General features: G+C 36.4%; 2 protein-coding genes across 3 annotated transcripts; one reads left to right on the top strand and one right to left on the bottom strand.

The window, feature by feature from the left end:
• Window positions 1-27,657: 27,657 nt before the first annotated feature.
• LOC111889379 (uncharacterized) lies at window positions 27,658-29,954 on the top strand. 2 transcript variants are annotated; one of them, XM_023885521.3, is made up of 4 exons: window positions 27,658-28,178; window positions 28,700-29,258; window positions 29,344-29,641; window positions 29,733-29,954. In XM_023885521.3, exons 1-4 carry the CDS (start codon window positions 28,058-28,060, stop codon window positions 29,784-29,786), a joined length of 1,032 nt encoding a protein of 343 aa, XP_023741289.1. In that variant the 5' UTR covers window positions 27,658-28,057; the 3' UTR covers window positions 29,787-29,954. The 2 variants fall into 2 exon arrangements, with proteins under 2 accessions (XP_023741289.1, XP_023741288.1); XM_023885520.2 differs by having other exon boundaries at window positions 27,664-28,178; window positions 29,730-29,954.
• Window positions 29,955-67,680: 37,726 nt separating this feature from the next.
• Window positions 67,681-69,188, bottom strand: LOC111889421 (uncharacterized). The gene is made up of 3 exons (XM_052763840.1): window positions 69,066-69,188; window positions 68,616-68,713; window positions 67,681-68,557 (listed from the first exon to the last, which is right to left on the bottom strand). Exons 1-3 carry the CDS (start codon window positions 69,186-69,188, stop codon window positions 67,681-67,683), a joined length of 1,098 nt encoding a protein of 365 aa, XP_052619800.1.
• Window positions 69,189-72,089: the final 2,901 nt, after the last annotated feature.

The raw sequence follows: 72,089 nt of genomic DNA, 5'->3' as shown, positions 1-72,089 counted from the left end.
ATGTACATACATATTAATGGGCCCAACCCGCACATTGGGCCCAACCCATCATAACAAGACCAACCCCACATATCAACACAACATACTAATGGGCCTAGTCCAACGAGAATGTCAATAGGCCAAACCCAACACACAATGTAAGAATCACAAAGACAACTCGTATCCTACACAGTATAGTGAGAAGACTCACCTGACTCACAAAATCAACTAGACCACAACTCAAAGCCCCATAACAGATGCTACAATACTCCTATCAAAACATACAAGGTCTAACCTTAGTCTATACACTAAAACCAACCATCAAGACTAAAGTTAACCGAATATAAAGATCAACAGTCAAAGATAAAGTCAAAAATTGCCAATAGTGGCCTTCCTTGGCCATGTCGTGGGCAAAAAATGCCAAGACAATCGAAGAATTCCCAAGTCACCATGTCGTGGCAGCCTAAGGCCATGCCATGGGGACCGGTCTGAACAACTCAATTGAGCTTAATCCAATTTCTTTTGATTTTAAGAGCTCCAATGCTTAGATCTTGTCCTTTCCAAGGTCTTCATGGATACAATTTCCAACTTTATCCCTTAAGACACCCTTTTAAGTTTTGATCAAAATTCTAAAGTCCAAAAAGGAAACTTAAAGCATGGGACTAGGCCATTACGAACTTAATCTAAAAAATCTTTAACCCAAAACATCCATAAAAACTTTAGGAATCGTAATGAACCCTATAAATGTAAACTTTATGGACGTATGTACCCCATGCCTGTCCTTTCCCAAATCTAGTTCAAAAGATACAATAAGACTTAGATTTCATGAAAGGTTCCTAAATCACCACCACTTCCTAAATCTATGAGATATAATACTATTGGGACTTAGAGAATCCATAAAGTTGCAACCTTTATATCTTCCAGCCATACAAACCATATGAAGGGACCAAAATATGACAAACAACATAGATTTGGAGAGAAAAGCACCAAAAGATGGAAACTTGATCACTTACAACAATCCAAAGAATTCTTAAGAGGTCAATGATGATGTTTGTTGTTGAATCAACACACTAGACACATTCTGTAACAACGGAAATTTTTAAACATATTTTTTTTTCATTTCAAAAGAAAGTATTTTCATCCAAAACAAGGCATAAACATTCAACGTGTCATATCATAATACAAATCATATGAATCCCAAGATCATAAATCATCTATCAGTGTGTACAGATCACGCCGGCGCCTTCCCACAGTCCTCGTTAGTACCTGAAACACATACACAACAACTGTAAGCATAATCGCTTAGTGAGTTCCCCAAAATACAACTTACGCACATACGCCTTTCCAGGCCCTGACCTTCCGGTCCATGTGTCTCAGGGGACTTCCGTCCCTACTGGGTAAGCCTTCCGGTCCTACCCACGCCAACCCTTCGGTCCACACTACAATGCCTTCCGGCCCATAACATATTCGCCTTCCGGCCCATAACATAATGCCTTCCGGCCCACATTAAACATATCATATATAGCACATATAACAATTAACTTATCACATATAACACATATGTCTCATATCATATCCGACCTTCCAGTCACACAATCAAACCCTTCCGGGTACAGTATAGTGAGAAGACTCACCTCGTGAATATCGATAGCTAGCAAATCCCGAAATCACTTGTGCTCGATCCTCCGAGCTACAATCTCCCTATAACATCATACATCTCTTATTAACACTTTTTATCTCTAAGGTTGACTATCCCTAAGAAGTCAACACAGGTCAACTCTGGTCAACGGTCAACGGTCAACTTTGACCGGACTCGGCGAGTGCACAAGGGCAACTCGGCGAGTCTAGACGTTTTCACCAACTTTCTAGGATTCCCTTCTTACATGTCGAGTACTCCCCCTGACCCGACGAGTTCCACCTGGAAGAATCGTGGGGCCACCCCGACTCAACTCGCCGAGTCTCAAGAACAACTCGGCGAGTCCCAGCTCGACTCAGTCCACCTGTCAACCCTCTCTAACTCACCCTGACTCACTGAGTCAACCTATGACTCGACTGGACCACTCACTGGCCGATCCAAGGCAATCTTCAAGCTACTCGCCGAGTTTGCTCATCGGACTCGACGAGTCCATGCCATGCAATCACTCAAACTCACTTCTAAGGTCAGATCTGTTCCATCAATTCATAGATCTGGCCTTCCTAGACTGATTCACCACGTAAAGCCCCAAACTTGGTGTACATACAACCTCTATATGACCATATATGAAGGATTATCCACAAATATCACTACTCAAGGTCATAATCTCCATTGCTCTTCATAAAGCTTGATGAATGAGGCTCTCTGGACCTTTATGGATCCAGATCCAAAGCCTCATCACAATCAAGGGACTATTTGGCCATCAAATCAACCCAACAAAGGCCACAAGAAGCCCTAAATCCAAATATACTTCACAAAACAGAAGCTGAGCCGAAATCATACCTTTAGATCGAAGATCTAAGCTTCAAATCCACAGAATAGCAACCTCCTTTGCCTCCTCTTGGCTAGAACCTCCTTCTTCTTTGCTAAACAACACACAATGGTCAAGAATTGCTTCCTTTCTCTCTCAAATCGCTAAAGCACTCTAGGGTTTCACTCTATGGACTGTTGGGTACAAATGACGGCCATAAGGCCCCTTTAAATAGGTCCCAAACCCGAGAAATTAGGGTTTCATTAAACAGCGCGGACTCGCCGAGTCCATATCCTGGACTCGCCGAGTCCAGACGAATCCCGCGTCCAGAATCGCGACCCTACTCGGTGATTCTGAGCTCCAACTCGCCGAGTCCCCTCTCAAAACACCACTGGTCTCTCGGCATAATTCAGGCTCACATCCACCTGAATATCCTCTAATGGAACCATTGCCGACTCATCGGCTATACACTTCCTTAATTGCGACACATGAAAAGTGTCGTGGATCTGCCCCAACTCTGCTGGCATCTCCAAACGATAGGCTACCCGGCCTACCCTCGCAATCACACGAAATGGACCAATATACCGGGGCCCCAAGTTGCCCCTCTTCCTGAATCGAATCACTCCTTTCCAAGGAGAGATCTTCAGGAGAACGAAGTCGCCGACCTGAAACTCAAGCTCGGACCGGAGTCTGTCTGCATAACTCTTCTGTCGGCTCTGGGCGGTCAATAACCTCTGTCTGACCTGCTAAATCTACTCTGTCGTCTAAAGCACGATCTCTGTACTGCCCATCACTCTCTGCCCAACCTCTTCCCAACAAATGGGGGTCCGACACCTCCTACCATACAACAGCTCAATGGGTGGCATACCAATGCTCGAAGCATGTCCTCAAGCGTCTGAATCGTCCGCTCGCTCTGGTCGTCTGTCTGGGGATGATACGCGGTACTAAAATGCAATCTAGTACCCAACTCCTCATGAAATTTCTTCCAGAATCTGGAAGTGAAACGCACATCACGGTCCGAAACAATCGAGATCGGCACCCCATGCCGAGATACCACTTCCCTCACATATATCTCCGCCAACTTCTCCGCTGAAGAACTCTCACTGATGGCAAGGAAGTGAGCGCTCTTCATCAACCTATCCACAATCACCCAAATTGCATCAACTCCTCTGGCAGTCCTCGGCAATTTGGTGATGAAATCCATGGTGATCTGTTCCCACTTCCACTCGGGAACCTCCAATGGCTGCAACTTGCCATGCGGTCTCTGGTGCTCGGCCTTGACCCTACGGCAGGTCAAGCACCTCTCAACAAACCAGGCGACTTCCCTCTTCATACAGGGCCACCAATACTCTTTCCTCAAATCCAAATACATCTTCGTGGCCCCCGGATGGATCGAAAATTTCGACCGATGAGCCTCTTCCATCAAAGTAGTACGCGTACCGCCCACAAACGGTACCCAAATCCGACCCTGAAAAGTCATAAGCCCTCGACCATCCGTAACGAACTCTGAAACCAAACCAACGACCCGTTCCCTCTTCTGCATCTCCGGTTGCACAGCCTCGGCCTGTGCCCCACGAATGGAATCCAATACCGGAGCTATCACGGTCAACCTCAAACATACATCTCGCAGTGGTGTGCTCTCCGCCCTGCAGCTCAACGCATCGGCTACCACATTAGCCTTGCCTGGATGGTACAGGATCTCACAATCATAATCCTTGACCACATCCAACCACCTCCTCTGACGCATATTTAGGTTGGGCTGATCCATCAAGTACTTCAAACTCTTATGGTCTGTGTATATCGTACACCGAACCCCATACAAGTAGTGACGCCAAATCTTGAGGGCGAACACTACTGCCCCCAACTCTAGATCATGTGTGGGATATCTCGTCTCATGAGGCTTCAGCTGCCTCGATGCATATGCTATCACATGTCCCCTCTGCATCAACACCGCACCCAGCCCCAAAACCGATGCATCACAATATACTACAAAATCATCCATCCCTTCCGGGAGAGCTAATACCGGGGCTTCGCACAACCTTTGGCGAAGTGTCTCAAAGGAGGTCTGCTGCTCGGGACCCCATGAGAATGCAACACCCTTCCGGGTCAATCTGGTGAGCGGCACTGCGATCTTGGAGAAATCCTTGATAAATCTCCGATAATACCCTGCCAACCCAAGGAAGCTCCTGATCTCAGATGGTGACTTCGGCACCTCCCAACTCATCACTGCCTCAACCTTGGCCGGATCGACCAGAATCCCTTCCTGGTTAACGAGATGTTCTAGGAATTGAACCTCCCGCAACCAGAAATCACACTTGGAGAACTTTGCATAAAGCTTCTCTGATCTCAAAACCCCAAGGACCTCCCTCAAATGCTCCTCATGCTGCTCTCTAGATCTCGAATACACCAGAATATCATCGATAAATACAATCACCGACCGATCCAACATCGGCCTGCATACCCTATTCATGAGATCCATGAACACAGCCGGGGCATTGGTGAGCCCAAAAGGCATCACCACAAACTCATAGTGCCCATATCGCGTCCTGTACGCTGTCTTCTGGACGTCCTCATCCCGCACTCTCACCTGATGATATCCCGACCTCAAATCGATCTTGGAGAACCAAGATGCTCCCTGCAATTGATCGAATAAATCGTCGATCCTCGGTAACGGGTAACGGTTCTTGACCGTCAGCTTGTTCAACTCCCGGTAGTCAATGCACATCCGGTGTGAACCATCCTTCTTTTTGATGAACAGAATAGGTGCTCCCCACGGCGAGCTGCTCGGCCGAATGAATCCCTTCCCTAGTAACTCCTGAAGCTGCGAGGATAACTCTTGCATCTCTGGAGGTGCAAGACGATAAGGCACCTTAGCGATAGGCGCGGCCCCCGGAACCAAATCAATACCAAACTCCACTTGCCTCACAGGAGATACACCCGGCAACTCCTCGGGAAAAACATCTGGAAACTCATGCACCACCGGAACCTCCTCAACTGAACTCGGTCTCTCGGAAGCCACCCGCGTATCCATCACATACGCTACAAAACCCTTACAGCCCTGTTGTAGACACTACCTCGCCCTAGCGGCCGAACAAAAAGTTGATCCAGAACGTGTACCCTCGCCGTACACTGAAAGAACTCCCCCACTAGGGTCTCGTATGGTCACCAGCTGACGCTCACAGTCGATGACTGCACCAAATCGGCTCAACCAGTCCATGCCCACAATGACCCAAACATCACCCATCGCAATAGGAATCAGATCAATCGGAAACTCAACCCCGAAAATCTCTAACACACATCTCTGGAGAACCTTCGTGGCACAAATCACTCTCTCATCTGCTATATAAACTCTCAGAGGCCGACTCAACGGCTCACGACTAACACCGATCTGCTGACTAAAGGCCAAAGATACGAAAGACCGACTCGCACCCGAGTCAAATAACACTAAAGCAGGTACAGAGTTCACAAGGAAAGTACCTACGCATATCATAGCATAAGCATAATATCTCAGCATCAAAATAAATAAATGAAATAAAGTATACCTGCCACAACATCGGGCGCAACGCGGACCTCCTCCGCAGTCAGCTGAAAGGCTCTCCCACGAGCCCTCGGGGCCTCGGCCTTCACTGGTCGAGTCTCAGTAGCCCTGGCAGCAGGTGCAGATCCCTGAAGAAGCTGAGGGCACTCGGCCTTCCGATGGCTGGTCTGGTTGCAATGAAAGCAAACCATAAACGCCTTGGGGCAATCCCTAGCGATGTGCCCCTCCTTGCCACACTTGTAGCAAGCACCTGATCGACATGTCCCCTCGTGACCCTTGCCGCACTTTCCGCAAGCGCGGCCCTTCGGACCTCCCGTCCTCGAATCGGCGGACTTAGTCCGCTTGGCTGCCGGCTGAGACTGAGCCGGCCGCCGATCCACCTGTTGAGACTCGGCCTCCTCCCTGGCCTGGGTCTCCAACTCGATCTCACGCTTCCTGGCATTCGCCTGAAGCTCAGCAAAGGTATGATATGTGGAGTTCGACACGAACTCCCGGATATCCCTCCTCAACACACCCAAATACCGGCTCATCCGAGCCTGCTCTGTGGACACCTGCTCGGGGCAGAACATCGCCCTCTCATGAAACTTCCGCATGATCACCGTAACCGAATCAGTACCCTGCTTGAGGGTCAAGAACTCCTGAACCAACCGTTCCCTCTCCACCGGCGGAACGTACTCGTCTCTGAACATAGAGGTAAACCTCTCCCACGTCACAGCTGAAATCTCTGCCAAAGTGAAGTTCGTCGTCACGAACTTCCACAAATCCTTCGCTCCCAGACGGAGCTGGTTCAAGGCGAACCGTACCCTCAGATGCTTCGGACATGAACAAGTGTAGAAGCATCCCTCGATATCAGCAATCCACCTCATCGCAGTGATCGGATCCTGCGTCCCGTCAAACTCAGGTGGCTTCGTGTTCCTGAACTCCCGAAACAGCAACGAGTCACCTCCCTGTGGCCTGGCAGCGGCCACAGCTGCGGTAGCTGCAGCGGCTGCAGCCTTAGTCAACGCGGCGTACCGCTCATCAAAGGTCTCCATCAAAGTGGTCTTAATAGACCCAAACATCTCCGGAATCTCGGCCCGGATCGCCGCAGCCACCTCCTCATGAATCATCTGACGAATCTCCTCGTCACTCACACTGCTCGTACTCGGTTTGTGGCGTGGTCCAACCATGATGCCTCTGAAATACAACATAGAACTTATCAGAGACTCTATCGAGCATAATCGTACTCGATAACGCAAACCTACTCAGTCTCCGATACCTAGGGATTCTTACTTGGGTTGCCCACTGACCCGGTGCCTTCGGTAGTACGGGCCTAATACTACCAACCACACTGCATCATCATTCATCCCAAGTCCTCCTCCCCAAACCCCGGATCGTGAGTACTCTACTCTTGTTATGCACTAACTACCCGCTCGCTATCAAAGCATTTCATAGCAACAGACTTCCGTAGACTAAGGCATCACAAATTAGGCCACTCTAGTCCTATCATGAATACCTAGTCTTCTAGCATGCATAACAATTCATATCATATCATATCTCTTAACACAACATTGTAAGGGTATTTTGGGGATCTTTACCGTTCGGGCGCTGGCTGATCGTACACACTGCTTCATTCTTGTTTACCACAAATACTTTATAAAGATTTTATGCCTTTATTTTAAAAGTTTTCCTCAAGTCCTCGGTTTGAGTTCAGTTACGCCCGAAGGTGTACCTGAATCCCTCAAACCAAGGCTCTGATACCAATTTGTAACAACGGAAATTTTTAAACAATTTTTTTTTTTTCATTTCAAAAGAAAGTATTTTCATCCAAAACAAGGCATAAACATTCAACGTGTCATATCATAATACAAATCATATGAATCCCAAGATCATAAATCATCTATCAGTGTGTACAGATCACGCTGGCGCCTTCCCACGGTCCTCGCTAGTACCTGAAACACATACACAACAACTGTAAGCATAATCGCTTAGTGAGTTCCCCAAAATACAACTTACGCACATACGCCTTTCCAGGCCCTGACCTTCCGGTCCATGTGTCTCAGGGGACTTCCGTCCCTGCTGGGTAAACCTTCCGGTCCTACCCACGCCAACCCTTCGGTCCACACTACAATGCCTTCCAGCCCATAACATATTCGCCTTCCGGCCCATAACATAATGCCTTCCGGCCCACATTAAACATATCATACATAGCACATATAACAATTAACTTATCACATATAACACATATGTCTCATATCATATCCGACCTTCCGGTCACACAATCAAACCCTTCCGGGTACAGTATAGTGAGAAGACTCACCTCGTGAATATCGATAGCTAGCAAATCCCAAAATCACTCGTGCTCGATCCTCCGAGCTACAATCTCCCTATAACATCATACATCTCTTATTAACACTTTTTATCTCTAAGGTTGACTATCCCTAAGAAGTCAACACAGGTCAACTCTGGTCAACGGTCAACGGTCAACTTTGACCGGACTCGGCGAGTCTAGACGTTTTCACCAACTTTCTAGGATTCCCTTCTTACACGTCGAGTACTCCCCCTGACCCGACGAGTTCCACCTGGAAGAATCGCGGGGCCACCCCGACTCAACTCGCCGAGTCTCAAGAACAACTCGGCGAGTCCCAGCTCGACTCAGTCCACCTGTCAACCCTCTCTAACTCACCCTGACTCACTGAGTCAACCTATGACTCGACTGGACCACTCACTGGCCGATCCAAGGCAATCTTCAAGCTACTCGCCGAGTTTGCTCATCGGACTCGGCGAGTCCATGCCATGCAATCACTCAAACTCACTTCTAAGGTCAGATCTTTTCCATCAATTCATAGATCTGGCCTTCCTAGACTGATTCACCATGTAAAGCCCCAAACTTGGTGTACATACAACCTCTATATGACCATATATGAAGGATTATCCACAAATATCACTACTCAAGGTCATAATCTCCATTGCTCTTCATAAAGCTTGATGAATGAGGCTCTCTGGACCTCTATGGATCCAGATCCAAAGCCTCATCACAATCAAGGGACTATTTGGCCATCAAATCAACCCAACAAAGGCCACAAGAAGCCCTAAATCCAAATATACTTCACAAAACAGAAGGTGAGCCGAAATCATACCTTTAGATCGAAGATCTAAGCTTCAAATCCACAGAATAGCAACCTCCTTTGCCTCCTCTTGGCTAGAACCTCCTTCTTCTTTGCTAAACAACACACAATGGTCAAGAATTGCTTCCTTTCTCTCTCAAATCGCTAAAGCACTCTAGGGTTTCACTCTATGGACTGTTGGGTACAAATGACGGCCATAAGGCCCCTTTAAATAGGTCCCAAACCCGAGAAATTAGGGTTTCATTAAACAGCGCGGACTCGCCGAGTCCATATCCTGGACTCGCCGAGTCTAGACGAATCCCGCGTCCAGAATCGCGACCCTACTCGGCGAGTCTGAGCTCCAACACGCCGAGTACCCTCTCAAAACACCAAAATCAAAACAATAAAGATACCTGGAAATTCGGGCTGTTACACATTCTTCTTCTTCTTCAAATGGCAAAAGCACCAAAATGACCCAAGAATCACCAAGAGGGTTTTGGGTTAGGGTTTTTTGTGATTTGAGGGTGATGGAGGTTGATAAGGAACCCAATATTCAAGCTATTATGGTTTAAATATGAGAGAAACCATAAAAGATCATGGGCTTGGGCCAAAACAACTGCCACACCATTGCCAACCTACTTCCATGCTGTGGGACTCACTATAAACATGTGTTCCTTTTAATCATTGCCACATCGTGGGCATCCTTGCACCACGTCGTGGCACATAGTTTTATCCAAAACTCCATCTTTGGTCCTTGATAAAAGTAAGCTTGACAAATCTGGAACACGGATGTAACAACTCTCCCCCACTTAAATTAGATTTCGTCATCGTAATCATTCCTTACAAGTTACTTTGACACACCAGACGACCCTGCCAAAACTTCCCAAAACTCCGACACTGGATTATCTCACTACTAAAAGATACACTGAACCCTGACCATTCACCGATGCCAAAAACTTCTCTCTGAAAAGTGAAGGTGACTGCTTACACAAGTCTCTACCATTGGCACCAAATCAATGCGTACCTTACATCCTGCTAATCAACATTTTCCTTTTTTGATTCAATCGAGATCTCTTGACTCCACTCTAACCTCCCAGAAAATTGGGATGTCAAATCCTTAACCGTTTGTTGAGACTGTAAACCTCGCACACTGTCGTACAATGAGATTCTGCTCAAGACTCCACTAATAAAGGTGACCTTAGCCTCTCTGTCACACGGTTCTACCCTGCTGATCATAGAGATCACTGCCACACATATCCTAATGCCCCAACTATGCCAAAACACTAGTGGGTTGCACCCTCATGAGTCATACACTTATCGATTTACGATACCACGTGACACCATCTAAACTGCTAGTATGCTTATGATCTCACATCCCACTAACCTCGCCATCATTCTATCACTGATCCGGATACTAACAACCAACTCCACATGCTCTAAGATCTCCATATCCCTTCCAAGTGCTCCAAACATCTTCTAAGTGCTCCAAACTCCTTCCAGGTGCTCCAAACCCCTTGAACACGATCTGTTCCTTTGGAACTTGATCAGTTCCTGTTGTCTGATGAACCTTTCTTCTCTTATAAGATTCGTTCATTTGTCACATGCTCCATGAACCCAAAGTGCTACATTGAGGTCTAATTGCTACAAATGCTTCATGAACATGATCCAAATGCTCCAAATGCTCGAGTCACATTTAACTATATATATATATATATATATATATATATATAATTTAATGATAATAATAATAGAAGTATTATTATAGAGAAAGATAAAAGTATATTAATACCTAAATACTCTATGTTAAATATATACACTGAAGTAGGATAATGTTGCTTAGATGGAGTTGGTATTAGGAGCATAATAGTTTTGTCCGTTAACGAGATAAGACTTATTATTGACGCCTAGTTCAATTAAGTTTGATATTGGGTAGTCTCATTCAGAGAATGTGTGTAAGTTAGGAACAGAGAGTAGAGTTCTGTTCCGTGACACTTTTAGGTGTTGATAGCCATTCATCATTGATCCAAGAATATGGATTAGGTATAGTCATTCATCACTGATCCGAGAGAATGGATTAGTTACAATCATTAATCTCTGATCCAAGAATATGGATTAGGTATATTCACTCATCACTGATTCGAGAGTATGGATTATGTATAGTCATTCATCACTGATCCAAGAGTATAGATTAGGTATAGTCATTCATCACTGATCCGAGAGTATGGATTGGGTACAATTATTTATCACTGATCCAAAAGTAAGGATTAGGTATAGCCATTCATCACTGTTCCGAGAGTATGGATTAGGTACAATCATTTATCACTGATCTGAGAGTATAGATTAAGCATAATAATTCGAGTATTCCATACTTTTTCCCCGCTGTCTCTATTGGTCCTCGTCTACTGCTAAGGAATCCTCAAAGCAGCATAGTCAAATGGTTGTTTACATAATCCCTTCTGGCTAAATGTCGTAAGGTCATTGTATAGGATCCATATATGAGGATCGATGAGATGAGATCTATTGCTTATATGAAAGATATTTGTGTTAATGATAAAATCTGATTCTTGTAAATTTTAAGATATGTATTATGGGATTGAAACCCCTATGTATCTCACCAAGTTTCCTAACATGACCCACTTAGTTTCTTTGTGTCACAGGTATCGGTACTAAGGTACATCGATAGTGATTTGATGAGAGATTCGAGTAGATAAAGGCCATTAGTATCATACATACTTATAAAGTTAGCATTTTTTTCTTGAATCTCATGCATTTGAAACCCCCTTTTTTAATTTCCTCAAACCATATTCATTTGAAACCCCCTTTTTTTAACTAATGCAACTCAAAAGTTTTCTTAATTATGATTTAACACTCACAAGTTTTATAACTTATATTATGTTTAATTCGCATTTAGTGAAAAGTTTACTATAAAAAGGTAAATCTTTTGGGAAGACATGCATACAAATCATATACAAATTTCATAAAGAAAACAAACTTAAAGGTTTTTGTGTTGGGTTGAGGTCTTATGACCACTTTTGGAGATATGTTATTATATTATACTTTTTAATTTGTAAGTTTGTTATACTAATTCGTTTTTATATTTTCTTCGTTTTTGGATTATTGTAATACAGTCGTTGTATATTGTGGTTTAATCGTTAATATATTGATCATATGTTATATAAGGTGATGTCGAAAATATTTAATTAAATATTTTAAATATGTTTTTTTTGTTTTGTAACTGTACCCTTTCAAAAAGATAATTAATTAAAACTCATACATATGTTATACTTTCCATCTCTCTCTCTTTCTCTTTCTCTCTCTCTCTTTCTCTCTCTCTCTCTCTCTCTCTCTCTATATATATATATATATATATATATATATATATATATATATATATATATATATATATATATAATAGAGGTCAAAACACTTCAACCAAAATTCATTTAAAATCTAATATTTCAAATGTTTTTTTAATAATAATTGTAAAAATTTCAACATGTGTTACTTAATTGATTGATTAATAAAAATATTATTGATTTGAAACTCCTAACTCTTAAACTTATATTATTTAATTTATTAGTTAACTAAAATATTTTTCCTACATAAAGATAACATTTTTATGTTTTGTTACTCATATTTGTTTATGTAATTAGAAAACAAGATGTACATAGAATGATTACTTTAATTTCACATATAAATTGATACCACTAGAGAGGTATGTTGTCTTTAACCGGTGGTAGGAGATCCACATATCCTTTTTAGTTATTTATATTAATGCTTAGTAATATCTATTTTATATTCCTATTCACCTTAATTTTTTAGGTAGAAATTAAGGAAGAGGATTCTCGGCGCACCAACATAAAGTCAAACGTACGTCTTGCAAAATATGTAATTAAAATTAAATATCATATTTACTAATCGACTTATTTTAAAACTCTTGATGACATTTATGTATAATGATATATTTTGTATGACTTCATTCTTAATTTAAATGTTTAATATTTGAAAGTTCATATGAAACCTTTGATGTATTGGTGTAATATAAATAGTGTAATACAAAGTTTATTAGTTTAATATTGTTTATTAATAGCTCATTCAAAACAATTTATTTCTTATTTTATCCAAAAAAATATTCTCGGACATACAAAAAGTAGATTATATTAATGTTATAAAAAAACTTATAATACATATTGGATATTATAAAAGTAAAAGTAAATTTATAAGGTATGAACTATATTAGATAGTATCAAAATATAAGTTGATGGATATTTTTGTTATTTGATAATTCGGTTAATGCCCATAACATGACTAAAAACGTAAATTTCAACATATTTCTATTTTTCCCCATAATTATTTTAGCCACTTAAATGCATTCTTGCGTAATGCGCGAGGTTACACCTAGTACTATACTATAAAGGAAATATTTTTCCTTTCACCACATTAATTTGAAACTCTCAATTTTTCATATTTCTATATAATATACTTTCTAACTTAAATATGTTATTAATTAAAAATATTATGATAAATGAAAGACTTCTTGAACTATCGATAACTTGAATATAGTGTTAAATGCATATCCTAAATTAACATCTCAAACAAACTTAAAAATATAGTGTAAAATTTAAAACCTAAAGTAAAATATCAAATAAAGCTTTAAAAAAAACTCAATGTATATCTTTTCGAAGAGTTAAAAGGAAAATATTAAATATAATAAACGTAAAATAACATAATCTTAAAGTAAAATTAACTAAAAGATCTCCAAAAACTATTTTTTATAATAACTGAAATTCAATTAAGTTGTTTTTCAATTTATAATAATAATAGTTAAAATAACCTAAAGTTATAAATTAAATTCTGTTACATCATAAACAATGATTGATAATTTAAATAATCATCATGATGAAATTAAACGTCGTCAATTTTTTTTAAAGTTAGTAATCATAACATTAGTTAATTAAAACATATGAGAAATATAACTAATTTTATACATACGTATACCATTAAATGATTCTATTTTACTAAGTGTTATATTATCTATTGTTCAAATTAATTATAATGTTATGTTAACTAAATATCTAAATGTAATAATAATTATTTTCTAGTTAATATAAATGACATAAATATTTTCAATGACATATGATTACTAAAAGGTTAACTAAATAATTTTATTCCACACAAAAAGGAAGCATTTTTCCTTTCACCACATTTATTTGAAATCTCATGACTTTTCAATTTCTCTCTAATTATGATTATAAGTTGTTAAATAAGGTTAAATAAATATCTAACCAAAAGTGTAATCATATATAAACTAGATTTCAATATTAAAATAATATATTTATTTTTACTTATAAATTTAAGTATTTAACTTTTAACATATTATAATTAATTTGTTAGTTTTAAAATGTTGTTGTATGTAAATCATTATCATTTTAAAGCTACAATTTTTTAATAATTTAGATAAAATACTTAAATTGTTAATTTACATATAATATTATAGGGTCAACTTAGATATAAATTTTAGCTCAACTTAAAATCCCCCAAAAAATATTTTATAAATAGTGAAAGACGATAAATTGTAGTGTCTTTATATTAATGATTATAAGTTGGTTAATAACATTAAATAAATATCAAACCTAAAGTGTAATCATAAATAAACTAAATTTCAATATTAAATTAATATCTTTACTTCTACTTATAAAGTTATAACTTTAACTTTTTAACATATTATACTTAATTTAATAGATTTAATTTATTGTTGTATGTAAACCATTATCAGTTTAAAGCTACAACTTTTGAACAGTTTGAATAAAATACTTAAATTGTTAATTTAAATATAACATTACATAGTCAACTTAAATATAAACTTTAGTTCAACTTACAAGAACCCAAAGAATATTTTGTGAATAGTTAAAATTGATAAATTGTAGTGCTAAATGAAAAAACTAAATTATAATATCAATTTAACTAAAATATTTTCTAAAGATATTTTTATAATTATTAAAAGTTTTTAAATAAATAGCTTACAATAACAATAGTTAAAAATCACACTATATAAATGATTATATTGTTGCTTTTAAAAACAAAAAACAATGTTTGATGTTTTAAATAATTATAATGATAGTAATTAAAATGTTAAGCTAATAAATTTTAAAAAATTAATTAACAATAACAACAATTATAAATAACATTAAACCATATATTATTTTTTATTTTCATTCATGAGTAACCCACGGGTAGATGTCATTCAAAAGATTGAGATTATTCAGTTTTAATATATCTATATATTATCATATAATTCAAAATAATCAATATATTATAAAGATTAAATATTCAATGTATTATCATACTATATTATAATGGAAACATTTTTTCTTTCACCATAATTATTTGAAACTTCCATGCATTTTTCTTTCACTACAATCATTTGAAACTCCCATAACTTTTCAATTTTTTTCTAATAATGATTATAAGTTGGTTAATAAGATTAAATAAATATCAAACATAAAGTGTAATTATATATAAACTATATTTCAATATTAAAAGAATATATTTACTTCTACTTATAATATTATGTTTTTTTAACTTTTAACATATTATACTTAATTTATTAGTTTAATATATTGTTGGATGTAAACCATTATCATTTTAAAGATACAATTTTGGAACAATTTTTATAAAATACTTAAATTATTAATTTAAATATAACAGTACATGATCAACTTTAATATAAATTTTAGTTTAACTTAAACTGCCCAAATAATATTTTGTAAATAGCTAAAAGTGATAAATTGTAGTGTCTTTCTAATAATGATTATACATTGGTTAATAAAGTTAAATAAATATCAAACCCAAAGTGTAATCATAAATAAACTAAATTTCAGTTTTAAAATAATATCATTACTTCTACTTATAAATTTATGTCTTTAACTTTTAACATTTTATACTTAATTTATCGGATTTAATATGTTGTTATATGTAAACCATTATCAATTTAATGCTATAATTTTTGAACCGTTAGGAAAAAATACTTAAATTGTTAACTTAAATATAACATTAAAATGTCAACTTAAATATAAATTCCAGTTACACTTAAAAAAACCAAAGAATATTTTGTAAATAGTTAAAAGTGATAGATTATAGTTATAAATGCAGAAACTAAATTGTAATCTCAATTTAACTATAATATTTCCGAAATATATTTTTATAATCATTAAAAGTCTTTAAATAGAAAAAACATCATAAATGGTCCCTGTGGTTTCCCAAAATCTGAAGTTTAGTCCATGTGGTTTAAAAACGTCATAGATGGTCCCTATGCTTTCAAAACTTTTGATGATTGGTCCTTATTGCTAACTCTGTTAAGTTTTGTCCGTTAACTAAAGGGCATTTTCGTCATTTCACTATGACAGAGACCATTTATGATGTTTTCTAAGAAAAAAATTAAATATAATTATTTGTAAAAGGTCTCTCTCTTTTTCTCTCTCTCTAAAAAGAAACCTGTCATTGTATATCCGCAACTCCAAGTTCTCTCGCACACAAAATACACCAAATCAAACCACAATAACCCAATATTTTGAAGATTTAACAAACGAATCCATGGTTCATTTGAAGTCGATTGCAAGTATTTAACCTGACAAATGAGGTCAACATCCCCTGCCCCTCCTTATTCTTCTTCTTCTTCTTCTTTTTCTTCTTCAACCACATGGCACACTCTACAGGCAAGCACTTCCAGTGCACTGTGAAGTAATTGGGAAAGGGTATTTTCGACAATATAACCATGTCCCTCTTGATTTGTTTGGATTAAAAACCTTCAATTAAGTTGTAGGTTATCTCAGGCATTTCATCGAGCACTTCCAGTGCACTGTGAAAGGGTATTTCGGAGGCGAGACCTAGCACCCTCCTTTCTCTTTCGAATCTCTGTTATACCACAGGGCACACTCTACAGGCGAGCACTTCCAGTGCACTGTGAAGTAATTGGGAAAAGGTATTTCCGAAAATATAACCCTGTCCCTCTTGATTTGTTTGGATTAAAAACCTTCAATTAAGTTGTAGGTTATCTCAGGCATTTCATCGAGCACTTCCAGTGCACTGTGAAATGGTATTTCAGAGGCGAGACCTAGCACCCTCCTTTATCTTTCGAATCTTTGTTATTGACTCCGATGGGTGCTCCGACTGGTGACCAACTGACGATGGCAACTTCCTTCCTTCTGACTTCTTTTTCTTCTTTGTTCTCAATCTTTCTTCACCTTCACCAGATCTCATGGTAGCCTCAGCCGCCAACAAGAGCTTCATTTATTCTCTTTGCTTTTATCATTGGCGACACACACACACACAATAAAACACACACATACACACTCTCAACTAGGGGTGTGCAAAAAAACCGTAAAACCGAAAAACCGAGCCGAACCGGCCAATCCGAAACCGAAAAAACCGAAACTGAAAAAACCGTAACCGAAAAAAACCGAAACCGAAAAAACCGGATATCAACGGGTCGGTTTTTGGTTTTTATATTTAGGTATCCGCGGATACCCGAACCGAACCGTTTGATTATATATATATATATATATATATATATATATATATATATATATATATATATATAAAGTTAAAAAAAAGTATTATTTCATTAGTATTGTTTCGATTGAATTACACTTAAACAAAAATCCATATCGACAAATCCAATTTTGTAATTCTAAATTCATTTGATTTTTTTTGTTTTTATTATTGTATTTATTATACAAATTATAATATATGATATTTGAACTTCATTATGTTTTTTTAACTCTTTGACTTACTAATTTTAAGAAAGAGATAAGTAAAATGAAGTTTTTAGTTTCAATTGAATTTAATTTTTTATATTTTACCGGGTACCCGTGAACCGAACCATGGTTACCCGCTTTTATACGGTTCGGTTTTTTTGTCAATACGGTTCGGTTTCGGTTAGTGCGTATGAGGTACCCGCCCCGTGGTCATGGTTCACAATTTCATTACTATCCGAACCAAACCGCCCCGTGAACACCCCTACTCTCAACAGGCCTTAGTGGCAATCTCACTCACCCTCAATGCTCATCTGTAAACCATGTGGGTTGAACTGGAACGTTTCAACTGATGTTTGATTTGTAATCCCATTAGAAAACGAGCTGAAACAATTACACACACTTCACCTTAGTCTATGGATCGTAATTTCTTCTTTTCGATTCACTCGGTATTGAGGCTCAAAGGGGGTGGAGAGCAACTTGTAACGGACAGAAAATAGTTTATTTAGGGTAGTGATCAATTGACATTTCAAAGGAATCAAATTGTAGGCTTCTAAAATGGTGAAGAATGCATACAGTCGTTAACTCGATCTACTAGGAAGAAGACAGTCGGGTTTGCAATCTTAACAAATTCAGTCCTTGCAGTTTGTTCTAAAGACAGTTCCTACCCAAAACTGAAATATTTCTTCAAAGCTGATTTCTAGAAAACATCATAAATGGTCCCTGTGGCAGTGAAATGACGAAAATGCCCTTCAGTTAACGGACAAAACTTAACGGAGTTAGCATTAAGGACCAATCATGAAAAGTTTTGAAAGCACAGGGACCATCTATGACGTTTTTAAACCACGGGGACTAAACTTCAGATTTTGGAAAACCACAGGGACCATTTATGATGTTTTTTCTTTTAAATAAGTAGCTGAAAATATCATACAATAACAATAGTTAAAAATAATTCTTTATAAATATTATATTGTTACCTTTAAAATAAAAAAATAATGTTAAATATTTTAAATAATTATAATGATAGAAATTAAAATATTAAGCAAATAAATTTTAAAAAATTAGTTAACAATAACAATAACTATAAATAACATTAAACTATATATTATACTTAATTTTAGTCATGTGTAACTCGTGGGTAGAAGTCATTCAAATAATTGAGATTATGAAGTTATAATAGATGTGTATAATATTATATAATTCAAAATAATCAATATATTATATCAATTTAGTATACGAATTATGGGAAAATTGCAATAAAGTCCCTATGTATTGCCTGTATAATCGATTTAGTCCCTATATTTTTTTTTGCAATTTAGTCCTAAATATTGGTAAACGTAATCAAAATGAGATATTTAATGGGTTAGCCGGTATCTAACTGATGTGGCAGCTTACGTGGAAGTAATCATGTTAAATAACATCTTATGTGCCATTTAAGAGGGCTAAATCAATGAATCGAGCTCTTCATCTTCTTCACTCAACTGTCAAAGGAGCGAACGATTAGGGCAAATTGGAAACAGAAAACCGATGTCGAGTTCGTCAAGCACCAACATCAGAATGTGCTATTGTGGAGATAGGGCTGGAATGTGGACATCATTGACTCGAAAGAATCCAGGTCGGAGGTTTTTTGGTTGCCCAAATTACATGGTATAGAATCTTCAAATCTCACTCAGATTCTTCTATTTCACTAAATTACCATTCTTCTATGTTAAAAACATGCATCTTTCTATGTTATTTAGAATGAAGAGAAGGATTGTGGGTATTTTTGTTGGATTGACCCACCGCTATTGAATAAGTGGTATAAAGAAAGAATGTATGATTAGGAGTTGTTGCTAATGGGGGTGTAACTATTCCATTCAATAACCCTGTTAATGAAGGTGAAATACCTATTGATGGCCCTATTGCCTTTGTGAATGTTGATGTCCCTATTGCCCCTGTGAATGCTCTTGAACCTGATAATCAATTGCAATGCGTGAGAATACACATGTTCCTGGTAATGAATTTGGATTCTGCAAGTGGACGATGGGTTGTTTCGGTTTTTTCATTGTAGGGATGATTATGGTTAGTTTAGTGTAAGTTTTAGGGTATTATGGTATGGTAGGGATGTTGTAATATTTTGGTTTGTTATCATGATGCAATAGATAAATGTTCTTGTGGATCATGTAATGTTTTGGTTAATGAAATGGCAATATGTTATTATGGTTTGCATAAATGGTGTACACTTGACAACTATAACCATGAAGTATGCATACTTGTGGCTAAAATGATTAAACAACAAACTCCAATATGTCATTACCAACCATGTTAAGGGCATTCACAATGTTTCAATGTGTTTACAAAAGATGTACAAAATATGGCTATTAGTAATTTAAGGGCATTCACAAAATATGTACAAAAGTAGCATTCACAAAAGATGCACAAAAGTAGCATTCACAAAAGATGTACCAAAATACCCTTACTACCCTTAACACCCTAACACCCTAATCCAACTCCAATGCTGAATTTGCAAAAGTCCCAACACATCCCATCTTCTTCAAATTGCTTTTAACAATCCTCTCAGAGGGCCTTCTTCTTTTCATAATCCTAAGGTGTACTGGTAATTCTTGGGTGTCATTAATGCCTTCTTCTTCTTCTTCTTCTTCTTCTTCTTCTTCTTCTTCTTCTTCTTCTGGTTGTGTCCCAAGGATAATTTCTTTAGCCCCATCTTGTGTCTTAGTCTGAGGTGGGTACTCCTATTCCTATAAAACATCAAGCAATTAATAACATAAATGAATGTTAACATTAAGGTAATATAAAGGGTTTACCATAGACATAGGAAGAACTTGTTCAATAGTGTCATTGTAATCATTGAGCTGTTTCATATGTGAATCTATCAAATTAAGTGTATTTTTAATTTCTTCAATTGAATACCCTGATAGTTTCAAATCTTGCATTGCCTTCCATAAATGGACTAAATATTTTTTAGGAATAATGTCATCCTTATTTTCAACTCCACCACCTTCAATTCCAACAAATGTCTTACTGCCCCTACCACCTCTTTTACTACCCCTACCACCTTTTTTACTACCTTTACCACCTCTGTTACCCTTTGCACCACCTGTGTTACACACTGCACCACCTCTCTTACCCCTTGTACCACCTCTACTACCCCTTGCATCCCCTCTACTACCTCTACCACCACCTCTAGTCCAATGACTGATATCAAGATCCAATATTGGTATACCCATTTTTTTCTTGGGTTTGGGTTCTGGTGTGACCTTGTGATTCTTACAGGATGCCTTGTTATGACCCCTTTGAAGACAGTTTTTGCATTGGACTGTCCTTCCTATTCCAGTAACCTTCATCTTATTTTGGGAGTATTTGTCTTGAGATTCAGTGACATGCCTCTTTCTTTTTAGAGTTGGTCTCCCTCGCATTCTTCTAGCTAAAGGGGGTAGAGGCTTTATGTATGATGTTCTAGGCCATAAATTTCTACCATTCACGGGTAGTATATTGTTTGCATATATGGCCTTGAACTTGTCCACATTAAACGACTCACTTATAAATTGAACATGATCTTTTCTAGTGAATAATATTGCACATTGTGCATGTACACATGGAATTCCTGAGATATCCCAAAGCTTACAACTGCACACTTTGCTTTGTAAGTCAACCACGTACCCTTCTAATCCATTCCTGGCTTCAAAAATAGATGGTCCACTTGGATTCACATTCCAATTCCTACAATGACATTACTAAATGAAACCAAAATAATGCAATTAGAATAATGATGATACGGAACAATAAAAATGCTAAGACAAACCTCAAATCCTCTCCAAACTTGTTCATTTTCTTGATAGCAGCTGGACAAACCACTGATTCCCACTTTTTTGCCTTTTGTAACATATGGTAGAACCTATCCATCATGTACAACCTAATTTTTCAAACATTGCTAGAAGGGGTTTCTTTCTAGCATCCAATATGATGGCGTTGAAGCACTCTGCAATGCCATTTTCAACTGCCTCACATGCTACATCAGTCCTAAAAAATGCCCTGTACCATGTGTGAGGATGTCTTGCAAGCAAATTTTCATAAGCATTGGGATCAACCTCTTTTATATCATCCATTTTCCTCAGAAATTCACTCTCTACAGTTGAAAAGGAAGCTGCCCAGAACATATTGTTGAACTCCATTCCAGTATAGGTCTTCCTAAAGTTAGCACATATGTGTCTTGCACACTGTCTACGCTCCACATTTGGTAGTACTTCCTTGGTTGCTTCAAGCAATCCCTACAATGTAATGAATACATAAACATATAAGATGATGGTAAGGAAAAATCATAAATATGCTAAGAAATTGCAAACCTTTTATTGATCAGAAATTACAGTAAACCCTCCTCCATCGAGCAGATTAAGATCCTCTGTGAGTAGTTCCAGAAACCATTTCCCATTAGCTTTGTTTTCAATGTCAACAACTGCCCAAGCAATTGGATAAACTTGGTTGCTTGCATCCCTCCCTATTGCTGTTAGTAATTATCCTTTACATGTCCCTTTCAATAAAGATCCATCTAGACCAATTACCCTACGCCACTCTATTTTCCAACCTTCCTTGATTGCTTTAAAACACAAATACATCTTGTGAAAGTATGTTGTTTGATCTGGATTTACAGTGACACCCACTTGGACAGTGCTACCAGGATTTGACCTTAGTAACTCATGACAATAGTCCCACACCCTAGCATAATGTTTTGTGAGTTTACCATCTATAATGGTCATTGCTCTACACCTTGTTCTGTAAGCCTTAGACTAAGACACACCACAATGAAATTTGGTCCTAATTATTGATTGCATCTCCTTACACTTCAAGTTAGGTTTCATTATCAACTCCTTCAAAAAGTGTCTTGCTAGCCAGTTGCGACTCAGTAAATTTGAAATATTGAAATTTCTAACACATTTGTGCTCATCGATTATACAGGCAATACATAGTGACTTTATTGTAGTTTTCCCTACGAATTATTATATCAAATTTAACAACAACGTTATTGTTATATTAAAAAAAACATCTATTTGTAAAGAATTCAACTATATAGGTGTTTCTGCGCATTACAATGTCAACTTAAATATAAATTTAAGTTCCACTTAAAAAATCAAAGAATATTTTGTAAATAGTTAAGAATGATAAATTGTAGTGATAAATGCAAAAAGTAAATTATAATATCAATTTAACTAAAATATTTTTTAAAGATATTTTTATAATCGTTAGAAGTTTCCAAATAAGTAGCTTAAAAAACTTATAATAACAATAGTTAAAAATAACTATATATAAATGATTATATTGTTACCTTTAAAATCAAAAATTTATGTTTGATGCTATAAATAATTATAACAATAGAAATTAAAACATTGAGCAAATAAATTTTGAAAAATTAATTAACAATCACAAAAACTATAAATAACATTAAACCATATATTATATTTAATTTTATTCATGTGTAACTTGCGGGTAGAAGTCATTCAAACGATTGAGATTATGAAGTTATAATAGATGTATATATTATCATTTAATTCAAAATAATCAATATATTATATCAATTTAGTATAAAAATTATTATATCAAATTTAACAACACCATTATTGTTATATTTAATATATATATATATATATATATATATATATATATATATATATATATATATATATATATATATATATTTGTAAAGACTTCAACTATATAGGTGTTTATGCGCAACGCGCGGGTATTCTCCTAATGATAATATATTGTAAGGCCTATAATGACTACGTTTGTGTTTATGTTTCTTGTATCGGTTATGACATCCTAAGTTTTTAATAATCAATGAAAAACATGTCTTTAGAAATACTTTTATGGGACAAATTCTATAATTATAAATAAACTCTGTTTTAAAATAAACATAAATAAAAAGATATTTTTTGACCGTGAGAAATTAGGGATGTCACATCATTGATGACTTTATGTAACTCATGGATAATTTCATAACTAAGGAAACTTCTCTCTATAATGCCTAAATAACAAGAATGATTAACAAGATGCTAAATGCGAAGGTCATAAATTTGTAGAAGCTTTCATATCAAAGGAAACTGCAAAGTAAAATCAGTAACGAAAGTCGTACTTTTGTAAAATAAAATAAAAAAACAAAATTTAGATAACCAACAATCATGATTAACATATTACCTTATCAAGTTTACAAATCTAATATATTGAAGATGAAACTATGAAAGAATCAAATCAAGTCAGTAACAAACATAAAAAAAAACTTGGAAAATAAAACTCCTGGTTATATAGTTAAATATAATGATACAAAAATCTACAAATATATAATCTTATTTAGTGAAAAAATCTAAAACTTAGACCATTAAGTTTCGCTATTTTAGGGTGAAACTTGAAAGAATTTGACTTTAGAAATATGATATACAAAGAAAACAAGAATGAGAATTTAGAAGCTTCCAGAAACAAAAATATGATATGCAGATCGAGAATGTGAAAAAAAAAATCAGAAACAAGAAAAGAAATAAGAATCATAAATAAAAATCAGAAGCGTTGATGTTGATCAAACCTTATCTGATATCTCCAAATCACATTAGAAACTAGCATTTCATCACAAAAGAGCCAAGGGTAGGCGAAACTAACACTTCAATGGGGGAGGTCGTAAAATCAACAGTCAGACACAAAAGAGAATGCGATATTGTAAAGATTTAAGAATGACTGTATGAGAAGCATATAACGACTTGACTACAATAACAAGAAAGAAACTAGAGAATTACAATGTACGACTTAAGAGTACTAGAGAAACAATATTGGTCATGTCGAGATTACGTCTAATAGAAGCGGGAAGGCAAGATTACATATATGTCTTTTAATGTCGAGATTTAGGCCTCGATTAATGATTTACAGATTCACGAGGAGTCGATTTAGTTCTTGCCTATATGCCCCCTAATTCATTTTTTTTGTTCAATTCCAAACACATACATGCTCAAGATTGGTGAATATGTTCAATGCTAAATGTTTACTTGGGTCGATTTCATGTTGAGCAATTGAGCTAACTTGGGGCCTAAGAAATATGTACATAAGTTAGAATTTGTTTTATATATACTATGTATCCTAGAAAATTTGGGCCCCTTAAAGAAATAGGCCTTGGACGGTCGTCCGGTTTGCCCACCGTCAGGACCGAGCCTGTCCGCATTAAGGATCATACTCTGATTTTTGTAATGTAAACTTTTTGAACAAATGATTTTATAATATTACTTTATGAAAATGGCTCATTTTTTCTTAAGATACAAATCGAAAGTTTTTCCTTGAAAAAAATGGGATGTTACAGTTAGTTTTCATATTTTAGTTTCTTGTTTTTTAAAGTATATATTAAACATCAAACAATCATAATTTGGATATTGGGTCGGTTTCTGAACCAAAACCAAAAACGAAACCGATTTTTTCGGTTTTTGAAATCTAAACCCAAAAGGTTTGGTTTCGGTTTTTCGGTTTCATTGATTTTTGACAATTTTTGGTTTTTGGGTTCGGTTTTGCTCACCCTAACCTACACCTAGGGATGAAAGTGGGTCTAAACCCGACCTAGATGGACCCAAACTCAGAAACCAGTTAACAGGATTTTGCAGGACCAAATCCGAACCGGTATATAGGAATCTGTTCCGGTTCAGTTCTAAGTACAATATTGGATAAAGTGGGTTTAGAACAAAAAAATTCGTAAAAGTCAAAGTGGGTTGGGTGGAACTGGATAAAATGGGTCTAGAGCCGAAAAACTCGAGAAAACCATAATTTTTTGGTAATTACTTAGTGGGTTGAACTTTAAAAATTTCTATCTTTGATATCCTGACTTTGAGGGACCGTAAGTTATTGAATAGTAAACAAAAAATGATAAAAATATAGTCTAAAATCATATACGGACTCTAAACTATACGTTGGAAAAAATTGCATGCTAATCTGACTTCAAATGAATTAGATATATATATGCTTTAAATTTTTTACAGAATTCAAAAAAAAAAACCCTCGAATAATTGAAAATTTCCAACATTGATATCCTGACTTTAGGGGATTGTATGTCACCGAATATAAACCAAAAATGTCAAAATTATAGCCTAAAACCATATACAAACTCTGAATTATACGTTTGAAAAAACATCATGCTAATCCAACTTCAAGTGAAATTGTTATGCATGTTTTACAATTTCCACTAAATACAAAAAATATGAAAAACTGAAGATTTCCAACTTTGATATCCTGAACTTGGGGGGTTGTAAGTCATAATATAGTCTATAATCACGTACAAACTCTAAACTACATGTTGGGAATAACTTCATGCCAATTCAACTTCAAACAAATAAGATATGCATGTTTTAAAATTTTCGAAGAAACCTGTTATGACTCCTAAAACCAGTTCTGGTTCTTAAACCCGGTTTACCCGAACCTGAATGTCCCAAAACCTAGATTGCCTGAAATCTGGATAAAGCCATTCTTTAAACTTGAAACCCGGACCGATTCTACATATTTTGGTTCTAACGGTTTTGGTTCGGTTTTATGGTTTTAAATCTCATCCTTATTTACACCCACATGCACACAGATACACCCACACCAAAAATCCCACACTAACATCAAAGTCAATGCCCACCCCACCATACCCCTACACCTACATCCATACACATAAGCACTCGCCTACACCTACACCAACAAGCCCACATAGGTTTGATCAGGTAAGAGTTTAATGAATATAAGTTTTTATCATTTTTATTCTTAATAACAATAAGTTACATGAAATCAATAAAAACTATATATATATATATATATATATATATATATATATATATATATATATATATATAAAATCTGAAGGAGCTTATGAATAGTAATTTTCCATGCTTTTGGTTTTGACCACAAAACTTTACATGCTTTAGGTTTTGGCCACAACAAGTTTGGGAAATTGACAATTTTAATCCTTGGATTGCTTTGTTTTGTAGTTTTGGCCACAATAAGTTTGGGGGGTTGACAGTTTTGGTCCTTGGATTGCTACCGTCTTAATATTTACATAAGCAATCCTTGCTTTAAAATTATGTTTACATAAGTCTTAATATTTACATAAGCAATCCTTGCTTTAAAATTATGTTTACATAAATGGTCTCTGTAATTTATAGAAGTGTCCATATATTGATAGAAAATTACAGAAACAATCGCTTTATGATTTACACTTTCATCACATATCCTTTAAAGTTTTCCGCTTTTCACCAAAAGCGGCATAGCCGCGCTTTCTTTACTAGTTTTGATCATATTACATAATTTATTAATTTTTTTTTGGACAAATATGCAAATAAAGTAGAGAATAAATTATATTCCATGTGAAACAAACACATAACATATTTCAATTAATTCAAAATTCAAACACTTTGAGATTTTACTTGGTAGATTTTCGTACAAGTAAAAGAAGATATTTTCATCCTAACAAAAAACAACTACAAAACTTACGCTTTTTAGATTCTTTTTCTTTCGAGTAATCAAATGTTAAAGATAGAGTCCAAATCAATCCTGCGATACTTTCTTACAAATAATATCCGTCTTTATAGAAAAGAAAACCATTCTCGCGTTATATGAAAACTTCGTTTTACATTCAAAAGATCGAAAAACGAAAGTACACACATATATCGTTTTGCATAATAAGTCGTTTTTGTCTTTAAAAAGAAATAGTACTCAACTTATATGTGAACAATAAGTTTTACATTAGAAGATCGAAAAACATGGGCACCCAAATAGTTTTGTTATCCGATTGTTTTGTATAAAACATGGGAAGAGCCATGAATGGCAACAAGATTCTTACCAACCCCAAAGCAAAGGCATGTGAGTGAGTTGTCACCAACCACAAAGCCCACCATTACTCCGATTGGGCTACTGCGTTGACGAAAGATTTCACATTGAAAATTGAATCTGTAACCCTATTCTCAAAAATGGCAAAAAAATATCTTACCCCGAGTATTTCTCTATCTCTCTTGGGACCTGTCGCCTCAAGATAAGAGGAGCAATCAATCGAAACGACGCTCCTGCACAAGCCTACAAGTTTCTTCTTCTTAAACCTTCTCCCTTTCGGGATATAGGAGAGAGAAGAAGATTCTTTGTTTCTCCAATCTGGGTTTTGGAGAACAATTATCAGATACCAATACTTACATATGATATATTAGGTTAGCGATTCGATTAATTGGTTAACTTTTTTTGAGGAGAAAAATATAGAAAAAAAAAGATACGATGGAACACCAAAATTCAGTATCGTCAGTAACCACAACGACGACGGAGCCTTCTTACGCGACTATGGCGGTGGATCCTTTCTTGGTTGAGGCTCTCCAGAACCCTCGTCATCGTCTCTCCAGTTAGTTATTTTTTCAATTTTATTTTCCTCAATTTTGCCCTAAATTTAGATGCTGATTTCTCGATCTATTCGTTTCTTTTTTTATCGGGTGTGTTAGATTGTGTTTGTTTGTGGTTGCTCATGGCGTCAAACTTTGATTCTTCTATCTATATGATGATTAGGGTTAGCGGAGCTGTAGATCTGGTTTTGATGCTTGATATCGTACATAAAATTCCTGCATAATACGGAGGATTACATCAATTACTGTTGTTAATGAAGTCACATACCACATCTGTTGTTAATACTATATATAACCATTGCATTCTGTACCAGATCTTTTTTCATCCGATTTTTTTCTTAAACCAACATTTTGTTGGGAAAATTTTGTATTTTAGTGAAGTAAATCCCTCAATCGCGTTCACAGATTAATAGGAATGAAGTCCCCCAAATCTAATTCACACCTGCATTTAAATCAACACTTTTTAGGAATGATATAACCTTTAAAACCTCCATCAAACTAAAATTCTTTTCTTTCATTTCAGTTCTTCGAATGGAACTTGACATTCAGAAGTTCATCCAGAACATTGAACAACATCAATTCGAATTCCAACATTTTCCCACATCCTATCTTCGCCTAGCAGCCCATCGTGTGGCCCAACACTATGGGCTTCAAACCATGGTTCTTGATAACTTCACAGATGGTCAAGGGACCCGGATTTTGGTCAAGAAACTACCCGAATCCAAATACCCTTCAATCTGTCTATCCGATATCCCAATCAAACAGTCTGAAAACGAAAAGAAAGATGTGAAAATTGTTCTAAAGCCAAGGCCAAAATCGTCTTTTGATGGGTCAAATGATCAGGGAAAGAAGTGTAATTTGGTCCGTAGTGTTGAAGAAAGGAAAGAGGAGTATGATCGGGCACGTGCCCGGATTTTTAGTACTCCGGGCAGCCCTCAATCAGAAGGTACTACAGATGGAGATGATTATGAAGGTTCTAGAAGCTTCACCATTGATGGAAATGGAAATACTTCTCGTGTAGCCATTCTTAGGGACAGAGAGAAGGACTTAACTGATCCAGATTATGACAGGAGTTATGACAGGTATGTATCATGTATGTACTATATAACTTACTGGATTAAGTCATTATAATAATTTTTTTTTTATTGTTAACATTAAAAATGTCAGGTATGTGAGGAACCTTCCTATGGGCCAAGGGTTCAACTTGTTTCCACCTTTGAGTCTCCCAAAGTTCCAACCGCCTCCGCCAGGTGTCCAGTATGACCCCATAATACCTCACGTGGGGCCCACACCAAACCCTCAACAAGTACCTATTGGATATAGGAATTCAGCCATGAATAATCAATATGCTGTTGTTGGAATGAATCAACACATTTCAAGGGATGCTGCTGTCTACATGCAATGGCCTTCTCATTCCATGATGTATGCACACACATATGATCAGTTTAGACATGCGGTTTTTCAGGTAACTTTTATATTTTATAAATATTTCATTTTATAATATAATATGATGTATAGTGGCTGATTTGGTTATTGGAATTTAATGAAAACAGCAGGCACCATTTTGTCAGCAGCAGCCCTTGAGTTTTGATTACTCACAAAACCGTTAGGCTTGTTGTATTGGAGGTAAAAGATTGAATTGGATGAAATCGATTTTGTTTGTGTTAGGAATTTTAATCTTGTTAATGATGGAACTTTTGTTTGTGGAATACAACCTTTATGTTCTTTTTGTTTTATGCACTTGTTAAATATTAATACATTACATTACTCCTATCTAATCTTTCAGCTTCTCCAATATTAGGCCAAAATTTTGTTATTGTTTGTAGTTTTAAGTTTTCTGCATATGGGTTGAGTTTTATTGTGTTTGATATGCTTGTCCATAACTATTTAGTCTTTGTGTTTCTCTACCAAATATATAACTTGTGAAAGAGTGGCTTCAAAGGAACATCCCAGCACCCCTTGCAGAAAACAGTTTTATCACAAAAGAAACAAATTATTATTACGTTTCATCATCAAATTTGTTATAGATTTTTGGGGTTAATGAAAGTGCTTTACGCGACTGGATATTATTATTAGGGGCGCAAACAAGCCGAGTCAAGCTGAGCCCGAGCCTGGTCAGGCTCGGCTCGGGCTCATTTGAGTTATGCAAGGCTCTTGAGCTCGGCTCGATTCGAGCTTTCTTGCTTTCTTGTAATGAGCTTGAATCGAGCTTGTAAATAATTATAGAAGCTCGGCTCGGGCTCAACTCGTTTTTTGTTCGATGTGCTAAATTAAACTTAAGCTCGAGCTCGGTTAAAAGTTCGTTTATTAATACAATAAATTCTTAATTCTCCAAATATATATTTATTTTAATATATAAAAATAATAATAAATTATATTATATAAAAGCTCGTTTAGGTTCGCGAGCCTAATCGAGCTTAGTGACATAGGCTCGAGCTCGAGCTCGTTTAATGAATGAGCTTAATATTAAGCTCGAGCTCGGCTCAGGCTCGTTTAAAATTGGTTTCGAGTCGAGCTTTTAACGAGCCGATCTCGAGTAGCTCACGAGTAACTTGACTCGTTTGCACCCCTAATTATTATATATATAATAAAATACCACACGTGTGAATAGTGAATTTTTGCCTTCTTGGTTTTTGCTGCAATGGTTTTGGTTTTTACACTTTTGCCGCAATAAACTTTTCCGTATTTACTTTTGCTATAATAGTTTTGTCTATTAGACTTTTACCACATAGTTTCGTAAAATAAGAAATAAGATACAAAATTTATCCCTGCAATTTACAAAAAGTCCCCTTCCTATTTTTCTTGTGTTTGGATTTTAGATTTTAGCCACAATATTTTCGTATGTTGGCAGGTGTTGTTTCTATCTTACACAAAATTTATAGATCACGCCCCTTGCATAGCCAACATAAATATACTTCCAACCCACGGTAATTTCTAGTTGCTTAAAAATATGCATGTGCAAGTCTTTATGGAACATGAAAATTGACTAGGGATTCACACTAGGAAAAATCCGTATCCAAAATTTTTTTCCTAGTGTGAATCCCTCGTCAATTTTCATTTTGTTCCATAAAGACTTGCACTTGCATATTTTTAAGCAACTAGAAATTACCGTGGGTTGGAAGTATATTTATGTTGGCTATGCAAGGGGCGTGATCTATAAATTTTGTGTAAGATAGAAACAAAACTTACCAACATACGAAAATATTGTAGCTAAAATCTAAAATCCAAACACAAGAAAAATAGGAAGGGGACTTTTTGTAAATTGCAGGGATAAATTTTGTATCTTATTTCTTATTTTACGAAACTATGTGGTAAAAGTCTAAAAGACAAAACTATTATAGCATAGGAATTTCGGATATCTAAATTTTTGAATATCAAAAATTCGAATATCCTATTTTTTAGATTTGGATTCCAATCAATGTTTTAAAAACCGGTTTGAACCGGCCGGTTGAACCGGGAACCGGGGGAAGGAGCGGTTCAACTATCACCGGTTTTACATTGATTTCTGAACCAGATTGAACCAGCCGGTTTTTAGAAAAAACTGGTTGAACCGGTCAAAATAAACCGGTTGAACCGATTGAATCGATTAAACGGAATAAAAACACATGAAAAAGAACAATTTACATAATAACGTTTGGTGATTATTTTTCATATCTATTTAGTTTTCTTTAAATAAAAACATATTGTAAATGTTATAAAGTTTTTTGATGTGTTTGTATTCATTTAAAACTATATTTTGTTATGATATTATACTTTATTTTCTTTTTGACGTATATGGATTGATGTAAAACACTAAAACTTATGGTTATGTGTTATTTTAATGTATCTGGATTCTTCTACAACTTATTTTACGTATATTTTTAATGTTTGAATTTGTAAACATCAAATTCATGGTTTTATATGTATGCATGTGTAGGAAAATAGGAAAAAACATAAAAACTATAGAAACCGGTTGACCCGGCGGTCGAACCGGTTAAACCGGTTGAACCGGGAATCGGTCACCATACCGGTTCAACTAAAAAACCGGTTTTTAAAACATTGATTCCAATAGTTGTTTTATGAATTTTATGATATTTCGGATATCTGAAATCCGAAAAATATAAATTAGTCTACTATTTATTTCAATATTTATTTTTGCAATTACTAAAAATAAAGTAGGTTGCGAGTTGCGACTTTGGTTTTTAGGTTTCACGCCTCCTCTATACCTTTCATAATTTTAATTTTACATTTAATGTTTATAGTTTTGTCTTCTTTTCATCCTTCCTGATGAGTGCGACATTTACTTTTTTCACTTTATTAATATGTTAAAATATGTGAACGAGAATCGATAAGTAAGGAGAACCACAAACAAACAATTGGAAGTAGGGAAGTACTACACAATATGATTAACAAGTTTTCGTTCTTTGATTTTTATGATGTTTCTTTGTATAAAATAAGGAAAAAACGCTATTTACATTGTTGGAATAAACATTTAATTTAATTGTCAGGCTATTGTTGTATTTATGTCATTCGGAAAGAAAGAAAACAACAAAGGAAGAAGAAAGCAATATGGTAAAATATTTGAATATCTGGTTCGTTATCCGGATTCGTATCCGAAATTTCGGATACATATTCGAATATCAAAATCAACTATCTAAGATTTTTAGATATCCAAAATTTCAAATATTCGGTTTTAAACACCAATATATAGAGAGACATTGGCGGGGCTTAAAGTTTGGATTTGGGAGGGCCGAAAATAGAATTTGTATAAAAATTGAAGAAACCGGGGGGGGGGGGGGGGGGGGCACAGCCCCCCTAACCATATATAAGCTCCGCCAATGTATAGAAAGACAAAACTTCAAAAGTACGATCTTAGTAAAATCATACTACTTAGTTTATTTTTTTAAATAATACATTTGCCAAGATGTTAGGTGTTTAACATGTTTAGTAAAGACTCAGGTAAATGCAAAGTAAGTTGTATTTTAATGTTTAAAAACGCTTGTGTCAAAGAAAATATTGATGTCTTATATAGGTTAAACATATTGCCAATAAAAGATAATATATATTTTCAATGATTTTATATCTTCAACACCGTCGGTAAAATAAATAATATATTTTTTTGATGGTTTTATACCTTAAACATCTTATGCGATGACATGCTTCATAATTTTAAGAGTGTATTTGGCAACAAACATTTAAGAGCTTCTAACTTTTAAAAAAAGCTCAAATTAAACAAAAATATTCGTTTGGTAGTACAAACGTTTAACTTTTAGTTTAAACTTTAAACAAAAAAAAATTCAAATCTAAAAGCTACTTCATCTAACGTTTAAGAAAAGGCTGTTGAGATTTTTTAATCAATTTCCAGAATTACTCTTAAACATATATTTGTTTTTGTGTTTTCACATTAAGAATTATTTGCAGATGAAGGAATATCAAAAGGGCTTCTTACTCCCAAAAGAAATCGTCCTACATCTCTATATAAACGCTGGTTTATCCAGAAGACGCAAGAAAAACACTTCAAATATTTATCTTTTTTAAACAATTGTCACTTTATGTAACTTTACACATTTCAAAAGACTTCAACTATTTTTTTTCAAACACTCATATAACAAATAAAAATTATAGCTTTCAACTACCAATTACCTGCTACTAACTTTCAACTATCTTCTAGTTTTGCTAAATGCTCTTGGTCTTAAGTTCTTTTGTAGTGTCGGAGCTTGGACTTTTGATTTGGGAGAAGGGGGGGGGGGGGGGGGGGGGCTGAAAGTATAATATGTATAAAAATTGTAGAAGAGGGGGTCAAAGCCCAAATTTTATATTTTTAGGTCCAATATGTATAAAAATTATTTGGTATGGACTACTTATAACCAAAAAACCAGAGGGGGCCACAACCCCTTATGACCCTAAAGAAGCTCCTCCCCTGTTTGTTTGTTTGTTTGTTTTTTTTTTATTTTTTTTATTTTATTTTATTTTATTTATTTATTTATTTTTTTTATGTCAATTTCTGCATATTTAATTATCATCGTACAATGAGTGAGATGGCAAACGGGCAACAAGCTGTGCCGCTAAGCCTTTTTGTATGGTAAAACTAATTCTTGTAAAGACTACATCCGAAGATGTAGGGGATATAACATTCCTATGCATGATCCGTTGTACTCTATTAAGAAGCTTTACCGCATCCAACACGAGGAAACCAAACGTATCAAATGCAAATGGTATGAACACGTGTTGATTTTCTATGCACGATTTCTCATGTTTTGTGACTTTGCCTGTAGGTGCTTTTAAAGGAGCCTGTCCCGCCGTGAAACCCCTAACCCTCAAGCCCATGAGAGGAGATATCCCTATAAGGTCCATACATGCTTGTTTCCCTCCGACCCATCTAAAAATCAAAATTTCAGTCGGTTTGAGGGTTGACCTTCCTTATGTTGGGTCCGTCAGGAAATTAACAGGTGCCTCTTTCTTAGTGGAAACCCTGACACACTTAAATATGTCAAACAAAACATCCCTAACCATATCGTGCCTGTATTTGAACCCCGGGAGTTCCTTATAGTGAACTGCATGCTCTCCAAAAGAGTCCAAACATGCCTTGCAACACACCGGACATATCTCGTCAGTTGGGAATATGAGAATCATGAGTCAATATTTGAGGATAGTACGATACTCCACGGGAGATATATGTTGGCTAAGCCCATCTATAAGGATAGCTAGAAGAAAATCTTGAGCATGTGGTGCATGTAAGCACAGGAAAACCGCTTTCTGTCGAGCCGTCATGTCGAGATGCACTTCCATATCTTGGACAATTTTACGAAAAATGGCACTGGCTAGTGTATTCTAGGATTTAGGGGGGGGGGGGGGGGGTGCCGTTAGTAGTAAAACTGTTAAGGTCAAAATCTGGAAGCTTGTTACGAAGAGATGCCAAGGCATAATCATAATTAGAATCCATACCATATATGCCGCTATCCCGTAAGATGTGGTTTTGAAATACCCAGGATTGGGCCCTTGAGGTAACAAAAGCATATAAGGTAGCCTCTACTGCTGAGTATCAATCCAAACCTCCAAACCTAATGGGTAAGGAAACAATTTGCCACTATATGTTGCTAAAGAAAGGGCCACCACAAACCACAATGTCCTCAATCGCCCCGCGCAACCCATTGTAAAATAATATTGCCTCCTCCTCCATGTGAACGGGTTGGCACGTCCTCAGCCCAAAGAAAAGCTTAGCAATACCCATACAAGACCGAAGCAGAAGGAGCTCACTCTGGGGTCAGACAATTTAGGAAGAAGGCGCATCAAATTCACAACGTTTTCGGCTCTCTTTATGGCTAAGCTGCGAATGAAACTAGCATCTCTACTAACAGCTCCCCCAAGAAGTTTCACCCCCAAAGGCGGCCTTACGATGCCAACCGGGAATAGCTCCTCACGTAACTTCCTACCATCACACGAGGGCCAAAAGATCTCGGTTTTCTTGATATTCAGCTGAAGGCCCAATTTTGAGCCAATTACCATAATGATGTCTAATGCTTTGGCCACCTCCCCCGAATCTACGATAAGTGTGCCATCATCAAGGTACCATGCATGGAGAAGAAGCTTGCAATTGTCTCTAATATTATGCAAGAGCGGATGCAACACAAGGACAAAGAGATGTGGTCCCAAGGGCTCTCCTTGTTAAACCCCAGTAGTGGACCAAATATGTGTATTGCCTAGATACAACCTTGCTGCTTGACCATATAGGAATTCTACCCACAAGGATATAGAGGGACACCTCAATCTGACCTCATGAATTAAAATATGGATGTGCTTGGAGCTTGAAGTTAAATATTACTATTTGGATAGATCTTAAATTTTATTTACAGTCTTAGACTTTAAAAGTTTAACACCCATAATCTTAAGAAAACTATCATAAAAATTCGAGTAAATTACACGAATGGTCCTTGTGGTTTGTGGTAATTTTCATGCTTGGTTCCTAACTTTGTTTTTTAAACTTGGAAGGTCCCTCAAACTTTATTTTGTTGCGTCTGTGGTCCCTACCAAACTTACAAATACTATTTTGCCCTTTTAACTTCAATTTTTGATTTTTCTGTAAATTTAAAAAAACATTACCCACCCTCCTTCTCCTTTAACAATTGTTTCTCTATCTCCCTCTCTCATATTCACTCCTTTCTTCTCACCGCCTCCCTGAGTCCGGTTATGTTCTCCGACCGCCGGTTGTTACAACTCCGATTATTGTCTCTAACCAACGGTTGACATCGCTATCACACCACTGGAGACTCCGTCTTCTCCGAGAGCTTTCGTTATCCTTTTTCCTGCCTTCTGTCAAGCCTAATTGTCACAAGGATCCTTTGTTTTGATATATCATTGGCGCTTTGTTGATTTGCACTGGCTGGTGTTGGATCTGTATCGTAGGGGAGTCGATATGCCCTAGTCGTTGGCCAACATCAGATCATCGACCTCCATCGATCTTTTCTCTTCCACCCTTCCTGATGATGCTAGAACATCTTCCATATTTTATGCTTCTTTATTGATATTTTTGGTATCCGGGGTTTCAAAAATCAAAATTGTAAAGGTTTTAATCTATTGCCTTTACCAGATTTTGATATTAGTTTTGGTTTTGAGGTTTGATTTTGAGGTTTATCAAGATATAATTTCAGATTTGATGCTAAAGTTTGTACTAATTTTGATATGGAGGTTTATGAATGTATGATTTTAGAATATACCTACAATTTATGACTTCAATTTTCTGGTTTGATTCTGAGAATGGTTTTGATCTTAAGATTTATCAAATATATGATTTTGTTTTTCAGTTTTAATTGCGAGAATGATTTTGTTTTTTTAGTGGTTGTTGGCAAAGGTGAACGGTGATGCTGTGGGTGGTTGTTGGGGGTGAATCGGAGTATCGCAAGAAAGGTAGGGGAGGGTAGGACCTGATTTTCTAAATAAATAATAAAAACATTTATTTTAAATCAAACAAATGAGAAAAAAATATGATAAGGGCAAAATGGTCACTTTACACATGTTAGTGACGAAATACGCAACAAAATAAAGTTTGAGGGACCTTCCGAGTTAAAAAATAAAATTAGGGACCAAACACATAAATTACCACAAACCACATGACCATTCCTGTAATTTACTCTAAAAGTTCATACCGAAACACAATATCAATATGATGTACTAAACTAGAATCATGAAATCATCAAAGTGTTTCTTGTGTCTATTTTTTTTATCAATAAATTCTAAGTTGGTTTCTTAACACATTTTCATCTCATGCACATTCTTTGTAGCTATAATTTAAGGTAATACAACATAACTGACATAACCACCACCCTATAGAATTTCTCTTCAGCTTTAACAAAACCATATTGTCACGTAATACTCTTGTGGTCACCCTTCACTTTAACCATCCCGCCTTTATGCAATTGATAACATCGTGAACTACTTCCCTTCATTGTAGATCATAGACCCTAAGTCCCAAAGTGTTGTACTCCATCATCATTACTCTTCCTATTGAAATTGTACCAAATGCCACTCTTAATTATGTTAATATGTAACAATTTACTTGTTGGATTAGGTGTTTAAGGTCATAACTAAATTGATATGAATTTGTGGAATAAAAGTGAAGTCATTTTTGGGTTGTCCTCAATAACTAGTAATAGCTAGGAACATCTTTAGAGGTGTAAGGAAATGATTTGTTAATTTATTATATGTTTAATAAATTAATTAGAAATGGTTAATAATTAGTTTATAATTAATCATAATTAATAAAAAATTAATTTTGGGTTAATTAGAATTAATTAAATGTATAATGATTGAATTGCAATTGTTCAATAGTTGAGCAAATAAAGCATTCCAGAATCTTCCTATAGTGGACAGTTTTGTAGAGGTTCCCAAAGGGTTCTAGAAACCTTCCTTAACTAATAAGGATAATCACTTGACTAAGATAAGTATGAAATATTTTATTATTCAAATTAAGGTTTATCATGATATCCTAATAGCTATAAATAGGGACCCTTGGCATAGGATATTTGACACTAACCTCTTGAGAAGCAAATGCTGAAAATTCCCTCCCCTCTCCTCTCTCTATATTATTCCTTAGGGGTTCTAGGGTATTGAGTGTGAACCATTAGAGATATCATACTTTTGGTGCTTGCTTTGCAAAGAACTCTTGAGGATTAAAGGTTGAGTATTTTCGACAATACTCAAAGGTATGTACACTAACCCTTTGTGATTTTCGATTTTACATAGGTCAGTTCATAGTTTTCATAGTATATTGGTATTATGAGAAAAACCATAGATTTCTAGGTTGCATGTGCCCATAAAATGGTTTTATGATTCCGATGTGCAAATTTTGTTTTAACTTTTAATGTGACCTTGGGAACCCAATATTACTTCCAACTCCAACGTTGTCCTCTAAATTCCAAACCTAACATTCAACTCACTCATTGTTTGTGCCATCAATACAATGTCATCTACAATGAGCATACACCAAGGCACCCTCCCTAAATCCTATAAAAAAACCTCATCCAAAATCATTGTAAAAATGTTGGGCTAACTAGTGATCCCTAACAGAGTGTTAATAACTTAATTTACACCAAAAAAGACTTCAAGTCAGCAGTTAGATTTCGAACACAAATCCTTAATAATAAAAACATATCTCATATGGACCTAACATGTTTTCCTAGAACCCCTCCATAGGCCACAATTCTGCAAATCCGGTGTATACTATATGTTGGTGCACTTTATGCATGTGAGCATCTGACTTGCATATAACAATCTTGTTTGTTTTGATGATAACAAACATTAAATCCAAATCTTGTTATATTTTTAATGAATTTACTTAGCGTGAAGTTTAACCAATATTAATCAAATTAATGATTATGATTCAACAAATTAGAGCTTCAATTATACGTCGAATAAATATAGAGAGCTCTTTCTTGACTTTCCAATTCCAAAATATCGTATTCATTGGACACTGCTACAAGGAACATCATAGGAGCCCCTAAACTTCCCACATATAATCCTTTTTAAAAAAATAAAAACAAGTTTATTCATGGATGTATGTTATTATGATTCGCTTCCAAATAAAAAATGTATCCTATGCCATACATTTTCTCTTCGGTGCATGTTAAAATCTAAAATGTTTAATATATTATCCGATTAAAAAAAAGGATATTATGACGTAACTATATGATTCAGTTTTGTTAACATGATTTTTTTTAATAACACATATTTTTAAGGATTAATAAGATCCATTTCCAAATAAAAACATGATCCTATTACATAAGTATAGGATCCAATCCCAAATGCACAACCATATTTTTTGAAGATGCTTATTTGCAGTAGTGGGGTAGTGTGTCGCCTATTGAGTTGTTGCGAAAATGATTTTTTTGTCCATTTTAACAAAGGTTTCAGGGGCATATGAGCTGGTTGCAAATTTAGATTTTTTGTTTCGCGTCTTTGTAATAGTGGGGTAGTGTGCCGTTTAGTTACCTAACATTTATGAGTAAAGTCGATAGAATGTATGTGGAGAAAGAGATCAAATAATTGTTCGTGTAACTCGAACGAAAAGCGTATTGTGTAGATGACATGAAGCAAAAAAAAAAAAAAAAAAGATACACATTATATTATCAAATGCATTTCTATTTCGATATCAAATACAAAGATTTGTCAAAATAAAGACTGCATCAACAAGTGTGCCAAAGCATCGTAGTGCATTAATGTGTTTTGTTGTAATGTTTCAATTTTCAAATTAAAATTTTTATTTTTAAAATAAGATAGATAAACTCCTATTTTTATAAAATTATAATCAAGGTAAAACCATTTGTTTATAAACCAAAATACAAAATAGCTATATAAAGAAAATCATCACAAAATCTCAAAACATAAAAGTATTGATGTGTGTGTACTATCATGCATTTGTCTTCTTATGATTCGAAGAAGTACTTGAAAACATTTAATTCCCAACGGTAAGAACAAAAATTATTGAGTTCTCCAAAATATCACATACAATACAGACCAACTATACATAACAACAAAGAATAATTTTCAACCCAACGAGTCTGTTTCAACCCAACAAAACATGTAAACATACAAACAACAAACAAGACCCTACTAGTCTAACTAAGCATACAATCATGTCATAGCAACTATGTCACAATTAATACAACGAGAAGACTCACCTCACACGAAACCCGGTAAATCACCACATCATGCGAATAAATGTGTAACGCCCCAAAAATTAAAACATAGACTTTTCACTTAAAATAGTTTAACTAAATAAAACACTTTACTTAAATTCATTAAGTGAAATTCATTTGTTTTAAAACCATGAACTGAGGAGCCCCACAATAAGGCTCTAAAACCAACGAATACATGCGATAGACTCCCTCCTCCCAATGAACCGAAGAGCCCACAAGCATCGAACTCCTTGAAGGTAACCTCACGAGCCCATGGTCGAATGACATCCAACTCAGCTCAAAGAACCCTAAAGCCCTTGTACGCCACTGAAATCAACTCATCCCCGAATGAGCTTATTACACTAGGAAAATGCTCCAGCGTGAACCTCGAAACCTCTACAACGATGCTGTCATGAAGATCCCTCTCACTCAGACCTGAATCTCCATCATGAGTAGTCTCCATATCAAATCTAAAAAATGACAGGAACAAACAAAAAACAATGCATAGTGTTAACCCACACGATGTATACCCACCTACAAGTTCCTTGGTATTCCTGTAACACTTCCTTGACTCAAGTATGTATCTTGTGCTTTTAGTAGTACGGACCCAATACTACCTTCCACACCTATCCATACCCGCTCCAAGGATTGTTTCAAGACTCCTAATTCACTTCACATCACTCCACTAAACTCCTGGCACACATGCATATGTCTAGCTATATGCATAATACTACACCTCCTAGACTCTCTCTAGGATTCTTCCTTCCTAAAAACCCACAAGTCGAACAAGCCTCTACTAACATCATAGGAAATGCCTCACGAATGCGCGGCCGTCTATAATCCAGAATGAAATAGAAATTCGAATAAATGTCCCTACCTTAAAACCACAACCAGACAAGGAACATGTAATAAGGACAAAAAAGAAATTCTAAGGCTATTAGATCCTAGTTATGTACAAACCATATGACATTCGATTAACAGGTCAATAATATCAGGAGAAGATTCCAAAACATATATTGTAATCAACACATGTATGGAAAATGAGGCATCTATACAAATCAGACAATTCTAGCATGCAATTCCTGAACAAATCCTTAGCCAACAATCTAGCATGCATAACAATCCATAGCATAATACATAACCATATATGTATATTGGGAATCACTTACTTCCTAAGCTCCGGCTGAATGTACACATGGTATCCTCTTTTTATAATTTGAAGTTAGATCAGGAAACCATGTTCACGATCTCAAGCCAACAATCAAACAAGAACATGGCAAAAAATCAAACTCATGTTTCTGATCCAACTATTTTCTTATGTTTCTTTGAATAAAAAAATCTCTTTCAAAAACTTAGTTTAGAAAATCTCTATGTACTCAGTTTACTGTTGACCGTTGACTTTTTAATTGTGTGAAATGCATGTCCAATGTATGTCCTCTTCCAAACTTAGGTCAAAATGGTGAAAATGGAGTCAAAACTCCATGCATGACATCAATCAAATGAACTACTTCAGATCTGAAATGTATGATACACTAGGGAACTCAAAGAGTGATAAAGTTGCAAACTTTATCACTTCCAACCTCTCAAAAGTTGCATAACATTTGGAAACTTGTTAATCTTCTAGATCCAAAAGAAAGGAAACGTGAAAATAGAGTCTTGGATATTTACATAGGTCCAAAACCAAAGAGAAAGTTGTATAATCACTGGATCTGGCTTGCTTGCATCACCACAGCTTGATCCTTCCTCCAAAATGCATCAAAATGACAAGATTCTCACACGACACCTAAAGAAAGGCTAGGGTTTCGAATAAGGAGGGTGGAGGCTGAAGAGAATGACTAAACTCCTGAGTTTATGCCTTTAAATAATGCAAAAACCCTAATCTTCATGGGCTTGGGCTATAAGGCTCACCACGCCATGGTGAAGGTCTTATAATGTCGTGGTGCCCAATCAAGTGCGACCTAAACTAAGTGACATGGCCATGTCGTGGTGGATACCTTACCACGCTGTGGTATAAGGTTTTTCCTCAAAAAATTATATTTAAAATCCCAAAAATCACAATAAATTTAAAACTTTCAAAAACAACCCATAGTTATAAAAATATTTACAAAACCGATGTTTCCAAAATGTTTAACGAATATCAGAGTATCCCAAAATCAAAATATCATCAGACAGAAGGATGTATACGGTCAAGTCTTCGCCTTCCCGTGATCATCAGAAGTACCTAAAACCAGTGGCGGATCTTTATAGAGGTAATGGGGGCCATGGCTTCCCCCGTTTTAAAGTTTCTAATACGTTCATATGTATTGATTATTAATGAAATAAACGAAGTAATAAATAAATTCACTAATTACCCCTTGATTTAAGCTTATAATTAATAAAATCTGGTTAAACAAAGAAATGACAACTAATTAAAAAAAAGTCCAGGATATCACTGAAAAATTCAAAACAAACCATGTTTCATGAGGAAACTATATCTCTTAAACAATTAAAATCTAAAAAAAAACCAAACTCCAATGAAATGTACGACCTTCCTGACTCAAGATTTGAGTTTTTTTAAGTAAAACCCAAAAAAGAAAACCTCATTCTCTGGAAAAAACCCGCCGCCCAATTGCACCTCCTCTACCGGTTGTCGTTGCTAGACTGTCGCCTTCTTCGAGCGCTCTCTACTCTCGAGAGGACGCCAAACTTCGATCCATACGGTTCCTCTCTCTACTCCGCCAGTCGCCGCCTCACCGAACTGTGCTCTGACCTCCACCTTGCGATCTGCCGGCTACCGCTATCCCTCTCCGGTCTAGTCTTCTCTCTACCGAAGTGAGAAGCCACACTTGGTTACTTACGATACTCTCTCAGTATATTGGTATTATGAGAAAAACCATAGATTTCTAGGTTGCATGTGCCCATAAAATGGTTTTATGATTCCGATGTGCAAATTTTGTTTTAACTTTTAATGTGACCTTGGGAACCCAATATTACTTCCAACTCCAACGTTGTCCTCTAAATTCCAAACCTAACATTCAACTCACTCATTGTTTGTGCCATCAATACAATGTCATCTACAATGAGCATACACCAAGGCACCCTCCCTAAATCCTATAAAAAAACCTCATCCAAAATCATTGTAAAAATGTTGGGCTAACTAGTGATCCCTAACAGAGTGTTAATAACTTAATTTACACCAAAAAAGACTTCAAGTCAGCAGTTAGATTTCGAACACAAATCCTTAATAATAAAAACATATCTCATATGGACCTAACATGTTTTCCTAGAACCCCTCCATAGGCCACAATTCTGCAAATCCGGTGTATACTATATGTTGGTGCACTTTATGCATGTGAGCATCTGACTTGCATATAACAATCTTGTTTGTTTTGATGATAACAAACATTAAATCCAAATCTTGTTATATTTTTAATGAATTTACTTAGCGTGAAGTTTAACCAATATTAATCAAATTAATGATTATGATTCAACAAATTAGAGCTTCAATTATACGTCGAATAAATATAGAGAGCTCTTTCTTGACTTTCCAATTCCAAAATATCGTATTCATTGGACACTGCTACAAGGAACATCATAGGAGCCCCTAAACTTCCCACATATAATCCTTTTTAAAAAAATAAAAACAAGTTTATTCATGGATGTATGTTATTATGATTCGCTTCCAAATAAAAAATGTATCCTATGCCATACATTTTCTCTTCGGTGCATGTTAAAATCTAAAATGTTTAATATATTATCCGATTAAAAAAAAGGATATTATGACGTAACTATATGATTCAGTTTTGTTAACATGATTTTTTTTAATAACACATATTTTTAAGGATTAATAAGATCCATTTCCAAATAAAAACATGATCCTATTACATAAGTATAGGATCCAATCCCAAATGCACAACCATATTTTTTGAAGATGCTTATTTGCAGTAGTGGGGTAGTGTGTCGCCTATTGAGTTGTTGCGAAAATGATTTTTTTGTCCATTTTAACAAAGGTTTCAGGGGCATATGAGCTGGTTGCAAATTTAGATTTTTTGTTTCGCGTCTTTGTAATAGTGGGGTAGTGTGCCGTTTAGTTACCTAACATTTATGAGTAAAGTCGATAGAATGTATGTGGAGAAAGAGATCAAATAATTGTTCGTGTAACTCGAACGAAAAGCGTATTGTGTAGATGACATGAAGCAAAAAAAAAAAAAAAAAAGATACACATTATATTATCAAATGCATTTCTATTTCGATATCAAATACAAAGATTTGTCAAAATAAAGACTGCATCAACAAGTGTGCCAAAGCATCGTAGTGCATTAATGTGTTTTGTTGTAATGTTTCAATTTTCAAATTAAAATTTTTATTTTTAAAATAAGATAGATAAACTCCTATTTTTATAAAATTATAATCAAGGTAAAACCATTTGTTTATAAACCAAAATACAAAATAGCTATATAAAGAAAATCATCACAAAATCTCAAAACATAAAAGTATTGATGTGTGTGTACTATCATGCATTTGTCTTCTTATGATTCGAAGAAGTACTTGAAAACATTTAATTCCCAACGGTAAGAACAAAAATTATTGAGTTCTCCAAAATATCACATACAATACAGACCAACTATACATAACAACAAAGAATAATTTTCAACCCAACGAGTCTGTTTCAACCCAACAAAACATGTAAACATACAAACAACAAACAAGACCCTACTAGTCTAACTAAGCATACAATCATGTCATAGCAACTATGTCACAATTAATACAACGAGAAGACTCACCTCACACGAAACCCGGTAAATCACCACATCATGCGAATAAATGTGTAACGCCCCAAAAATTAAAACATAGACTTTTCACTTAAAATAGTTTAACTAAATAAAACACTTTACTTAAATTCATTAAGTGAAATTCATTTGTTTTAAAACCATGAACTGAGGAGCCCCACAATAAGGCTCTAAAACCAACGAATACATGCGATAGACTCCCTCCTCCCAATGAACCGAAGAGCCCACAAGCATCGAACTCCTTGAAGGTAACCTCACGAGCCCATGGTCGAATGACATCCAACTCAGCTCAAAGAACCCTAAAGCCCTTGTACGCCACTGAAATCAACTCATCCCCGAATGAGCTTATTACACTAGGAAAATGCTCCAGCGTGAACCTCGAAACCTCTACAACGATGCTGTCATGAAGATCCCTCTCACTCAGACCTGAATCTCCATCATGAGTAGTCTCCATATCAAATCTAAAAAATGACAGGAACAAACAAAAAACAATGCATAGTGTTAACCCACACGATGTATACCCACCTACAAGTTCCTTGGTATTCCTGTAACACTTCCTTGACTCAAGTATGTATCTTGTGCTTTTAGTAGTACGGACCCAATACTACCTTCCACACCTATCCATACCCGCTCCAAGGATTGTTTCAAGACTCCTAATTCACTTCACATCACTCCACTAAACTCCTGGCACACATGCATATGTCTAGCTATATGCATAATACTACACCTCCTAGACTCTCTCTAGGATTCTTCCTTCCTAAAAACCCACAAGTCGAACAAGCCTCTACTAACATCATAGGAAATGCCTCACGAATGCGCGGCCGTCTATAATCCAGAATGAAATAGAAATTCGAATAAATGTCCCTACCTTAAAACCACAACCAGACAAGGAACATGTAATAAGGACAAAAAAGAAATTCTAAGGCTATTAGATCCTAGTTATGTACAAACCATATGACATTCGATTAACAGGTCAATAATATCAGGAGAAGATTCCAAAACATATATTGTAATCAACACATGTATGGAAAATGAGGCATCTATACAAATCAGACAATTCTAGCATGCAATTCCTGAACAAATCCTTAGCCAACAATCTAGCATGCATAACAATCCATAGCATAATACATAACCATATATGTATATTGGGAATCACTTACTTCCTAAGCTCCGGCTGAATGTACACATGGTATCCTCTTTTTATAATTTGAAGTTAGATCAGGAAACCATGTTCACGATCTCAAGCCAACAATCAAACAAGAACATGGCAAAAAATCAAACTCATGTTTCTGATCCAACTATTTTCTTATGTTTCTTTGAATAAAAAAATCTCTTTCAAAAACTTAGTTTAGAAAATCTCTATGTACTCAGTTTACTGTTGACCGTTGACTTTTTAATTGTGTGAAATGCATGTCCAATGTATGTCCTCTTCCAAACTTAGGTCAAAATGGTGAAAATGGAGTCAAAACTCCATGCATGACATCAATCAAATGAACTACTTCAGATCTGAAATGTATGATACACTAGGGAACTCAAAGAGTGATAAAGTTGCAAACTTTATCACTTCCAACCTCTCAAAAGTTGCATAACATTTGGAAACTTGTTAATCTTCTAGATCCAAAAGAAAGGAAACGTGAAAATAGAGTCTTGGATATTTACATAGGTCCAAAACCAAAGAGAAAGTTGTATAATCACTGGATCTGGCTTGCTTGCATCACCACAGCTTGATCCTTCCTCCAAAATGCATCAAAATGACAAGATTCTCACACGACACCTAAAGAAAGGCTAGGGTTTCGAATAAGGAGGGTGGAGGCTGAAGAGAATGACTAAACTCCTGAGTTTATGCCTTTAAATAATGCAAAAACCCTAATCTTCATGGGCTTGGGCTATAAGGCTCACCACGCCATGGTGAAGGTCTTATAATGTCGTGGTGCCCAATCAAGTGCGACCTAAACTAAGTGACATGGCCATGTCGTGGTGGATACCTTACCACGCTGTGGTATAAGGTTTTTCCTCAAAAAATTATATTTAAAATCCCAAAAATCACAATAAATTTAAAACTTTCAAAAACAACCCATAGTTATAAAAATATTTACAAAACCGATGTTTCCAAAATGTTTAACGAATATCAGAGTATCCCAAAATCAAAATATCATCAGACAGAAGGATGTATACGGTCAAGTCTTCGCCTTCCCGTGATCATCAGAAGTACCTAAAACCAGTGGCGGATCTTTATAGAGGTAATGGGGGCCATGGCTTCCCCCGTTTTAAAGTTTCTAATACGTTCATATGTATTGATTATTAATGAAATAAACGAAGTAATAAATAAATTCACTAATTACCCCTTGATTTAAGCTTATAATTAATAAAATCTGGTTAAACAAAGAAATGACAACTAATTAAAAAAAAGTCCAGGATATCACTGAAAAATTCAAAACAAACCATGTTTCATGAGGAAACTATATCTCTTAAACAATTAAAATCTAAAAAAAAACCAAACTCCAATGAAATGTACGACCTTCCTGACTCAAGATTTGAGTTTTTTTAAGTAAAACCCAAAAAAGAAAACCTCATTCTCTGGAAAAAACCCGCCGCCCAATTGCACCTCCTCTACCGGTTGTCGTTGCTAGACTGTCGCCTTCTTCGAGCGCTCTCTACTCTCGAGAGGACGCCAAACTTCGATCCATACGGTTCCTCTCTCTACTCCGCCAGTCGCCGCCTCACCGAACTGTGCTCTGACCTCCACCTTGCGATCTGCCGGCTACCGCTATCCCTCTCCGGTCTAGTCTTCTCTCTACCGAAGTGAGAAGCCACACTTGGTTACTTACGATACTCTCTCAGTATATTGGTATTATGAGAAAAACCATAGATTTCTAGGTTGCATGTGCCCATAAAATGGTTTTATGATTCCGATGTGCAAATTTTGTTTTAACTTTTAATGTGACCTTGGGAACCCAATATTACTTCCAACTCCAACGTTGTCCTCTAAATTCCAAACCTAACATTCAACTCACTCATTGTTTGTGCCATCAATACAATGTCATCTACAATCAGCATACACCAAGGCACCCTCCCTAAATCCTATAAAAAAACCTCATCCAAAATCATTGTAAAAATGTTGGGCTAACTAGTGATCCCTAACAGAGTGTTAATAACTTAATTTACACCAAAAAAGACTTCAAGTCAGCAGTTAGATTTCGAACACAAATCCTTAATAATAAAAACATATCTCATATGGACCTAACATGTTTTCCTAGAACCCCTCCATAGGCCACAATTCTGCAAATCCGGTGTATACTATATGTTGGTGCACTTTATGCATGTGAGCATCTGACTTGCATATAACAATCTTGTTTGTTTTGATGATAACAAACATTAAATCCAAATCTTGTTATATTTTTAATGAATTTACTTAGCGTGAAGTTTAACCAATATTAATCAAATTAATGATTATGATTCAACAAATTAGAGCTTCAATTATACGTCGAATAAATATAGAGAGCTCTTTCTTGACTTTCCAATTCCAAAATATCGTATTCATTGGACACTGCTACAAGGAACATCATAGGAGCCCCTAAACTTCCCACATATAATCCTTTTTAAAAAAATAAAAACAAGTTTATTCATGGATGTATGTTATTATGATTCGCTTCCAAATAAAAAATGTATCCTATGCCATACATTTTCTCTTCGGTGCATGTTAAAATCTAAAATGTTTAATATATTATCCGATTAAAAAAAAGGATATTATGACGTAACTATATGATTCAGTTTTGTTAACATGATTTTTTTTAATAACACATATTTTTAAGGATTAATAAGATCCATTTCCAAATAAAAACATGATCCTATTACATAAGTATAGGATCCAATCCCAAATGCACAACCATATTTTTTGAAGATGCTTATTTGCAGTAGTGGGGTAGTGTGTCGCCTATTGAGTTGTTGCGAAAATGATTTTTTTGTCCATTTTAACAAAGGTTTCAGGGGCATATGAGCTGGTTGCAAATTTAGATTTTTTGTTTCGCGTCTTTGTAATAGTGGGGTAGTGTGCCGTTTAGTTACCTAACATTTATGAGTAAAGTCGATAGAATGTATGTGGAGAAAGAGATCAAATAATTGTTCGTGTAACTCGAACGAAAAGCGTATTGTGTAGATGACATGAAGCAAAAAAAAAAAAAAAAAAGATACACATTATATTATCAAATGCATTTCTATTTCGATATCAAATACAAAGATTTGTCAAAATAAAGACTGCATCAACAAGTGTGCCAAAGCATCGTAGTGCATTAATGTGTTTTGTTGTAATGTTTCAATTTTCAAATTAAAATTTTTATTTTTAAAATAAGATAGATAAACTCCTATTTTTATAAAATTATAATCAAGGTAAAACCATTTGTTTATAAACCAAAATACAAAATAGCTATATAAAGAAAATCATCACAAAATCTCAAAACATAAAAGTATTGATGTGTGTGTACTATCATGCATTTGTCTTCTTATGATTCGAAGAAGTACTTGAAAACATTTAATTCCCAACGGTAAGAACAAAAATTATTGAGTTCTCCAAAATATCACATACAATACAGACCAACTATACATAACAACAAAGAATAATTTTCAACCCAACGAGTCTGTTTCAACCCAACAAAACATGTAAACATACAAACAACAAACAAGACCCTACTAGTCTAACTAAGCATACAATCATGTCATAGCAACTATGTCACAATTAATACAACGAGAAGACTCACCTCACACGAAACCCGGTAAATCACCACATCATGCGAATAAATGTGTAACGCCCCAAAAATTAAAACATAGACTTTTCACTTAAAATAGTTTAACTAAATAAAACACTTTACTTAAATTCATTAAGTGAAATTCATTTGTTTTAAAACCATGAACTGAGGAGCCCCACAATAAGGCTCTAAAACCAACGAATACATGCGATAGACTCCCTCCTCCCAATGAACCGAAGAGCCCACAAGCATCGAACTCCTTGAAGGTAACCTCACGAGCCCATGGTCGAATGACATCCAACTCAGCTCAAAGAACCCTAAAGCCCTTGTACGCCACTGAAATCAACTCATCCCCGAATGAGCTTATTACACTAGGAAAATGCTCCAGCGTGAACCTCGAAACCTCTACAACGATGCTGTCATGAAGATCCCTCTCACTCAGACCTGAATCTCCATCATGAGTAGTCTCCATATCAAATCTAAAAAATGACAGGAACAAACAAAAAACAATGCATAGTGTTAACCCACACGATGTATACCCACCTACAAGTTCCTTGGTATTCCTGTAACACTTCCTTGACTCAAGTATGTATCTTGTGCTTTTAGTAGTACGGACCCAATACTACCTTCCACACCTATCCATACCCGCTCCAAGGATTGTTTCAAGACTCCTAATTCACTTCACATCACTCCACTAAACTCCTGGCACACATGCATATGTCTAGCTATATGCATAATACTACACCTCCTAGACTCTCTCTAGGATTCTTCCTTCCTAAAAACCCACAAGTCGAACAAGCCTCTACTAACATCATAGGAAATGCCTCACGAATGCGCGGCCGTCTATAATCCAGAATGAAATAGAAATTCGAATAAATGTCCCTACCTTAAAACCACAACCAGACAAGGAACATGTAATAAGGACAAAAAAGAAATTCTAAGGCTATTAGATCCTAGTTATGTACAAACCATATGACATTCGATTAACAGGTCAATAATATCAGGAGAAGATTCCAAAACATATATTGTAATCAACACATGTATGGAAAATGAGGCATCTATACAAATCAGACAATTCTAGCATGCAATTCCTGAACAAATCCTTAGCCAACAATCTAGCATGCATAACAATCCATAGCATAATACATAACCATATATGTATATTGGGAATCACTTACTTCCTAAGCTCCGGCTGAATGTACACATGGTATCCTCTTTTTATAATTTGAAGTTAGATCAGGAAACCATGTTCACGATCTCAAGCCAACAATCAAACAAGAACATGGCAAAAAATCAAACTCATGTTTCTGATCCAACTATTTTCTTATGTTTCTTTGAATAAAAAAATCTCTTTCAAAAACTTAGTTTAGAAAATCTCTATGTACTCAGTTTACTGTTGACCGTTGACTTTTTAATTGTGTGAAATGCATGTCCAATGTATGTCCTCTTCCAAACTTAGGTCAAAATGGTGAAAATGGAGTCAAAACTCCATGCATGACATCAATCAAATGAACTACTTCAGATCTGAAATGTATGATACACTAGGGAACTCAAAGAGTGATAAAGTTGCAAACTTTATCACTTCCAACCTCTCAAAAGTTGCATAACATTTGGAAACTTGTTAATCTTCTAGATCCAAAAGAAAGGAAACGTGAAAATAGAGTCTTGGATATTTACATAGGTCCAAAACCAAAGAGAAAGTTGTATAATCACTGGATCTGGCTTGCTTGCATCACCACAGCTTGATCCTTCCTCCAAAATGCATCAAAATGACAAGATTCTCACACGACACCTAAAGAAAGGCTAGGGTTTCGAATAAGGAGGGTGGAGGCTGAAGAGAATGACTAAACTCCTGAGTTTATGCCTTTAAATAATGCAAAAACCCTAATCTTCATGGGCTTGGGCTATAAGGCTCACCACGCCATGGTGAAGGTCTTATAATGTCGTGGTGCCCAATCAGGTGCGACCTAAACTAAGTGACATGGCCATGTCGTGGTGGATACCTTACCACGCTGTGGTATAAGGTTTTTCCTCAAAAAATTATATTTAAAATCCCAAAAATCACAATAAATTTAAAACTTTCAAAAACAACCCATAGTTATAAAAATATTTACAAAACCGATGTTTCCAAAATGTTTAACGAATATCAGAGTATCCCAAAATCAAAATATCATCAGACAGAAGGATGTATACGGTCAAGTCTTCGCCTTCCCGTGATCATCAGAAGTACCTAAAACCAGTGGCGGATCTTTATAGAGGTAATGGGGGCCATGGCTTCCCCCGTTTTAAAGTTTCTAATACGTTCATATGTATTGATTATTAATGAAATAAACGAAGTAATAAATAAATTCACTAATTACCCCTTGATTTAAGCTTATAATTAATAAAATCTGGTTAAACAAAGAAATGACAACTAATTAAAAAAAAGTCCAGGATATCACTGAAAAATTCAAAACAAACCATGTTTCATGAGGAAACTATATCTCTTAAACAATTAAAATCTAAAAAAAAACCAAACTCCAATGAAATGTACGACCTTCCTGACTCAAGATTTGAGTTTTTTTAAGTAAAACCCAAAAAAGAAAACCTCATTCTCTGGAAAAAACCCGCCGCCCAATTGCACCTCCTCTACCGGTTGTCGTTGCTAGACTGTCGCCTTCTTCGAGCGCTCTCTACTCTCGAGAGGACGCCAAACTTCGATCCATACGGTTCCTCTCTCTACTCCGCCAGTCGCCGCCTCACCGAACTGTGCTCTGACCTCCACCTTGCGATCTGCCGGCTACCGCTATCCCTCTCCGGTCTAGTCTTCTCTCTACCGAAGTGAGAAGCCACACTTGGTTACTTACGATACTCTCTCAGTACATATCTCTATTTTCTATTTCTCTTACTAGTCCCTTAATAAAATAGAGTGTAATGACTATGAAAGATTGTGAAGTGTGAAGATATATATGATACACACTAAAGTCTAACACATATTGCTTTATATAGAAAACATTTATTTATTTTTTTGATTCTTGTAAGTATAGAATCAATTTCAAAAAGTGTATATACATATTGTAAGTGTAGAATCAATTTCAAAAAGTGTATATACATAAGTACTTTATTTTATATAAAGTGAAATATAATTATTAAAATAATTAAGTATATCAAAATTTGTTGTTTATTAGAATATATTTAGTTTTTTGTGTATATTCTCATAAAATATATCTAATATTCTTGTTTAGATTTTGATAAGTCAGTTTTTTTGTTTAAATTTTGCTTAAATATATTTAGTTTTTTGTTTAGATTTTGATACCAGCATATTGGGACCATCATTTTCTTATACAATGTTTTTTTTGATGTTTTAAGTTCGGCCTCCTTAGTTCTGGTGTTCAGGTTCCGCCCCTGCCTGAAACCACAAACTAAAATCGTAAGCCAAAGCTTAGTGAGTTCCCCCAAAATACCACTACACAAACAGATAACATAAACAAACAAGCATGTCAGGTCCAATCAACCATCAGGTTGGAATACCCCAGACCCAGTCAACCTCCGGGTTCAGTCATCCTCAGGATGGAATACCCCAGGTTGGAATGCCAATATACAATGGGTCCAGTCATCCTCGGGATGGAATACCCTCAGGCCTAATCAACCATCGGGTTGGAATGCCCTCGGTCTGTTGGCTCACGCACATAGCAGTACATCGTCAACCACAAATCAAAATATGTGCACATATAACAAATAAACGTATAACTGACCAACAGACTATCAGACATACCTGCAAATCACTACTGCTTACTCACATCCTATATACCAGGACTCATATCTAACAGATCATGACAACATAACGACATACTATCACAGAGCAGAATATCCTATCTAATGGGCCGGCATTGGTGCCTTTGACCCATAAGTATAGTGAGGAAAACTCACATCTCAGTCTGAAAAAGATCGATGAACAACACACAGCTCCGAATAGCAGCTCAACGGTAATCTATTCATCAAATAATGACCAGTCTCAAATACAACTCAAAATACCCAAAATACCCCTAGGTCAAACTTGGTCAAATCCTGGTCAAGGTCAAATTCAAGCCGAAACCAAAATTCTCACAGCCAGGGTCACGTCGTGGACCTTCAATGGTCACGCCGTGATTCGAAAGAGTCCAAAATAGTCGAGGATCTCCATCTTCATGTCGTGACACCTCGAGCTCTCACGTCGTGAAGACGCTCTGAACATTTGGACAAGAAACCAAACCTTTCATATAGTCTTATTCACTCCAGAACATCATAAAAATCATGGATTTTTGGACATGCATGTCAAATACATGTCCCTACACCAACTAGGGCACAAATGGGGAAATATGACATCAAATCTCATGCAAGAGTCATAAAACTCCACCAAACTATAGATCTAGAAACTATAAGACTCAAGGGAGCCTGGAGATCCATAAAGTTGGCAGCTTTATGGATTCCAATACTACATCAACTTGAATATAGAGATATAAGCACAAAAACCTAGATCTAAACTTATGGACTCATAAAGTAATGAACTTGAAACTCACAACAGGTCCAGAAGGTGTCAAAAATGGATGATGGTGAGGCTTGAATGTAGAAATGATGAACTAGATGCTCTTCCTCTTCTTCTTTTTGGCTAAAAAAACCACAAATGAGCTCAAAGACCAACAAGGGATGCTAGGGTTTCAAAAGTCAGGGTAAGGAGGTGATGGAGTCTGAGGGTGGGCAAACCATAGCCCTCACTTCCTTTAAATACGGAATGAAATCCTCAAAAATAGGGTTTCCACATAGACAGTTCTCACGTCATGAACTATCCATTGCTCACACCGTGAGCCTCAAAATGGTATGCGCGTTTATTAAATTCCTCACGATGTGACGAGAAATCCCACGTCGTGAGAGGGGTCAGAACTGAAATTTTAACTTAATCAAAATAATAAAATGTGCACCTGAACCGAGCGTTACAATTCTCCCCCACTTGAATCAGACTTCGTCCTCAAAGTCCATTGTCATGAAAAACTCTAGGTAGTGCTCCCATTCGTCCTCAAAGTCCATTGTCGTGAAAAACTCTAGGTAGTGCTCCCACATCACCAACTCGGGCTCCCATGTCCATTCGGAACCCTTCTAATGCTGCCACTAAACCTTAACTAAGGGCACTAACTTGTTGCACAAGGCCTTGGTTTTTCGATCCAAAATCGCCACCAGTCTCTCGACGTAGTTCAGGCGATCATCCATGTAATGTCCCGAGAATTATAGGGTAAAAATTTCATTTTTAACACATATTGAAACATTCATTATCCTTTATTCAAAAATTTAGAAGTATCTCAAAATAAAACAATTATCAAAATTTATTCCCAACATCACGAATTGCAGAAAACACAGGTGTAAGCGTTGCGATCAAGCCGGGCCCTTCCCTGTTGAACCGGAAGTACTTGAAACTATAAACCAAAAACTTTGTTTTCCCACGATCATTTGAAGTACCTGAAACATAAAACTTAAACTGTAAAGTAAGTTCCCCCAAAGTACCACACATAACCAATACAGATAACAACATACATATATGAGCCTTTAGCTTGAATAGACCGCCTCGTAGGGCCTAAAGCCTATCTAGACCGTTCTCCAAGCCTTTGGCCTGACTGGACCACCTTACAGGCCTTCAGTCTATCCGGACCGCCCTGTGTATCTTGTCCTTCAGCACAAAGCAGGACCGCCTCAACCCAATAAAGTATAACATGTCAACATATACAATAACAATCAATAACCAACAATATAGGTAATCATAAAATCTAACATATCCTCAGTGAACAGCACTAATCATATAGATCTGCCAATCTAACACATACTCAATGAACACATGTATTATATAGATCTACCATTCTAATACATACTCATCATAACATCAATCCAATATATTAGGATACAAAATCCAGTGGGCCGGCCTTGGAGTCTTCGACTCACAAGTACTATGAGGAAAACTCGCCTCACAGTCTAAAAATACAGCTCAACAGGTCATATCTCCAATTGCTGACTCAATAGGTCACTTATCAAACAGTGACAAAATCTCAACTACATCTCAGTATACCCAAAATACCACTACGTCAAACTTGGTCAAAATCCTGGTCGAGGTCAAAGGTCAAAAAGCCAAACAAGTCAACTCAGGTTGAGTACATTCAATGTACTCAACATGTACACATGGCGTACTCACTAATCCAAAAATGGGGCTCCAAGGGAGTACGCGCAACATACTCAAAAGTACGTCTAACGTACTCAGACAAGGTCCAATCTTTCTATTAAGTGCTTATTCTCGTAAGTCCTTTCATCTAAATCCTATTAAGTGCTTATTCCAGCTTTATGACCTTGCATGACTATTAAGTGTCCAAATGTTAAAACCCTAACTTCTTAACTTATTAAGACATCACAACCTTTGCATGGTAGGAAAAGGACCAAGATCCCATTTTTATCACTCTAGACACTCTAAAACGTCCAAAAGGAAAACTCATTTGGTCTAGAGTAGCTCATACCCAAATGGACCAAGATTATGGGGCTAATAAACACAAAAGTCCACATCTATATAATGAAATAACCAACAAGTTCAGAGGTTTATACCTTTTGGAGGTTCCACATAGGGTGTAAAACTTAGATCTCAAAGCTTAGAGTTTCTTCCTTGCTTTCCAATGGCTTTCTTCCTTCAAAAATGGACATCAAACACCAAAAATAAGCTCAAAACACAACAAATGGGGATTATGGTTTGTAAGGGATGATGATAGGGATGGAGGCTAATGAATGAAGGGGTCTCAATGATTTAAGGATGCTTAAATAGGGTCCAAAACATAAAAATTAGGGTTAGGCCATCGGCCATGTGCGCCCAACGTACGTAATCAAATCCATGTTTTCCATTTAAATGCCACTTAGGACCAATTTGCAAACATATTACATAATAAGGGTCGAAATTGTGAATTACCTAAATAATGAATGTTACATACTTATTCCCATTCAAGTTAATGATGATGTTTCTCATATAATCACTAACAGGTAGAATCTTACCACTAGCAACTTCTATTAATAAGGCATTTTCTAGTTTGCGTAGTGGTAGTTTAAGTTTTCTACCAAATTTATGAGAAATAAAGGAGTAATTTGCTCTCGAATAAAAAAAATATTGGAAGGAAAATCATTTACTAGAAATGTACCTGAAGCGACATCTTCTTCTTCTTTTGTTGCCTTAAGGGTCATCTAGAATGCTTGTGCCTTCGGTTTTAACTTCATATTTGGCTTCGCAACCCCTTTCTCATCCGGACAGTCATTCTTAAAATGACATTCTTCTCCATACTCAAAACACACTTTTTTGTTGTTGGTACACGCGTTAGCATAGTAACTTGTTTTTCCACACTCGAAGTAGATCACCACTTCATCATATCTCCCAGAATGCTTCTTCTTGTAGTTTTCACACCACTCCGCCTTGTTGTTACCCCCATACTTCTTGTCCTTAGGGATAAAATTTGAAAACCTACATTGTTTATTAGAAATTGAAGATCCTTCAAACTTCCTTTCTCCCAATTTCTAGCTTTTTCCACACCTTTATCCCTTATATGAATCTCCAGATTCTTAGCCGCCCACATAGCTGCTTTCAAAGTAGTTTCTAGTTTTACTGTTGGTCCATAATTTGTTGGCAGTCCATTAACAAATTTCTCAATCTTCGATAGTTTAGTAGGGACCAAGTGTGAATCTAATTTCATTTTCTCTATGAAAGTGGAAGCATACTTACTGAAGCTCATCTTTTCCTTCTTCAGATTTTGGAACTCGTTATTGATTTCCAAGAGGTCTCTTTATGAGTAGTACACCCTTTATAACTATTCCAGGAGGTTTTCCCATGACATCTTTATTTCCTCACCTTTTGGCATAGTCTCGGTAAACATCTTACACCAACTTAACACTCTAATATTTAGTTTTCTGACTGCAAAGAAGGTCTTTTGTCCATTGTTGCAGTCATAACTTTCAAACACCATCTCTATTTCAGAGATACAGTCCATAACATTCAGTGGTTTTGAGGTTCTGGAAAGACTTGGTTAGAGGTCATGAAGTCCTTGTACTTGCATCCATTCCTATCAACCCCTTCATCTAAATTTTTCCTTCTAATTACTTGTGGCTTATCTTGATCAACGATCCTGTTATAGTTTCCTTCTTCAGACCGTTCCTCGTTAAATTGTTTGTCAATCATAACAGTCATTTCCCTTATAGTCTATTGTAGAAGTCGTCTCATTTCCTCCATTTTTGGTCTAACATGGCTTGCATCAAAGCTTGCAATCCTTCCATCATAACATGTTCAGGTGCAGGCATAAGTTCCGGTGCACATCTAATTACATGCTGAGGTTCAGGCTATCGACTTCCATTTTTGTTTGTCAGTCTGCTACGTGTCCTTATCATTATGTTCTAGACATTAAAGCAATTGTTCAGTGTATAGGAACACGAGTATATTATAACAGGGAAGGTATTATTTATGTTAGATGCATAAGGCCTTCTTATCAATCAGAAAAGTTACATGCTGGTTCTAATACAACACTTATACGTTAACAGTTATGTAAACATAAAATTTCCCCTTTTCCAAATCAAGGTAGGCAAACTAGATATGAAATCTAAGGCATAATTATGTTACACATAATAGAAATTTATACATCTATCCTAAAGTAAGATAGTGCATGTGTCAATTTAGGTATACAACCTAAAATATACTAGACACCTACATCACAATCATCACTTAGAATTCTAGGTTTAAGTATAGAATTTACTTACTAGTTTACTTAAAATAATGCACTGATACCAACTGTGACATCCCTAATTTTTGTGGTGAAATAATTTTGTTTCTTTATGCTTATTTAAGACAAAGTATTCTTTTATATTCGATATCAAAAAAAATTTAGAGAAACATTTCCATTAATATTAAAACATTGGATGTCATAACTGATACATAAACATAAGCATAAACTAGTCATTGCAGGTAGACCTGGCAATGGAGCGGGTTTTGACCCTGATTCGATCCAAACCCGTAAGAATTACATGGGTTTGGAGCGTAGTTTTTGATTCGTTTTCCCGTTAACGATCCATACCCGCTAAACCTTTTATTAAATGGGTCGGGTATGGATCATCACCGATCCGCTCCATTTATAATCCGCCCCATATAAATTTTAGAATTATACATTTATATTTTATACTTCTTAACGTTTAATTTTAATTCCAATCAAAAGTCCAAAGGCCAAAGAAAAAAATGCTTTTACATAGGAATCGATAACTCGGTTTCTAAACTTATAGACTTCTATCAAGAATCATAATGTCATTCAATTTATATTCATCAAGAAATCGTCATATCTATTTCTAATTCAATAAATCATTTTTTAACATGAAAAAGTTGGCAATTTTTTATTCGCAATCACTACAACCGGCAGTTATAAATCAATTCAAAGTTGTTGCAATAGTGATTTTTAATTCCGATTGAAATTCCTCGAGTATGTAATGTCCTTATCTAAATCAACTTTTTTTTATTTAAAAAAAGCTTAGTTTAAGTATTAAGATATAGTATACATTTTGTTATTTAAGAAATTTTATTTTAGGAATTAATTAAAATGTGTTTGATTATTTAAAAAACATTTGGGTTATGGGGCGGGTTTGGGTATTCGTTGATTCGGTGGATAAGGGTATGGGTCTGATTATTTAAAAACCTGCGGGTTACGGAGCGGGTTTGGATCGGATTTTGAAATTTGTTAAAAGGGCTTGGATCAAGGCCGATTCGCTCCAAACCCGCTCCATTGCCAGGTCTAATTGCAGGCCTTACAACTCTTCATTATACTAATGGCCATAATCTCCTTAATCACTTGGCAGATAAAAATCACCGTCCAACTGCCTTCGTACCACTACCTATGATACAAAAAAATTGAGTGGGTCAGGCTTGGGAGCCTGGTGAGTGCATAGGTTTTCAAACCACAATAATAAAATTAAATCTTTTAAATATATATATATTTTACACCAACAATTATCTCGATTATCCATTCTTGTTATTGTCACAAATTGATCCTAAAATGATGATCTTAATGGACCTATCCTAACGGATCACTATGAGTAACGAGTAGACAATATTGCTTTAGGGATTCCTTATTAATATATGTCAATAGAGACAACCATGTGGGGGATAGAGTACCCGAATAAACATACAGTTCATTAACACTTATAGATTGCGAGTCTGCCAGTATTCCATAAGATTGTCTAGAATAGTCAGTGGTTGTCATATATACTCTGCTAGAAGGCTAATCCCAGTAGTACAATAGTACCATATTGGTCACGACCTCACTCCGTTATTTTATTATTCACAACCCTTCACTACCCAACATAGTTTATGTATAATAATAAAATAAATACTTTATTCCAATATTTCAATTAAACAAGCAATATCCTGTCATGCTACTTTATCTAACACATTTATACAAATAAATAGTGCATATAATAGTTAAGCATTTAAATACTTTGTAGCTATGTGTAAGATGAAAGTAACTACACACTCACCTATTAAAGATGGACGGTTTGTGGGAAAGTGGTGGGATGTCAAGTCCACCAAGCAAATTACACCCTTTGTTTGCAAATAAAACGTAATATAATGGTAAAAAGGGGTATCGATCCTCGAGGAAATGGTTGTATTCAATCACCAATGCAATCCAATAGAACTAGTGTAATTAAACAAATTAACTACAATTAGACTAAAAAGGGGGGGGGGTGTTTGATTCCTTGAAAACTAAAAAAACTTGAATAATTAAAAATCTTGCAATTAAGCAAGTTGATGAGATGCTCAAAGGTTGGGAATAATTGGTTAACTATGGCAATTCAACACAATGAACATTTATGTGTTCATCATTAGGATCTAATACAAAGCTTATCCTTCATCCCAAATTGGTTATAGCAATCATGAAGCATGAGATGCCAAGATTCCGCACCTAGACCCAATCAAGCTACCTGCATCTGACCCCCACACAACCGGTCTCTAAGTGGTCTGTGAGGCTCAAAACGTGTCCCATTTATCAAATACAAGGAATTCCATATCAAGACCCGGGACCAATCTATGATTCAATACTTATGACTCGGCGCTATGGTACCTGTAGGGACGAGAAGACAAGAGAAAACAAAAATGCATGAACTTAAACTAGAATGCATCTAAAAAGAATGAAAATTAGAAAAGAAAGAAACAAAATATGAAAATTTTATGCAATTTTTATGAATGACCTAAATGACTTATTCTAGATGCAACTATCTACAACCCAAATGCAATAAAAACAAAAGATAAGAAATACCTCACCCCAAGCTTAAATTGAAGCATTGTCCTCAATGCTTAGGATGAGAGTAAGGAAGGATCGTACCGGGATCAAGCTGTAACGCCCGTAGATCAGGGCTAGTCAATTTAGAGACAATAAGAGTCAAAAATGACTTTTTGATAGAAGATTATTTAGGATGAATAATCCTAACTAAGTTGTAGTATATGTTACAAGGTTTCCGTACATATAAGGAATGCCGAAATCCGAGTTATAACGAAGAAGTTATGACCTGTCGAAGTTTTACGGCAAAACCGGCACGGCACCGGGAAGCGTAAATAGTGAATTTACGATAGAGCGAGATTTAGCCTTAGCAATCTAAACGAGAATCGAAGATCTCGTTGTTGGTATCGAAGCGATAAAAAGTTAGGCGAGAACGGACGTCAAACAAAGAAGTTATGAATTTATAACGAAGTTTTCTGTCGCGGCCTATTAAAAATAATTAATAAAAAATAAAGTCAAAATTAGCCGACGGAGTCTAAACGAAAGTCGTAGAGCATGGTCTCACCTTCGCGTGGATATAAAGAACGTCGAAAACGGAGTTCGTATGAAGAAGTTATGAATTTCCGAAGTTTATTAATCATTTGGTAATTAAATTTAATTATAAATCGAAGGTATTATCCGAAGCTGAGTCACGCGTCTGATCCATGGACCGACTCGGCGAGTAGGTGTTCCCTACTCGGCGAGTATGGGCCAACTCGGCGAGTAGGTGTCCCCTACTCGGCGAGTCCATCAGATATTTTCACTATAAATAGGATGCGAGGGCAGCCGACCCAATTGCCAATTTCTTCTCTTCTCTCTCCCGTTTTGCATCGTTTTGCGTGCCAGAAATACCCCGAAGCCCCGGTATTATACCCTAGCCCCGAGGCAAGTCCCGAGATCCCGAAGATCCCGAAAAGTGCGGTTCCCGAGTCGAAGCTCTGCCCGCAAGAAGTTTGATTTTCGAGGAGATCTTCCAGATCTGCTGAGGAATACTACTTCTATAAGCCGTAGTGCTGTCGGATCGTCTTCTGATCAAGTGAGTGTGTAGTTATTTCTTCTAATACAATAATACGAAGTATTTTATATAAAAATACGTGCTATGTGTATATATTTGGTTGTGTTATGTGTGAATGAGTATTCACTCTCTTCTATCTTACAGATCTGCTTATTTCTTTATGAGATATGTGTCACGTGTGTGTGCCTCATCTGTTATGTGATATATGTGTTGATTAAAGCATGCTATACAGGTTTTCTTTAAACTATGTATACAAATGTATATTTTTATCTACTAATATTGTTGGGTAGAACATGGGTAGATGGGTTAGTTGGTGACTATGGAGTTAGCGCCTGCTGTTAGATAAACCTTGGTGACTATGGAGTTAGCGCCTGCTGTTAGATAAACCTTGGTGACTATGGAGTTAGCGCCTGCTGTTAGATAAACCTTGGTGACTATGGAGTTAGCGCCTGCTGTTAGATAAACCTTGGTGACTATGGAGTTAGCGCCTGCTGTTAGATAAACCTTGGTGACTATGGAGTTAGCGCCTGCTGTTAGATAAACCTTGGTGACTATGGAGTTAGCGCCTTTTGTATAAACCTTGGTGACTATGGAGTTAGCGCCTATTGCATAAACCTTGGCGACGATGTGACTTCGTGCCTATTTGATGAACCTTGGCGACTATGGAGTTAGCGCTTGTTAAGTAAACCTTGGCGACTATGGAGTTAGCGCTTGTTAAGTGTACCTTGGTGACTATGGAGTTAGCGCCGCTTGAGTAAACCCCGACGACTATGGAGTTAGCGTCTTATAACTATGGATTTAGTACTCGATAGATAAACTTTGGCAGCAATGGATTTCGTGCCGATTCCTTAGGAATAAGTGAATGAAGGATAGTTGGTTCTTAGGGGGAAACCTTAAGAAGATGATGGAGATGGGTATTTGAGTTGATTGTTTGATAATTGAATATAATAAATGTATTATTGTGGGTTGAAAACCCTATATGCTCACCAGGCTCCCAAGCCTGACCCACTCAGTTTTCTTTTCATTACAGGTAATGACACAAGAGTATAAGTCGGCGGACTTGACGAGAGATTTTGGATTATAGATCAGTAGTTGAATAACTATTGTAAGGTCTATTTTATGTTGTTTATGCTTTTGGTCTGTAACGAACATGACATCCCGAGGTTTTATTATTTAATAAAAATACATTCTTTTTGAGAAATGTTTTGATAAAATGGTTATCATATTTTATTTTGGGGACAAATTCCGCAACCGTTTTCTTTAAACGATCACTCTGATTTTGAAAACAAAGCATAAACAAATCGGTATTTTCTGGCCGTGAAATTGGGGATGTCACACAAGCTTAAAAAAAAGGGTGTAGATTGACGATTTTTCACCATTGGAGACCTGCAAGAGGCGATTTTGGGAGCTAGAAACCATTTCCTTTCATCTTTCCAAATCTTAGGTAGTTTCTTTATGCAATTAGATTATTGTTCTTGTTACTTTGTTGCCATGAGTGGCTAATACTCTTATCTGGTTGACTTTGGCTGAAAACCAATGAATGTTTTTGTGTTTTGAAGGATTTATGTTGATTATCAATTTATTCCAAGTTTATGATTCTAGTTTGCAATTCTTATGCTTATTTGATGCTTTGATCATGAGCTTAGTAATTGAATGAGCAATTATTGATTTGTTTCTTTGATTTTGCATTGGATCATTGAATTTATCTAGAACAAAAGCTTTATGATGGTAGAAATCATCTCTAGCTTATGAATCATAACTCCTTTATGGATGTGTAAGCATTTGACATCCTCTAGGAATTGGGGATTCCTTCATTCTTAAGGCTAATTGATTTCTTGGAATCAATTGCTTCAATTGACCCTTGATCTTAATTAAGAAGGTGTGTTGTGGGCTTCCCCAAACTCCATACTACTTATGAGGAATCTTGGCATCTCATGCTTCATGATTGCTATAACCAATTTGGGATGAAGGATAAGCATTGTATTAGATCCTAATGATAAACACATAAATGTTCATTGTGTTGAATTGCCATAGTTAACCAATTATTCCCAACCTTTGAGCATCTCATCAACTTGCTTAATTGCAAGATTTTTAATTATTCAAGTTTTTTTTTAGTTTTCAAGGAATCAAACACCCCCCATTTTTTAGTCTAATTGTAGTTAATTAATTTAATTACATTAGTTCTTTTGGATTGCATTGGTGATTGAATACAACCATTTCCCCGAGGACCGATACCCCTTTTTACTATTATTTTACGTTTTATTTGCAAACAAAGGGTGTAATTTGCTTGGTGGACTTCAAGTTTAGAAACATCCAAAACTTCAAGCGGAGATTATTTATTCACAATGCATTTATTTAACGTCTTTTCCAAGACATAGCCTCGCCTCCGTCAATCTTCGTAATTCGGGTTTTCCAATGTTACTTTGTCGAATTCTCCCGTGTCGAAGCCTTCATAGAACGGTTTCAAGCGGTGCCTGTTCACTTTGAATATTTGATTTGTGTCCAAACTCTTTATTTCAACCACACCGTGACCAAACACTTTTATAACAATAAAAGGTCCATGCCATCGAGATCGCAATTTTCCCGGGAATAACTTTAAGCGTGAATGATAAAGAAGAACTTTTTGGCCCGGAATAAAATGCTTACGAGTGATGTATTTGTCGTGAAACGCTTTTGTTTTATCTTTGTAGATGCTTGCATTTTCATAAGAATCGTTCCTCAACTCCTCGATTTCTTGAATTTGCATTTTTCGGCGCTTTCCACTTTCTTCAAGATTGAAATTGCACTTTTTAACCGCCTAATATGCCTTGTGTTCCAATTCCACTAGTAAATGATAAGACTTTCCATAGACGAGGCGGAATGGAGACATACCAATTGGAGTTCTGTAGGCGGTCCGATACGCCCACAATGCATTTTCTAACTTCAAGCTCCAATCTTTTCGTGTAGTGTTGACCGTCTTCTCAAGAATTTGTTTGACTTCTCGATTTGACACTTCGGCTTGGCCATTTGTTTGTGGATGATAAGCGGTCGATATCCGGTGTGTGACACCATATCTCTTTGTCATGGCTTCCATCATTTTATTGCAAAAATGAGTTCCCCTATCACTCACCAAAGCTCTTGGTACACCATATCTTGCGAAAATGTTGGATTTCAAGAAGTCAATTACCGTTTTAGAATCATCATGTCGTGTTGCCTTTGCTTCCACCCACCTCGAGACGTAATCAACCGCCAAGAGTATATAAGTATATCCAAAAGAAATGGGGAATGGGCCCATGAAATCGATTCCCCATACATCAAAGATCTCACAAATGAGGATGGGGTTTTGAGTCATTTCATTCTTCATGGATATTGTTACCATTCTTTGACATCTATCACAACTCTTGCAAAATAGATAAGTATCTCTTGACATTGTGGGCCAAAAGAGTCCGCATTCGAGCACATTTCGCATGGTTTTGTTTTGACCAAAATGTCCTCCGCATGCATACTCATGGCAAAACTTCAAGATGGATTCGACTTCATTTTGGTGAACACACCTCTGTATTAGTTGATCTGGATAATGTTTCCAAAGATAAGGATCGTCCCATATGTAGTATTTGGAATCACTCTTCAACTTGACCGTTTGGTGCTTGGTAAACGCGTGGGGAATTTCTTTCGTAACCAAGTAGTTCACAATATCCGCATACCATGGAATAGTGTTTGAAATGTAGAAGAGATGTTCATCCGGGAATTCATCTAGAATGGAAGAAGAGGAACTACCAATATGCAACCGGCTTAGATGATCTACAACTAAGTTTTCGGCACCACTTTTGTCCTTTATCTCAAGATCGAATTCTTGTAAGAGAAGAATCCACCTAATCAACCGTGGCTTGGCATGTTTCTTGGTCATGAGGTATTTCAAGGCGGCATGATCGGAGTACACAATTACTTTTGTCCCTAGAAGGTATTGCCGGAATTTCTCCAATGCGAAGACAATAGCTAGAAGTTCTTTCTCGGTGGTGGAATAGTTGGCTTGAGCATTATCCAAGGTTTTGGAGGCATAATAGATGACATGTGATGCTTTGCCCTCCTTTTGACCTAAGACCGCTCCAATGGCGAAATTGCTCGCATCACACATGATTTAAAATGGAAGCTCCCAATTTGGAGGTTGGATTATAGGGGCGGAGGTGAGCAAGTCTTTTAGTTTGTCAAAGGCTTATTGGCATGCAACATTGAAGTCAAAGTCAACATCCTTTTGGAGAAGGAGGCACATCGGTCGCGTGATCTTCGAGAAATCTTTGATAAATCTTCTATAGAAGCCCGCATGGCCCAAGAAAGATCGCACTTCTCTAGCACATGTTGGGTAAGGAAGGGTTTGGATGACATCAATTTTGGCTTTATCAACTTCAATTCCCTTTTTGGAGACAATATGACCCAAGATGATGCCTTGATTGACCATAAAGTGACAATTCTCAAAGTTTAACACTAACTTTTTCTCAATGCACATTTTCAAAATCTTCTTAAGATTATCCAAGCATTCGTCAAACGAATTGCCATACACCGTGAAGTCGTCCATAAATACCTCAATTATATTCTCTACATACTTAGAAAAAAAATGCTCACCATGCATCTTTGGAATGTGGCGGGGGCATTGCATAATCCAAATGGCATCCGCTTGTAGGCAAACATACCAAAGGGGCATGTGAAGTTCGTCTTGTCTTGATCTTCGGGTGCAACGGGTATTTGATGAAAACCCGAGTATCCATCGAGGCAACAATAATGCAATTTTCCCACCAATCTCTCAACCATTTGGTCGATGAAAGGAAGAGGGAAATGATCTTTTTGTGTGCTTGAATTTAACTTTCTATAATCAATGCATACCCTCCATCCATTTTGAACTCGAGTGGGTACCATTACACCCTTGTTATTCTCTACAATTGTGATTCCTGTTTTCTTGGGAACCACTTGGACCGGACTAACCCATTTGGAGTCGGAAATCGGGTAAATCATGTCCGCATCAAGGAGTTTGATGATTTCTTTCTTAACAACTTCCATCATGGGAGGATTTAATCGTCGTTGAGCTTCTCTTCTAGGTTTACAATCATCTTCCATGAGGATCTTGTGAGTGCAAATATTAGGACTTATCCCCTTGATATCCGTTATCGTCCATCCCGTTGCTTCTTTATGTTCCTTCAATACTTCAACCAATTGATTTTCTTCAAAGTCTTTCAATTGAGAGGAGATGATCATCGAAAGAGATTTGTCTTGACCTAGATAAACGTACTTCAAATGGCTGGGCAAAACTTTCAATTCAAGTGTGGGTGGTTGGATTATTGAAGGGGGCATCTTGTTTGGAGAATGAGATAAGGAAACTTGAGAAACATCCTTCTTTGTGGAATTGTTAACTTCTAAAATGTTCACAATCTCTTCAACTTCAGAGTTCAATGTGTACATATCCAATGTTTTCTTCAAACTTTCACAATCAAGACTCAAGTTGAGCACCATCTTCAAAATATCTCCATATGATAAATCGAATAGTTATTGGGTGATTGGTTCAATCACATCGACCCGATATAATGGAGAAATATTGCTAGGATACCTCATGGCTTCAAAGATGTTGAAGTGAATGGTCTCGCCATCGAACTCCATGGTGATCTTCCCATTATGAACATCAATAATCGTGTGAGCGGTATTCATGAAGGGTCTTCCAAGGAGAATCATAGATGACTTGGATGGAGTCTTCTCTTCAAGGTCAATGACATAGAAGTCCGCGGGAAATACTAGTTGATTGACTTGCACTAGTACATCTTCTAACACGCCTCTTGGAAATACACTTGACTTGTCCGCTAATTGAATTATCACTCCGGTTTCTTCCAAAGGACCAACATTGAGAGATTGAAAAACCGAGAAGGGCATCACATTTATTGAAGCTCCAAGATCTAGCATTGCACTTTCAACATGTAAATCACCAATTGTGCATGGAATAGCGAACCTTCCCGGGTCCTTGCATTTGGGTGGTAACTTCTTTTGGATAACCGTGGACACATTTGCATTGACTTGAATCTTTTCATTCGCCTTAAATGTCCTCTTATTGGTGCATAAATCCTTAAGGAATTTGGTATAGCGTGGTATTTGCTTGATTGCATCCAATAAGGGAATGTTGATTTGGACTTTACGGAAGGTTTCAAGAAATTCCTTTTCATCCTCCTTTTTCTTCGATGAAGCCAAACGGGATGGGAATGGTGGTGGTATAACCAATGGCTTGACATTCTTGTTGGAAGAGTCGGGTTGATCAACGTTTGGCACAACCGGTTCCTTTGGAGGAGTTACAACTTTCGAAGGTTCCACTATAATAACTTCATCTTCGTCTTCTCTTGAGACTCTCTTAGGGTTACTTTCTCCAAGTGTTTTCCCACTTTACAAAGTTATTGCACTCACATTGGGGTTCTTCTCGGTTTGAGATGGAAGTTTACCCCTTTGTTCCATCTTGTTGAGAGCGGTGGCCAAGTCTCCAATTTGTGCTTGAATGTTGGAGAAGGTGTTCTTGGTTTATTGCTGAAATTGGGTTTGACTTTGAGCAAGAGAAGTAACAAGTTCTTGAAGGCTCATTTTATGGTTACCACTTGATTGGCCTTGTTGTGGAGGTTGTTGGTAGTTTGGAGGGTGAAAAGAAGGTTGTGGATATGGAGGTTTTTGAGAGGGGTATTATGGATGTTGGGGTCCCATCAAAATATTTGGTGGGTTTTGCTTTGGTGGATATGGATTGTGTAGGTTGTTCCTCCAATTTGGGTTGAAGTTGTTTTGAAATCCCATGGGTCTTGGTTGACCTTGATATCCTCCCATTGCATTCACATCTTCCGGTTCGTTACTAAGTGAGGGACACTTATCCGTAAATGCCCCGTCATTGCACAAATGCCGCATACCGTCAATTTTTGACCACTTCCCACCACCATTTGACTTAGCACATTAGTCAAATCCAAGAGCTTTGATTCCAAGTGTTGAGTGTTGCTAACTTCACCAACTGCTTGTGGAGAACTTCTCTTCATCTCATTTCGAGTCCCAAAGTTCCTTTGATTTTGAGAAATGGTGCCAAAAAGTGATCGGATTTCGTGAGGTGTCTTGTTGAAGATGTCACCACCACTTGAAGCATCAATCATCCTTCGATCTTTTTCATTCATACCCTCATAAAATTGTTGAAGAAGTAGTTGTTTGGGAATGTTTTGTTGAGGACAACTTGTACAAAAGTTGTTGAATCGCTCCCAAAAATCATGAAAATTCTCATTCACCCCTTAACGAATCCCCAAAATGTCACTTCTTTGGCTTGATATCCGAGATGTGGGATAGAACTTGCTATTGAAGGACTTGAGTAACTCTTCCCATGTGTGAATAGATCCCGGTGGTAAGTTGAATAGCCACTCTCTAGCTTTATCTTCCAAGGTGAGCAGGAAGGCGGTTAGCTTGAAATCATCCAATGTCACATTTTCGGGCAACATGCTAACACATATCATATGAAAGGACTTCAAATGCCTTTGAGGATCTTCTCTATCTAAACCATGGAACTTGGTAAGTTGATGTATGAAACTTGACTTCAATTCAATTCCTCGGCGGTTTGCGGGATAAACAATAGGAAGAGGTGTATGAGTAACATCCGTTTCCATCATTTGTCTAAGTGTCAACTCTTGAGGGGGATTGAATGGATTAGGGTTGTGGGGATATTGTTGCAAGTAATTGGGATGTTGTTGGTAAGGTGGGTATGGGTATTGTTAGGGATTGTAGATTGGTGGTGGATAAGGTTGGTAGTTAGGGTATTGGTTGTAAGGATGTTGTTGTTGTGGGTACATTGGGTTTTGGTACATTGGAGGGTGTTGGTAATTGGGTTGATTTGGGTAATGTACTTGTTGAACTTGAAAAGCATTGTGTTGAGGTTGGTTTTTTTGGTGGAAGTGTTGGTTTTGTGGTTGTGGTAGTGGTTGATAATTGGGTTGGTTTTGAGGAGGGGATTGATACCAAGGTGGCATATCAATGAGAGGTTGTTGTGGTTGTTGTCTTGGTTGATGGGGTGGGGTATTAGCATCTTGATTATTTGGGTTTGGGTTGGGATTGTGAGGTGGAGTGTGATTCATGGCTATGTAGTTTTCAAAAGGAATGTCTTCAAAGGATTGACCAACAATTGGAGAATTCGGCTCGGTGTCGGTATCACTTGAAGTATGAACTTGATCTTCTATGTTGATTAGTGGAGAAGAGGAAGAAGCTTGAACAAGTTGTTGTTGCTTTGCATGTTTGGCTAACTTTTTCAATCTTTTTGCTTCTTTTTCAATTTCCGGATTGTAGAGTAGTTCACCGGTTCTTGTAGACCTAGGCATAAACAATCAAATAACAATAACCAATTTCCCCGGCAACGGCGCCAAAACTTTGTGGGATGTCAAGTCCACCAAGCAAATTACACCCTTTGTTTGCAAATAAAATGTAATATAATGGTAAAAAGAGGTATCGATCCTCGGGGAAATGGTTGTATTCAATCACCAATGCAATCTAAAAGAACTAGTGTAATTAAACTAATTAACTACAATTAGACTAAAAAGGAGGGGGGTGTTTGATTCCTTGAAAACTAAAAAAACTTGAGTAATCAAAAATCTTGCAATTAAGCAAGTTGATGAGATGCTCAAAGGTTGGGAATAGTTGATTAACTATGGCAAATCAACACAATGAACATTTATGTGTTCATCATTAGGATCTAATACAAAGCTTATCCTTCATCGCAAATTGGTTATAGCAATCATGAAGCATGAGATGCCAAGATTCCTCATAGGTAGTATGGAGGTTGGGGAAGCCCACAACACACCTTCTTAATTAAGATCAAGGGTCAATTGAAGCAATTGATCCCTAGAAATCAATTAGCCTTAAGAATGAAGGAATCCCCAATTCCTAGAGGATGTCAAATGCTTACACATCCATAAAGGAGTTATGATTCATAAGCTAGAGATGATTTCTACCATCATAAAGCTTTTGTTCTAGATAAATTCAATGATCCAATGCAAAATCAAAGAAACAAATCAACAATTGTTCATTCAATTACTAAGCTCATGATCAAAGCATCAAATAAGCATAAGAATTGCAAACTAGAATCATAAACATGGAATAAACTGATAATCAACATAAATCCTTCAAAACCCACAAACATTCATTGTTTTTCAGCCAAAGTCAACCAAATAAGAGTATTAGCCACTCATGGCAACAAAGTAACAAGAACAATAATCTAATTGCATAAAGAAACTACCTAAGATTTGGAAAGATAAAAGGAAATGGTTTCTAGCTCCCAAAATCGCCTCTTGCAGGTCTCCAATGGTGAAAAATCGTCAAACTAGCAGATAGATCTGATCCCCCGAGGTTATGGTGTGCCAAATGTCCAAAATGCCCAAACTGGGCAGTTGCGCGGGTACCCGCGCGGCGAAAATTCCACCCGCGCAAACGTTGCTGTGTTGCCATTGGTCCACCATTCCACTACTCCACCCTTCCACTACCAAAGGTTCCTTTGGTCCCCCCTTGTCCATGTAATTTGAATCCACCAATCATCATTTAGCTACCAAATGGATGCTCCAAACCCAAAATTAGAAATTTATGATCCATCTTCACAAGCCCAAATAATCCAAGTCATTAACTTTAAAAGCCCAATTCTTCTTCTTTGATTCCGCCAAGCCCAACAATGCCTCGGGAGCCCACTAAGCCGTCTTCACTCTAATCTACAATCACAAAAAGCTCCAAAGCCCTGCAAAATTCCTCATGCAACATAACAAGTCCCCGATACGATCCATGATAAAGAAAATAAAGAATATACAATGCAATACTAATAAAAAGAGCTAAAAATCTAAAATAAACTAATAAAAATAAGGAAATAAAATAAGTTATCAGAAAGTTAAATCTTCGTCAAACACGTCTGCTTTCCTTTT

The sequence above is a fragment of the Lactuca sativa genome, chromosome 5, assembly GCF_002870075.4.
Source record: "Lactuca sativa cultivar Salinas chromosome 5, Lsat_Salinas_v11, whole genome shotgun sequence".
Classification (NCBI taxonomy): Eukaryota; Viridiplantae; Streptophyta; class Magnoliopsida; order Asterales; family Asteraceae; genus Lactuca; species Lactuca sativa.
The sequence above is the reverse complement of the archived record's forward strand: the minus strand, read 5'-3'. Positions and strand labels throughout refer to the sequence as shown.

Coding starts and splice junctions, on each gene's coding strand:
- LOC111889379 (XM_023885520.2), top strand. CDS start 28,058: ATGGAACACCAAAATTCAGTATCGTCAGTAACCACAACGACGACGGAG. Junction 28,179..28,699: donor CCCTCGTCATCGTCTCTCCA/GTTAGTTATTTT, acceptor CTTTCATTTCAG/TTCTTCGAATGGAACTTGAC. Junction 29,259..29,343: donor TATGACAGGAGTTATGACAG/GTATGTATCATG, acceptor TAAAAATGTCAG/GTATGTGAGGAACCTTCCTA.
- LOC111889421 (XM_052763840.1), bottom strand. CDS start 69,188: ATGAAGAGAAGTTCTCCACAAGCAGTTGGTGAAGTTAGCAACACTCAA. Junction 68,714..69,065: donor GAAGTGGTCAAAAATTGACG/GTATGCGGCATT, acceptor TCTTGCTCAAAG/TCAAACCCAATTTCAGCAAT. Junction 68,558..68,615: donor CAACAAGATGGAACAAAGGG/GTAAACTTCCAT, acceptor AACTTTGTAAAG/TGGGAAAACACTTGGAGAAA.